Consider the following 72,089-nt stretch of genomic DNA (forward strand, 5'->3'; position numbering starts at 1 on the left):
CATAGTGATCCCTGCCGACCTTCCTTGGAAGTGGGTTAAGAGGCTGATCACCTCGGGCGAAAGGGTAAATCATGACTCATGGGTAAAGATGTACAACCTCTGCAGAGTGTAAAACTGGTATACTAGCCGTGCTCACGGTCACGAGCGGCCTTGGGGATTCTTGCATCAACGGTGATGATTCTTGTGTGTTAAATATGATCATTGTTTATTGTTTAATGCTCTACATTATTTATGTCACATTGATCATGAGATTGTGGGATCTATACAATCTAGTTGCTATACTTGTGGAGTTCGACATGGACTCACTCTTGCTATTTTCCCCAAACCTCAGGAGAAATTTAGGCTTGTGATCAACCAGTCAGTTGGATCCTGTGGAGAGGAGTTAATACCCGATGGTTGGAGTTGTCTATCCGCTGTTTGCTATCTAAGGTTATCTCTTTTATACTAAGTACGTTATATATTTATGCATTGTCATTTGATATTACCCCTTATTTGTAGCTATATGTGAGGTTTGACTTCTAAAACTCACATATGGTGCATATCTGGTTTTGTCCTTAAAATCGGGTATTACAAAGTGGTATCAGAGCAATGCTGACTGTAGGACGCAAGCCTAGTTAGAAATTGGTCGTCTTAAGGTTTCGGAATTGTCATAAAATCCTTGCTCTATAAACCTTGGTATTTTCATCCATACTATATCCCTATCCTTGCTATTTGTCTCTACCTTGTTGCTTATTTTAAAAGCACTTGTTCTCATCCCCACTCCTTGCTTGATATGCTTTTAGAACTTTTTCTTACCACCTTCTGGCATCGTTGGGATAGGTGTTTTAAGATATCTACCCTTACTATGAAGAGAACGATAGTATCGCAAATTGATTGAAGCGTGCTTAATTGGTTTGTTATTATGTTTATGCTTGATTTGGATCTTTGTAATGAGTGCAATGATCTTGTGGGTTTGCTCCACAATATCATTTAGTTTATAGGCCTAAGGCATAAGGATTAATGAAATAAGTAGTTGGGTATGGCTATCTTCTGTTTCTGTCCTTTGCTGTTTTCTGGAGCAGTCTGCAATGATTCTGGTGTATCTTCAAGATCTGATCGTGAAAAGTTTATCCAATTTTTCTGGGAACAACTAGACTTCAAGATCTTTCTCTGCCCTCAAGAATCACCCTCATAGATATTATGGTTTGGAGGTTACAAAAATCACAAGATGATACAACTGTGCTGTCAGGAATCTGGACCAGTTTTGCTTGCCTACTATTTGAGACCAATATAACTATAGAATTTGGAAAAGTGTTCTATAGCGAAGTTGTAGACAATTTTCTAAGCTTTCCAACAGTATAAGCTGGAACTTATTTGGATAAGTAGAACCTGAGATATGATATTTACAATTGGATGTTTCTGTTCTGTTTTAAAATCTGGACAGATCTGGCATTTCCTATTTTCAGCCAAGTTAAAGACATAATCTGGGGAAAAGTTGTATACAAAAGTTGTAGAGGATTTTCTAAGCCTTTCAAATATGTAAGGATCATCTCTAGATGAGTTAAGTAGCTCGAGATATAACTTCTGGAAGCTACTGCACCTTTGCTGAGACATTTTCAGGATGGATATTACGTTTGGCTGTTTTACCTAAGTTTAAAGACAGAACCTAAGGAGGTTTTCTACATGAAAGTTGCTGGGTATTTCATACGTTTTCTAACGGTATAAGCCACAAGTCTATGGGATTCACAGTATAAGAGTTATATGTGTTTTACTACGCTGGTGTTTTCATATCACGAGAAAATCTCAGGATACCTGTTTATTCTCTTGCACATAAGATCTTTGGGATGTCAGTGGTTCTCAATGTTAGTTAACTAGTCTGGAAAACATGCAAGCTACCTTTCTTGGTCCCCTAGTTGACTTATCTTAAGGGGGGTAGCCCAATTAAAGAACTACAATGGGAAGAAGTGGTTAATGACTGGAACATCGATAAGAACATCAAGTGCTGGGTTCGTTCAAAATATCATCCCATTTAGAGAATACTAATGGAGATATATGTCATTGCTGATACTCATGGATTGAGAGTTATGTTATGAGGATCAGATGACACCAAAGTTTACGAAGCTATAATTGGGATGCCAGAGTGAAACAACTTAAGTGTGATAAAGGTACCAATAGATGGAACTTAGTGTTGAAACCAACCTTGGATTAAGAGACTTGATACAAGGAATTTAAAAGACTATGATGTGTAGCGTCTAAAAAGGATAGGAGAATTAGTCCCTAATGTCCCCCAACCAACCTCGTCTTAAGGGGGGTAGTGCTTTGGTACCACTGGAAGATGCATTTTAAACTATCATGAAGTGATAACTGTCTTCTGAGATATCTTATGGTTATGTGCAAACAAAGGAGTGATCTGTGCTACCCAGTGGATTTTTTTTTAAACCGCACCATCAGGGAAAAGAATTGAGTATCAAGGTGGTCCGCTCCTACCTGAGGAGGCATATCCATGCTAAGTTATCACGTCTTTGAGTTGTATGAGTGAAAAGTTGGTAGTCAAGATGGACCTTGATCAATTACGAATAATAGATGTTTTATGGAAATTTTGTTCACAAGTTGTGATCCCGAGACACAAGTGTTTGTATTTGGAATGCCAGTTGTGAAGTTGAAATAGTTATCAGTATCTTTTTCTGTTTCTCTGTTGGAATCCGTGTCTCTTTCGAATCTCGAGGACGAGATTCATTTTAAGGGGGGTAGAATTGTAACACCCTAAAATTGACTCCTTTTTGAAATAGGTGAAAATGATTTAATTATGAATTTTTGAGCTTATGAAACATAGGAAAATAATATTTTTCATTTAATTAAAATTTATCATAGGGTGTAGCAACTTGTTGTGCATTCATATTGGAGCATTATTTTCATTGTATTGTGTGGATTTGATTAAAGGTAAGTTAAACTGATTTTAAAATGATTTTTCAAACTTGTTTTTGAAATGGCCTTGAAACAAAAGAAAATAAAAAGAAAAAAAAGGAGACAGCTCCCTGGGTCTGGCCGAGGCCCGCTTCCCTTTTCCCTCTGGCCTGCTTCCCCTCCCCCGCGGCCCGCTCCCCTCTTTGGCCCAGTACGCGCAACCGGCCCAGCTCCTGGCCTACCCCGCGCCCTCTCCTTCTCTCTTTCTCTGACCAGTGGACCCCACCCGACAGCCAGCCTTCTTCAACCCCAAGTCGGAGTCGTGCTGGACTCTCGACCGGGTGTCAAAACCCGATACGCACGGGATTCCTTGCCATCCACGGTGAACCGAGCCCTATAAAACTCCCAAATCCACCCCGCAACACCCCTTTGCATCCATGTTGCGAAACCAAGCCCTAGGTCGCCGTGTTCTCTTGAGTTGGATCTCGGCGAGGCCGACCTTGTTCTCGACCGCGGCAAGCCCTCTTCGCTCTCCCTCGGCTCCAGATTAGGCCCTAGATGAGTTCGGCACGAGATTCTCCTCCGCCCGGTGTATTCTTTTTGCGTTCTAGTGGCCGGAATCGCTCAAACCGAGAACTCCGGCGAGCCTCCAATGGCGCCGCCGCGCTGGAGCTCCACCCGGCGGCCGACCCCTGCCGTGACCTCCTTGGGACGCTGCGGACCGTCCGATCAAGCACCAGCGAACGAGATTAGAAGGTAACGGTTCGGTGTAACTCTTGCTAAAGAACCCCTGCTCTTTTTAAGAATAAACCCGCAGTCCAAAGCGGATTTCAAAAATACGCTTTCTCTTTTAGAAAACGGAAAACAACCAGATTGACTCCGAGAATACGTTTTCTTGTATTTACAAAACTGCCACTGATTTTATCTAGCTCATAAAATATTCATCTTAATTCCGTTTTTGTCCATTCAAATTGCGTTGAATTCATATTAATGAGCTCTACATGTTAGTAAAATTGTTTACTCAGTTTGAAACTTTTTAATTTCGTGGTCCTATTTAATTAATTATTTATCTATAGGAAATCTTAGAAAATTCATATCTTCTCCGTTTTAAATCTGATTTACGTGATCTTTACGTCTGTGAGATCGTAGCGATGCGTATAATCGTTTTACAAACTTTTCATACTGTTTTTATATGAATGGTGTACTGTTCTAATTGTAGTCTTGTTTGCTTCGTGTATGTTTTCTTCGATTGTTTGTGTGATCGATGATCGAGATTAGACGATAAGCAATTCGTGGTGATCAAGAGTGCTTCAGTGATCAAGATCAGAGCCTTGGACAAGTGAGACCAGCAGAACCAAAAGGATAAGCAAGAGCATTTGGATCGAGGCAAGTGTAGCATTTGGATTTTATTTCTGTGACCATGATCCTGTGACTAGATTAATGTTAAGTAATAAATGATAAAAATGACTTTTTAGCCACTTGATGATTTATCTGTAAGTGATAACCGGGACAACAGTGCAACCATGAGGGCTATAATGGCTCTGGCTTTAGCTCAGTATGAGGACCTTTTTCTAGCTTGTTAGCGGTTACCTTAAATGGCGTAAGAATGGCTAGACACGTTGGGTATAGTGTGGCCTCTGTCCGTGTGTATAGGCTGCGGGTTATGTGCCATGGAAGGGGGGCTCTATATCTGCCTGCCGAGTGAATCTAATGGCCCTAACTTGTTAGACGAAACCTTTGAAAGGCTTCATAGTGATCCCTGCCGACCTTCCTTGGAAGTGGGTTAAGAGGCTGATCACCTCGGGCGAAAGGGTAAATCATGACTCATGGGTAAAGATGTACAACCTCTGCAGAGTGTAAAACTGGTATACTAGCCGTGCTCACGGTCACGAGCGGCCTTGGGGATTCTTGCATCAACGGTGATGATTCTTGTGTGTTAAATATGATCATTGTTTATTGTTTAATGCTCTACATTATTTATGTCACATTGATCATGAGATTGTGGGATCTATACAATCTAGTTGCTATACTTGTGGAGTTCGACATGGACTCACTCTTGCTATTTTCCCCAAACCTCAGGAGAAATTTAGGCTTGTGATCAACCAGTCAGTTGGATCCTGTGGAGAGGAGTTAATACCCGATGGTTGGAGTTGTCTATCCGCTGTTTGCTATCTAAGGTTATCTCTTTTATACTAAGTACGTTATATATTTATGCATTGTCATTTGATATTACCCCTTATTTGTAGCTATATGTGAGGTTTGACTTCTAAAACTCACATATGGTGCATATCTGGTTTTGTCCTTAAAATCGGGTATTACAGTCACCAACCGGGACTAAGTCATCTCCGAAGACACCGAGTTCCACTACAACCCTAGGTTGGGATTTCATAATGCAAATAAGGACGAACACTTGTATGAGCTTGGAGTGAAGGGCAAACATTTGTACAACCTTCAACCGGCGGCCGAACACTTGGTTACTTGTATATTATTGTAAATGTAATGTGTATGTACGTATATGTATAGCTCTATAATATATATAGTTTCATACTTTATTTGTGTGCAATAATAACGTTCTCGTATAGGTGCAACGTATATGGATAATAGCAGTTAAGAATAAAGTGGAAAATAATATAATTGAAAACCAAAATAAAAAATGAATTGAAAAGAAAAAGAAAAAAATCTTGAGTCCTGGTTTGTAATACCAACCGGGACTAAAAGGGGTTGTGCCATATCAGTGTCTGGCGAGCCCTTTTGTCCCGGTTGGTATTACCAACCGGGACTAAAGGTCCCCCTTTAGTCTCGGGTGTGAGAACCGGGACTAAAAGTGGGACATTTAGTCCCGAAACCTTAGTTCCAGCTCGTTGTCCGGGACTAGATATGGATTTCGCCCGGGACTAAAGGCCGGTCTTGCAGCAGTGAAGACAGCTCAGTGACCATCTTTTTCTTTCATGACCCAGTTATAAACACAGACACTTATATACACGAGCGAATACTCACCTATATGAACATACACACGTACATCCTACCCTATGAGCACTTTTGAAGAATTGAGTTAGATCGACAAATCTCGAAATTGATGAAGGCATCATAGCTGCTTCGCTGTTGACAGACATGTCGCCTACCACTGAAAGCATAACACCATTAAATCCTGAAATAGATCTAAAAAAATACGAGTACCCAAGTCAGATATTTGAACTCAGGTGGACATGTTCAACAATGCAAGCAGCAACCCTCGATGAATATACATTTTACAAACCACTCCCTCCTCCTCCCATAGTCCACTCCAGTCCTTCGTCACAGTTGGCACTTTTATTTCGCAAAATAATTTGCGATTTCCCACCAAATGCCGCATCATCATCACCTTTGTTGCAAACACGACAATAAGTAGCAAGTACCGGACACCCAAAATCTTGCAAACGCAAACCTCGACCAAGCAAGCCCTTGATCATCTTGATGGGGTCCACCGAGGAGCAGCAGCAGCCGGTGCCGGTGGTGGCTGCCGCCGTGGAGGAGGAGGAGGCGTCGCCGGAGATCATCTTCCGGTCCAAGCTCCCGGACATCGCCATCACCAACTTCCTCCCGCTGCACCGCTACTGCTTCGAGCGGCTCCCCGAGGTGGCCGACCGCCCCTGCCTCATCGACGGCGCGACCGGCGCCGTGCGCACCTACGCCGAGGTGGACCGCCTGACCCGGCGCCTGGCCGCGGCGCTCCGGCGCGCGCCGCTGGGGCTGGGCCGCGGCGCGGTGGTGATGAACCTGATGCTGAACTCGGCCGAGTTCGTGCTCTCCTTCTTCGCCGCGTCCCGCGTGGGCGCCGCGGTCACCACCGCCAACCCGATGTCGACGCCGCACGAGATCGCCAACCAGATCGCGGCCTCCGGTGCCACCGTCGTGTTCACGGAGTCCATGGCCGTGGACAAGCTCCCCGCCGTCCAGGACGACGGCGGCGGACTCACGGTCGTCCTCATCGACGCGCACCGCGACGGGTGCCTCCACTTCTGGGACGACGTCATGGCCAGCGTCCCCGACGACGAGGACCGAGAAGCAGAGGAAGCGGCGGCGGCGGCGGGCTTCGACCCCGACGACGTGGTGGCGCTGCCCTACTCGTCCGGCACGACGGGGCTCCCCAAGGGCGTGATGCTGACGCACCGGAGCCTGAGCACCAGCGTGGCGCAGCAGGTGGACGGCGACAACCCCAACATCGGCTTCACCGCCGACGACGTGATCCTGTGCTCGCTGCCCATGTTCCACATCTACTCGCTCAACACCATCATGATGTGCGGCCTCCGCGTCGGCGCCGCCATCGTGGTCATGCGCCGCTTCGACCTCGCCAGGATGATGGAGCTCGTGGAGCGCCACCGGATCACCATCGCCCCGCTCGTGCCGCCCATCGTGGTCGCCGTCGCCAAGAGCGACGAGGCCGCGTCCCACGACCTGTCCTCCGTCAGGATGGTGCTCTCCGGCGCCGCGCCCATGGGGAAGGACATCGAGGACGCCTTCATGGCCAAGCTCCCCGGCGCCGTGCTCGGACAGGTACGTGCCACTGCCATGCCAGCCCAGACCACGCGCGCGCACCAAAACGGCACCGGCCGTTTTTCTCCGTTTCCATAGTTTGCTTGTCTCATTTGGGCTGTTTTCTTTTTCTTGTTTGCACTTTTGGCTTTTTGCGTCGTGTTTTATGTCCAGGTTCTTGATTTTCTGCGACTCACTTTTCTTTTTCTGAAATTCTGAGTGCCCATTTCTGTTGATTATGTTACCATGTGAATGTGGTACGTTTGCGTTGGGGCCTACGTATTGATAATCTGACGGTGAATGATGACGGCATTGGATGGATGGTCTTGATAAGCTTTCCATGGCCGTTGGATGTTTCTCGAGTGGCTTAGATTGCCTTTTGATATCCGCGTAGGTCAACCCTTTAATTAAGGAAGGCGTCGTTCGTTTGACCGGTTTTGAGGCCGGAAACTATTCTAGATCTATATTTAGTACAAATAAGCCTATTATTCCAGCTGGACTTGTTTAGTTCCTAAAAAATTTTGTAAAATTTTTCAGATTCTCCGTCACATCAAATCTTTAGACGTATGCATGGAGTATTAAATATAGACGAAAATAAAAACTAATTGCACAATTTGGTCGGAATTGATGAGATGAATCTTTTGAGCCTAGTTAGTTTATGATTGGACAATATTTGTCAAATACAAACGAAAGTGCTACTATTTCTATTTTGCAAAATTTTTTAGAACTAAACAAGGCCCTGAAATAATTCTAGAGAAACCATTCCACGTTAAACGAACGAGCCCTAAGTATCTCACCATTAATTGGCACGTTTGATTGAAACAATCCAACAACGCCCATGGACATGGAGAAATTCGTTCACAAGCATAAGATACCTTGACAACTCAAGTGATTAATTCGGGCATGTACACCATGATATGGTCGTGCCAACTAATAGACTTTTAGGCCTTGTTTAGTTCTAATTTTTTTTAAAGTTTTCTGTCACATCGAATCTTTGGATGCATGTATGGAGTATTAAATATAAATAAAAGAAATAAGTAATTACATAGTTTACTTGTAATTTACGAGATTAATATTTTAAGTTTAGTTAATCTATAATTAGATAATATTTAATAAATACAAACGAAAGTGCTACAGTAGCCAAAGCCAATTCTTTTCCTAACTAAACAAGACCCTATTACTAGCTGCGGCTAGCAAAGAAAGGCCTTTCTAGCTAATACAACATCTTCTTGTTAACTTTGTTACTATCATGGTTCTGTAATTGGAACTTAAATAATGCTTAGCGGTATTTTAGTATGGACTTAGGATAGCCCGTCAACAGCTTTTTGTTAGCTAGATATATAGTTTGTTATAAGTTACTAGTTGGAGTATTAGCTAAAGGCGTTGGATCCACTAAAGCTAATAAGCATAGTACCTATTTGGATCCAAACACCGCGAACCATGGACTTGATAGCCAGTTTTTTATTTAAGAAGAAAAGGAAGTATTTACCTATGAGTTTTAGCAATGAGATTTTAGGATATATCCAATTTAGACAACATTTTCTGAAAACGTCCATTTGGGAAGATCGCTTAATTACATATGGCCTTTAATATTGTTTCTACTTTGGAAACAATTAAACAATACTTCTCATATTCCTTTCTTATACATAACAAAAAACAACAATCTATTTAATTTGTCCAAGCACTAAGGCCTTGTTTAATTCACGAATTTTTTTGTGTTTGATAACGGTAGATTTTTTGTTTATATTTGATAGTTATTGTCTAACCATAAGCTAACTAAACTGAAAAGATTCGTCTCGTAAATTACAGACAAACTGTGCAATTAATTATTTTTTATCTATATTTAATATACTATGGTTGTGTCTAAAAATTTGATGTGATGGATAATCTTTAAAAATTTTGAAACTAAAGGCCTAGCTGCGGAGTTGTTGAGAAGTTGACTTCTTAAGTGCTCTGTGCTGCTCCCTCACGGCGGTACAGGTAGTTCTGACTTTCTGAGTGCTGCGGACTTCTGAATTTCTGAGTGCTGCGGACTTCTGAATTTCTGGGTGCTGCGGACTTGTGACTTGGTACACAGTAGTTCCATGGTTTGGGTGCTGATGATGTTGAAGGTTAAGTTATTTGTTCACCGACTTTTTTTGAGGGAATTTGTTCACCGACTTCGATGTTGCATTTCATTTAGGTGGGTTTTAGTTAGAGGATTAGGTTGGTTAGTTGCCTCTTGTAGCACTCCTGTTCACTTAAGTTGAGAACAAAAAATATCCATTTGTTCGCTGTGGGGGTATAAATCCCTATACCCTTATGGCTATACTTGGGCCAGGAGGCTTGGCCCATCATGAAGACGGTCCGAGGTTTGATCCAATTGCTTGGAGTTTAGCGCAAGGAAACAAGACGTGGAGATCAAGCCGGATCCTGGTCGGTTAGAATAGAGATTGATATCAAACTATCTATGGCAATTGTAACCGACTAGGATTAGTTTCCAAATCTGTAACCCTGCCCTCCGGACTATATAAGGAGGGGCAAGGGACCCCCCTAGGACATACTATTCTCTCAATCCAATACAACCAGACGCAGGACGTAGGTATTACGCCCACAGGCGGCCGAACCTGGATAAAAACCTTGTCCGTGTCTTGCGTCACCATCGAGTTCGTAGCTTGCGCACCGTCTACCGATAAACTACTACCGTGGGTATACCCCAAGGTAGACTGCCGACTAGCTTTTGTCGACAGTGGCGCGCCAGGTAGGGGGTGTGCGTACAGCTCTCCCGGCGAACAAGATGGTTATCGTTCCAGCTTCCGCGGCCGTGCCTGAAGGCCTCACGTTCACCGTCGGACAGATCACGTGGACGACTCACGGCAGCGGCCTCACGACCACGACTTCGGAAGAAACCCAGATCCGATCTGGGACGACAGCGGCATCAACTCCGATCACGCTGACACCGAGCACTCGACCACTGCTCCCTCGTTACAAGGGAAAGAAGGTCGACGGCTCAGACCTTTTCCGAGCTCTTGATCGCGCCGATCTCAGGCTCCTCGAAGCTTCCCGGCTAGTAGATGGGATCTCGCGCCAATCTGATCAAGTCGCGCCGACGGACTCTTTCGACTCCTGCCGGCCAACTCGTGTCGTCACACACGAACGGCTGGGGACGTCTCTGACAATAACTTCCACCCCCACAGGGCGGTCCGTTGAGCTCAGGGCAGACCCAGACCAGAGTCCTCCTTACGGGCTAAACAACTCAGTCGTTTACTACTCACGGCACATCCAATCCCTTTTCAACAGGACGGGTTGATTGCCAAAACGGAGCAGTCGACCAGCTCGTCACTACGTCAACATGGTGACGATCCGAGAACTACCAAATGACCAGGCTTCCAACACAAACTCCAGCATTGGATCCGTCCCCACCGAGGTTATAAACTCTGAGGACGAAGATTACGACCTGGATTTACCACCGTACCCTCCGGGTTTCTCTCGCTTCCCGGTCTTTCCGCCCCGGCGGGGAGATCTCGTCTTCAATGTCAGCAACGACGAACCGGTTGTCGATGGAGAGACAGACGAGCAGAGGCAGCTCCACGAACAGCGCAATGTCGACCGTGCTCGGCGGCACACGGACGAGGAACGGCAACTCCCGCCGCATAACCTCAGTGACGCTTTCGACATGGTCGGAGATCAGCAAGTCTACAAAACGCCAAGTGCTAACGTGGCTGTTGCTATGGCAAGCCTAGACCGACTCCCTGATACTCCCGAGTGAAAGGTCCTAATATGGCTAGAGGGGGGGTGAATAGCCTATTTAAAAATTCTACAAACTCACTAGAGCAAGGAGTTAGTAAATAACAAAGCGAAGCTTTTTGCTCTAGCTCTAAAGGGGAGTTTGCAAGCCACCTACCCAACAGTTCTAGTTGCTATGATCACTATGCACACAAGAACTAAGTCTCTACAAGTTACACTAGAGAACTAAGCTACACAAGGCAAAGTAAGCAACTAAACTAATTACACTAGTTTGCGGTAAGTAAAGGATAGGATGAGATATTTATACCGCCGTGTAGGGGATGAACCAATCACTAATATAAACAATCAAGCACCGGGAGAATGCCAATGAAACACAATTGAGACACGGATTTTTCTCCCGAGGTTCACGTGCTTGCCGGCACGCTACGTCCCCATTGTGTCGACCAACACTTGGTGGTTCGGTGGCTAAGAGGTGTAGCACGAACCTAGTCCTCACTAGGACACCACAAGAACCTACCCACAAGTGAGGTAGCTCAATGACACGAGCAATCCACTAATGTTGCCTTTGGCACTCCGCCGAGGTAGGCACAAACCTCTCACAACCACCGGGAGATGGCCACGAACAATCACCAACTCGTGCCAATCCTCCTCCGCTGCTCCAAGCCGTCTAGGTGGCGGCAACCACCAAGAGTAACAAGAAAACCGCAGCCAAATCGATCCCCAAGTGCCACTAGATGCAATCACTCAAGCAAATGCACTTGGAATCACTCCCAATCTCACAAAGATGTTTAATCTATGAAGGAGATGAGTGGGAGGTGTTTGCTTAGGCTCACAAGGATGTCAAGTATGTTAGAATGCCAAGAGGGTAAGCCCCAAGCCGGCCAAACACGTATTTATAGACCCCTCAAACAAATAGAGCCGTTGGCTCTTTTCACTGGGCAAACTGCGGGGTCACCGGACGCTCTTAAAGGGGCACCGGACGCTCAACACCAGCGTCCGGTGCTCCAACGTCAGCCGCGTGTCAGAGTCTAACGGTAACCTACAGTGCACCGGACGCTGAGCAGGTTGGCACCGGACACGTCCGGTGCACACCGGACTCATGCGCAGAGAGCTCGCAAACTTGCAGGGTCACCGGACGCAAGCCACTGGACGCACCCTGAGCGTCCGGTGCTCACCGGACTCACACCCAGAGAGGGTCGCAAAACGCCCGCACACCGGACGCGCACCACCGGACTCTCAAGCCAGCGTCCGGTGCCTATCGTCCGGTGCCTTACCCTAGCTGGGCCAGGCACTGTCTGCACCGGTCGCTCAGACTTAGCGTCTGGTGCCTCAGTGTCCAGCGTCCGGTGAGTGTTTTCTTAGCGAGAAACCCTCCCGCGACTTCTCCAAATTTCCCTCCGGCGCAATAGAAAATATGCACTTCATTTTCTCAAAAAGCGCCGAATCCCGCCGAGCAAGCTCGGCGGGAGGGAGAGAGGAACCCATCCTCTCTCTACCTTTGAAACTCCACTCCCTTCTGAAAGTGTGCCAACACCACAAAGTGTGTACCAACAAGTGCACGTGTGTTAGCATTTTCACAATCATTTTCTTCGAAGGAGTTAAGTTAGCTCACTAGGTTCTAAATGCATGCACATGAACAATGACACCTAGTGGCACTTGATTACCGCTTAGCCAAAGAATTCCCCTCTTTATAGTACGGCTATCTATCCTAAATGTGATCACACCCTCTATGGTGTCTTGATCACCAAAACCAAAACCCTAAGCAATACCTTTGCCTTGATCTCCATAAGGTTTTGTTTTTCTCTTTCTTCTTTTCCAAGTTGAGCACTTGATCATCTTGTGGTCATCACCTTCATCACCATGATCATCACTTGCTCCATCACTTGGCATGTACCAACCTCATTAAGTCTACACACACACTTAGCATAGAGGTTAGTACTAGGGTTTCATCAATTATCCAAAACCAAACTAGGGCTTTCACCGAGTGCTAGGGTGTCCGATCTAGCGTGCGCGCGCATCTGATCGCCGCGATGGGACAGACAGCCACCTTACTCAAAAGGGTCCAAGCTATCTCCTACACAGGGGCCTCCTCCGACCAGACTCATCGCAGCCGGACCTGACCACAGCCCAGCGAGCACCACCATAGCCGCTCCCCCAATAATCGTCGGAAGGATTCACGGCGTGGCAACGGTGGTCGGGACGCCGGCGGCTACCGTGAGCAGAATCGTGGGCATGGTCAGGAAGTAAACCAGGACAGGGATCTACGATACAACATCCCTCCCAAGGACGCTCGGGACCGCATCAACAGGCGCGCCACGGAAAGAGCGGTGCACGAAAACCTGCGGCGCATTGAGTACGATGCCGCGCACGCCCCCCCGGCCCGAGACAGTTTTCCTGACACCTTCGCCAAGTCGTATGGCCCCACAACTTCAAACTCGAGAAGCTCAAAAAATATGACGGCAAGGAAAACCCAGAGAACTGGATCACTCTCTATGAGATTGCAGTCCGTTCAGCAACAGGAGATGAGCACGTCATGGCCAACTACTTCCCAGTCGTCCTCGACCAGGCTGGTCATCAGTGGCTCCTGGGCCTGCCCGAGGACTCTTTCGACTCTTGGGAAGAACTGCGCCAAGCGTTTATCGACAATTTCATCGCTACCTGCGAGCAGCCCGGGAACAAATACGACCTCGAGAGAATAAGGGACAGGAAAAACGAGCCTTTGCGCGATTACATCCGATGATTCTCGAATATGCGCCTTAAAATCCCGAAAATTTCTCACGACGATGCCATATCCGCCTTCATCAAAGGGCTACGCTACCACGAAGCACTAAGGAACAAGCTACTGCGCAAAAGGCCAACCGCGATGGCCGAGCTCCTTGCCACGGCAAAAAACTACGCCGACGCCGATGACGCAGAAAAGCTCATCCGAGAAGATGCGAGAGGCCCTGACCAACCCACTCGACGGGACGACAGTCGTGGTCGTTTTGATAACAGGAACCATCGTCGCCCTGACAACCGTGACCACAGAGAAGGTTGGGATAGGCGGCGTGACAACCGCGATGACTTCAGGGGCAAGCGCCCTCGCGACCACAACCACGAGGTGAATACGGTCAAGCGTTCCAATGGGCGGCGAGACTACCAGGAAGATTACAATAAAACATTAAAGGGACCGTGCCAACTCCACCCCAAGTCCAATCACACGATGGAAGAATGCCGTGTCCTTAAAAACATCTACACGCGGCGGGCCGCTCAAGACGATTCTGCCAAGAACAACGGGAAGCAGGACGGGCGTGGTCACGAAGATAAAGACGACAACTAGGATAGGGACCCGCGACACCAGTACGTCAATCCCACCGACGTAGTCCACTCCATCTTCGGAGGTAAAGTCTCCATCGAGTCTAAGCGAGAAAGAAAGCTCCTGAAGAGAGCCTGCCTCAACGTGGACACCACAGATGGTATGATCGCTGATTCGAAATTTTCCCCCAGGTCGCACAGGGAGATCTCCTTCAGCAGGAAGGATCAATGGGCCGCCATCCCAGAGCTAGGACACTTCCCTCTAATCCTGGATCCTTGCATCAACAGCATCAGATTCGAGCGCGTACTTGTTGATGGGGGAAACTCCATCGACATCCTCTTTCGCAATAGCTTGCCTGCCCTCAAGATAACCTCGGCATAGTTAAAGCCCTACGACGCTCAGTTCTGGGGAGTCCTGCCAGGTCAAAGTTCAGTACCCCTCAGACAGATAACACTGTCTGTCCCGTTCGGAACGCCCGACCACTTTTGAACAGAGTTCGTCAACTTTGTGGTCGCCGACTTTGATGGAACTTACCATGCAATACTGGGCCGACCATCGCTGACAAAGTTCATGGCAGTTCCACACTACTCATACCTGGTCCTCAAAATGCCTACAGAGAAGGGCGTCCTAACTATCAGAGGCAACGTCTACACCGCATACACTTGCTAGGAGGAAAGCTTCAAGATCATCGAGGCAATTGACCTCTCAATCCGCATGGCAGAAACGCAGCCCAAGCCGCGCAGCTTCCACCCGACCAGCATCGACTACCCGAGCAGGAGACTCCGTGGAAAAATTCAAAGTCCAAAGAGCACAAGGAGGTACAGCTGGTCGACGACAGCCCCGAGAAGACGGCCCTCATCGGGGCCAACCTGGACCCTAAATAGGAAGACGCGCTCGTCAGGTTTCTAAGGGACAACGTGAGTGTTTTCGCATGGAAACCCGCAGACATGCTCGGCGTCCTACGAAACCTGATCGAGCACTCCTTAAACGTCTCGAAAACGGCAAGACCCATCAAGCAAAAGTTGCGACGGTTCGCTCGTGACAAAAAGGAGGCTATTAGGACAGAAATAACACGGCTTCTAGCAGCCGGATTTATTAAAGAGGTGTATCATCCTGATTGGCTTGCCAATCCTGTTCTTGTAAGAAAAAAGAACAATGAATGGAGAATGTGCGCTGATTACACTAATCTCAATAAACACTGTCCTAAAGATCCTTTTGGTCTCCCTCGCATCGACGAGGTGGTCGACTCAACGGCCGGATGCGAACTTCTCTCCTTTCTAGATTGCTACTCTGGTTATCATCAGATCTCACTAAAGGAAGGAGACCAGATCAAAACATCTTTTACCACTCCTTTCGGTGCGTATTGCTACACGACCATGTCCTTCGGACTCAAAAACGCTGGAGCCACTTATCAATGGGCTATTCAGCAATGCCTCCACGACGAGATTCGTGATGACCTCGTCGAGGCCTACGTAGATGATGTCATCGTCAAAACAAGGGATGCAAGCACTCTAATCGACAATCTAGACCGAACCTTTAAGGCACTAAATAAATACAAGTAGAAGCTTAACCCCAAAAAATATATTTTTGGGGTCCCCTCCAGTCTACTGCTCGGCAACGTCGTCAGCCGCGATGGTATACAGCCGAATCCCTCAAAAGTAAAAGCAGTGCTTGATATGCGACCACCTAGAAACGTCAAGGATATTCAAAAGCTCACTGGATGTATGACCGCTCTCAGCCGTTTTATTTCTAGACTGGGAGAAAAAGGCCTCCCCTTCTTCAAGCTCCTAAAGGCGTCAGAAAAATTCTCCTGGAGAGAGGAAGTCGACGCTGCGTTCACCCAGCTCAAAACCTTTCTCACTTCGCCACCCGTTCTCACAGCGCCTCAACCCAACGAAGACCTGCTCCTTTACATAGCAGCAACCGACAGGGTTGTCTCCACGGCAATGGTGGTCGAACGGGATGAGCCAGGCCATGTGTACAAAGTCCAGAGACCAGTTTACTTCATAAGCGAAGTCTTAAATGAGTCCAAGACCAGGTACCCTCAGATACAAAAGCTGATCCGAAATTATAATACAGCCAACTGCTGGCTGTAAGTTTTGTTTACAGCTTTTTTGCAGCCCACTCATATAATGGTTAGCTCATCACTATTAATACATGACCTACTTGTCTGTGTTACAGATTTTCTTGGTTTTTGTGTCTAAGCCGGCTGTAAGCTTATAGCCCGCTTTTATTTTCTATCCTCTTCTCTCTCCTCCACCTCAGCATTTAGCTGGCTTACAGCCTGCTATAATACTTCCTCTCGTGTCAAAGCATAAGAGCATCTCCAACAGTTATGCAATTAGAATTTGCTATTTGTTGGAGTTTGCCAAGTCGTTAGACGTTTTGCCAAAGGAAAAATAAGTTCATCTCCAAGTGTTTGGCATTTTTGACTTGGCATTTCCTAAAATAGTGGACCCAACTATTTTTGTCCGGAAATCTTTCATCTTCGCAGGAAATTCTCTCGCGCGTCGCGTAGGCGCTTTCTTTTTCGTGCACAATTCCTTCGCCCGTCGCCGCCAATTCTCTCGCCCGTCGCATGGTCGTGTTCATTCCACAAGTCCACATCGCCGCTTGGTCCAGGTCATCGAGATCCGATCGAGGCAACAGTCCTAGGTAGCACCGTGGCATCCAGGTCCCAAGGCTTCCGCAAGGAGGGCTTCGAGGTCACCAAAAGATGTCGCTGCTTGATCCAGGCCGGCGACATGTGCTCGAGGTAGCCTCGCGTCGCTGCAAGAAAAGGAGGCGGCGCGCGAAGAAAGGAGGCGGCGCGCGGGGGAAAGAAAGAGTTGCGTGTGGGGAGGAGTCGTCTCGCGGGAAACTACCGCAATGTGGGGAGTACGAGCACGACAAGGAGTCTAAGATTCTCGGGATATCGAAATTGCCAAGCCATTGTGCCTATGAAAAATGCCAAGTTTGGTCCATTAAACGCCAAGTTTGCCAAAATGCATAAGTCAAATGCAAAACTGTTGGAGAGCAATTTTTAAGGTTTTTGGTAAATTTCAAGAATGCAAAGTCCAATTGTATAACTGTTGGAGATGCTCTAAGCCAAGAGCACCACGATTTTCTGGACCCGCGTGTGCAATATCTTGAGACTGTCCTACCTCATAGAATTGAGTTTTTTGTTTTGTTTTTTTTCCCAAGCGGGGGAGGTGGATCCCAAGGATTTTACAATAAATTAAATAGCTCATCAATGGCTTTTTTCTGATAACTAGAATATTGTGGAGCCAGATTTTTCCAAAAGCCAAAAAAAAGGAAAAAAAACGGACCTGACGATTTCATTGTGCCAGTAGAGGCAAGTTGGCAATGGTTCTATTCTGTTATTCGACGACCACGTCGACAGCACACACAAAGCCAGTCAGTCCATTGGACAACAGAACTAAGAATATATACTACACCCATCGTACTAATCCGTTCGTATCACCTTTCTGAATTTTATTCTGTCCCAGACCAAACTTTGCATGCTCTGAAAATTCGGTTCAGATCTACTGTATGCGAAAGCACCCAAGTACAATCAGTCAGCTGCATTCATGTATCTCTCTCTATGTGTGTCTCATGCCACGCAATGCAACGCAACGCAACGCAGGGGTACGGCATGACGGAGGCTGGGCCGGTGCTGTCCATGTGCCTGGCGTTCGCCAAGGAGCCCTTCAAGGTGAAGTCCGGCGCGTGCGGCACGGTGGTGCGCAACGCCGAGCTCAAGATCGTCGACCCCGACACCGGCAAGTCCCTCGCCCGGAACCTCCCCGGAGAGATCTGCATCAGGGGCCAGCAGATCATGAAAGGTACTCTACTACTCTAGTCTCTGTCTCTTGCATTGCACCTCGTCGTCGTCGTCGTCGTCGTCGTTCGTTCCAACCTCCAAATGTTGACTTGAGGCAGCTCCATCTCCATGATTGCATTAGATAATGGATGGATGGACTGCCGGCTGGCTGGCCCACACATCCCTAGTTATAACCCCACTTGGAAGTTGGAACAATATATATATATATATATATAGAAATATATGCACAAGTGGTTCGCCGACTGCACATCATGCATGTTGGTAATGCTTTCACATATCGTTAATCACTCCTCAACTTCGATTGGTTGATGAATAAAGTATCACCACATGATATATAGCAATGTGAAGGAAATTATAATCTAGCTAGATAGCTCGGTCAACAAGACAGACGTGAGCTGTGCCACTCTTCCTCTACTGCACAAACCGTTCATGTCATGTGTACCTTTCTGTCCAGATTGGCAACAGAAATAAATTAACATTGAATTAAATGGGCTTAGCTGAGACCTGACGGCTTCAGTCTGGCCATGGAAGTCTTCCTCCTTTCCCTTGGTGTGATAGCTGAAATAAATCATCATGAATGGGACTGTTCTGAATACTCCTAGATCTGATCCCACCGAAGTGAAGTCGGGCCTGCAGCAATGTTTGGTTTTGGTAGTTGCTTGCATGTCAATGGCGACCGCAGCTTTCAGTTAGGCCACTGTAAATTGTCATATATTGGCGACAAGCACGTGTTCTCGAGTCAAAGATATAGAAGTATAGGAGTATGGATCTACTACCAGCAGATGACAACTGACATGGACATATAATGGAATATACTGACGGAAAGAAATCAAATGTAGTCACATCTATGATCTATTTTGCATTATTCTTTTATGATAATTGCTAATTGGTGGGAGTTCCAACAAACAATGGATGCTGTCGTCATTCACCTAACGAAGTGATGTGCAACTGAATTTCACAAGCTTTTAGTTGTGTTGCCATCCTCCAATATTATTATAGTCCATCTTTTTTTGTGGAATTTGGTTAAGTTACTTTCTGTTCTGCAATAAAGTACAGTACAGTATTATATGAGCAACGTCGTTGATGTGTTTTTGTTCATCAGGTTACCTGAACAACCCGGATGCGACGAAGAATAGCATCGACGCTGACGGTTGGCTGCACACCGGCGACGTCGGCTTTGTGGACGACGACGACGAGATCTTCATCGTCGACAGGCTTAAGGAGATCATAAAGTACAAGGGTCTCCAGGTGGCCCCTGCAGAGATAGAGGCCCTGCTCATCACCCACCCAAGCATCGCCGATGCCGCTGTCGTCGGGTATTAATCACTTGACCTCTCCTAAGCTACTAGCTAGATGGTTTCCCTTGCCCAACAATGGATGCTTGGTAATATTTCAGTCGTTGAGATGCACGGTGTCTATGATCATTATTGCAGGAAACAAGTCGAGCCGGAAATCGGAGAAATCCCGGTCGCCTTTGTGGCCAAGGCCAAAGGGAGCGAGCTTAGTGAAGATGACGTCAAACAATTTGTGGCCAAGGAGGTGATATTTATTTTCTTGTTGCCTCCGTTTGAGTTCATGCATGTTTTGATTCTAAATGCCAAGATAAAGAAACAAATACATGCGTGGCCCTTTGTTTCTTTTTTTCTTCCCTTTTGACCGCGAGGGGTCCTTCTGCTCCAGGTGATCTACTACAAGAAGGTCCGTGAAGTGATCTTCATTGACAAGATCCCCAAGGCCCCATCGGGCAAGATATTGCGCAAGGAGCTAAGGAAGCAGCTTCAGCAACAAGTGGCGTGATTTTAAAAAGAAAAAAAAAACAGTTGTGCATTATTTTATGATTTGTTCTGATGTCGACAAGAGTTTATCGGAGGCACAAAGAATTTTATCTCTTGATGTGTAATGTATCTAGCTAAATGGTGAGGCAGGGGCAGGGAGGCTTGATGGAATGTACATGGATATTTTATTTGCGAAGGTACATCATATTGAGGTGACATGTTTAGGGTTTCTGGTTTAGTTGGTGGTGGTGAGAGCGCATATCTATGTCTTTCTTGACTTTGAGGGCTACTTGTCAAGCATTCATGGCCGTGTCTTGAAAAATTCTTCTGTTTCTTTTCTTCCAAATGTTCCACATCATATAAATTACCGATCCATTGAAGTACAGTCATCGCTCCCTTGGGATTTTGGGTGCCACTTCTTCCCACCATGCTCTTATTTCTTTTGGTTGGGTCTAATAAGGCTGGATTAAGTCAATGTCAAAGTGCTCCCACAGCGCAAGGCTTCGAACCTCTCTAGCTAAATGGTATGGCATACCTCAGATGTAATTTTCATCATTGTAGATCAAACTCTAATACATTTTGTCATATTTTTAATTCTATTATTCACAATAGCATATAGTGAAAATTGAGGGTAGCTTAGCTGTTCAAATTCTTTATTTGTCTTTTTTTAAGATTTATTGTAGGATTTACTTTGTCTTTTTTTAAAGATTTATTGATTTACATAGTGTTTGGTTCGACTAGTGGTAATGCAAATGGTAACTAAATCAGGTTATACTTTAATTAAAATTGGGGTCAATCATTATGGTCTTTGTTCAGTTTTGGAATGTAACGACATCAGATACATAACTTGTGCTGAATTACACTGATCTATAACTATGCTCCGGAGAGCCTCTTAATATATATAGCCAATTATGATTGCCAATGGCACCAAACCAACACATGTGTTACCACTTTTCTTACCCTCCATAATCACAAAATGTGAAACCAAACACTACCCTAATGGTGCTTTTCGTAGGGGTGTGGACAAAATCTGCTCTTACAATAAATACGCGACAAGTGTTCCGAAATTCAATAGGCGCCCATGGCCTAATGGATAAGGCGTCTGACTTCTAATCAGGCGATTGTGGGTTCGAGTCCCACTGGGCGTGGAATATATTTTTGAAAAATTATTTTGTTTTGTCTTTTTTTAATTTTTAAAACGCACATGAACTCTGAAACTTTTTGTTGTAAAAAACGTCGCAAAACCTTTGGTAATACTACTATAAAATTACATACGGATCCAAAACTGAGTACCAACAATGTAAGGGGTCCAAACCATATATGAATTCACTGGTACATACAATCGGATCGACCGGAAACGCAACAAAGCATTCAGTTATTAGTTTCTCATGACATGACTAAAACTAATCCATCATCACACCATCACGCTTAAGTTGATAATGAACAGTCTGCATCAGAACAAGTCTTACGTCTCAGATTCGATGATAATGAACACTGTATAGCATCTGACGGTCAACTGATGGCCTGAAACTGAAGTTCTCACAAGGCTGTTGGACTCCGAAAATCTTCTCTCAGCTATCTTGAGCTCACAAAGCCTGCGGTGTACTTTGAGGAGTTGTCGAGTGCAGCTATCTTGGGCGTGGGCGTGCATGATGCTCCAAATAGTCAAATAGATATCCTCAACTCTTTTTTATATAACTAAATCAACTAAATAGACAATTTTTTCTCTTATTTTTTCATTTAATTCATTTAGTTATACTAAAGAAGAACCACGGGTAACGACATTCAAAGGAAGTATCGCAAACCACAATTTTAATCTATCCTAATTATATACTCTTATAAAGCTAAACACCACTAGATAAATTTTTTCGTCATGCAAGATATTCACATTATTCCCCACTACATGACCTACTAAGGCCTCGTTCGTTTGGGGTGGATCAAGGGTAGGAATTAATCCAGCTGAGCACTGCTACTATAAATAAAGTTGTTATTCCACTTGGAACTATTCCAGCCACCTATTCCCAAGTAAACGAACAGGGCCTAAATGTTCTATCTCTTTATGCAAGGTGTCCACATTATTCCCCACCAAGTCCATATCATCCCATATTAATTACAAAAATGACCATATCATCTATATCATGTGAAATTGTTGATGCAAAAGTGGATCTGCAAACACAAAGGGCTAATACTCAATCCGATATCCTAGACGTGCCAGTTGATTTGACTTGTTAATCGACAAGGATGATAACTCAAGGACTTTGGTCCCGACAACAGCGATGCGCTCGAAAGTCACGGCCAAGAGGTACTCACGCGGAACTCGAGGATCATCGAGATTTGCACTAGAACAATGCAACACGCCGAATCGATGAGAACTCGTAAAAAGAAATATGCAAATTGACGAAGTCGTCGAAAAGTGAGTAGATGCAAAAGTAGGAATAAACTTGGATTTGATATTGACTGATTGCTATTACATTGCCCCTCAGCCTATATTTATACTCCAACCTAAAGAGTCACAACTAAATACGACTAGGATATGTTTCTAAGACAAAACATGACTCTTACATAAGGCAATATGCTAACAAATATAGAAAATAACACCTATCTACTTTCGTGTCTGACTTAACTACGATGAAACCTTCATCTGTCCCCGCTTCATCGACAGACTTCCTGCCATCATAGGCTTTACCAGCAGCAGTCTTCATTTCTTCCTTCATCGACATCGGCAATGTATCCTATCGGCAATAGTTTTCAAACTGCCATCGGCAAATGCCACCTCCGATCTCACCGGTCAATACTTTTGAATTTAAATTAAAAGGCAATCCCTTCTCGAACAATCCTCTTTCATCGGCAACAACCCCCATCGGCTGATCTTCATCGGCACCTCTCTGTTAGTACAATGCACTAACTTCCCTACTACCGATTGGCCCATCTTGATTATCTTGACCCGTACCAAAAAATGGTGTCAACACATGCCCCCTAATTTCGGAGTATAAAATCATTAATGCTCTGAAATTTACTCCAGATAATGATTGCATTTACATAATTATCTCTCTTATGACAAATTTTGCCGTCGAATCCGGTCAAATCCAACCTTGATTTTTGTGTCTTAGTAAATATCGCATAATCTCCAACCATCCTGATCCCGATTATGGCTAGAATATAAGAACAACCACTCATCGGCAAGAATCCAACACTATACCACACTGCCGATCCTAGTATTAAAATATTCCGCATGCCGAAATATCCTTCAAATCATGATTACTTTCCATTAAATCATCCACACAATCCCTTGATTGTCGTGCGAACAGTTACCATATCTATCTGAACAACCTCGACTTCTACGTGCGCGGCAGAGAGATAAGTCCAGAATGCCCCTGCTCAGTTTAACCTATAAATATATCTCCCTCAGGTACCCATCTTCTACCTTGCCATTTCAATCCTCCAAAACCTACTCTCCCCAGCGGCGACCTTGACAAGCAACTGCACAACCTCAACCGACAAGAGTTCTCTCTAGTGAAACCCTCAAGTTCTCGGCTCCACCTCCATCCTGCTCAGAACAATGGCGATCAACTTCATCGTCCCTGCGGTCAGTTTTACACTCATCCCCTTTCACTGCAATTCCTTTTACTATTGCCAATTCATAGGCTTAGCGATTTTCTTTTTCTTTTACTTCTGCCCCTTTGATCTTTCAAACTTAGGAACTAAGCGATAAACTAGTTATTCCAACCGATCAACCACACATCCAATGCCTAGGCCCAATGGGAAACCTAGATCCAACCGATCTGATTAATGCAGAAACCAATAGAATCCCATTTAGAGCTGAGAATTTCTCCTTAGACTATGGAAAGATACCTTCTGATCTTGGCCCAAAACCACCAAGGGATGGAAAGATTGATTTCTGAGGGTCAGTGGGTCGAATGAAGTATATTGGGCAGAACAGAAACTAGATTAGTGTATCAGGCTATCCATTGCCGATATGCAGAAGAACGAGTCGATGATGATAGCAGCCGCTTACTTTTGGTCAGACACCACCAATACTTTCATGTTTGGACACGGCCTAGCTACCCCCACTCTTGCCGATGTGCATATGCTCACAGGCTTAGATATTTCAACTGCCGATGACCCCATGGTTTACAACAGAAGAGCTGAGTACAAGGTAAACACTTGCAACATCGCCGGTTGGACAGGATACATCCAGAAATATCAAAAGATTGGATCGGTTGGCAAAAGGGAATATGCCATATTCCTGAATATGTGGCTAGATAAGTTTATTTTCTATGGCCGATCGATTCGGCCAACCTGCATCTACCTTGCAGCGGTCGAGTTACTAGCTAATGGCGCTAGATTCCCCCTTGGCCGATATCTCCTGAGCTCCACCTATCACTGTCGACGAAAGCTAGTCGGTAGTCTACCTTGGGGTATACCCACAGTAGTAGATTATCGGTAGATAGGTGCGCAAGCTACGAACTTGATGGTGACGCAAGACACGGACAAGGTTTTTATCTAGGTTCGGCCACCGTGTGGGCGTAATACCTACGTCCAGCGTCTGATTGTATTGCTGTGGATTGAATTGTGTCGAGTTGAGTTGTCTAAGGGGGATCCCTTGCCTCTCTTTATATAGTACAGATGGCAGGGTTACAGATCTGAAAACTAATCCTAGCCAGTTACAATTGCCATAGATAACACGATATCAATTCCTATTCTAACCGACTAGAATCCTGCTTGATCTCCACGTCTTGTTTCCTTACGCGAAACTCCGAGCAGTTGGATCAGGCCCCGAATCTGTCTCGTGATGGGCCAAGTCTCCTGGCCCAAGTCTAGCCGTAAGGGTATAGGGGTTTATACCCCCACAGCTAGTCCCCGAGCACCATGTATTGTGATGTAACACGCCGTCTTGAGCTTCTTCGACCAGTAAGGTTTGACATCTTCAATAAGCAGGAATGTCGCCCAAACAGTTGAAACGGTATTTTAACCAACTGAAAGCCCTAGTTTGGTTTTGGATAATTGATAAAACCTATGTGTACTAACCGTTGTCATGAGTGATATATAAAGATAGGTTGGTACACACCAAGTGATGGAGCTAGATGATGGTCATGGTGATGGAGGTGACTAAAAGATGATATTCAAGTGCTCCAACTTGGAAAAGAAGAAAGAGAAAAATAAAATGGGCTCAAGGCAAAGGTATTATTAATAGGGCCATTTTGTTTTGCCACTCAAGACACCTAGTGGGTGTGAGTGGATTTAGGATAGATAACCATACTATAAAGAGGGGAAATTTTTAATTGCAATTGTTATCTAGTGCCACTAAATATGTTTCTCTTTTGCATATTCGTAGCGCTTAGTGACATGGTGAGATGCATGAGAAAGCCGTGGAAAAATATTTGTGAAAAGCTAATTTAGATGTCCAATTTATTTTGGAATATTTTGGTGAAATTAGCTACTTGAAAAGGTGCTGAAAATTCAAAGAAGATGAACTGTTGTCCAGATGAAAAGGAACTGCAAGCTGCTGAAAGTTTTTGTAAGTAGCAGTCGAAACCAGTTAAAAGCAGTGCACAGTTTTAACAGCAAGCAAGTGAAGGCTTTTGCAAGAAGCTGGAAGCAGTTGCGACCAGTTGGAACCAGTTAAAATTAGTGCACAGCTCAACAACAAGGAAGTGAAGGAAATTGCAAGAAGCTAGAAGCAGTCACAAACAGTCGCAACCAGTTAAATCCAGTGTGCAGCCCAACAGCAGGCAGGTGAAAGAGAGCTGAAAGCAGTTGCAGCTAGTTGGAACCAGTTGAAAGAATTTACAGCTGCTGCTTGCTGTCTGTCTCGTGCGTAAGAAGGAATGACAGTCAAGGACCATGCTTGCATGCGTTGCTTGTTGTGGAGCTCTTGCCATAATAAATGAGAGAGAATGAGAAAGGTGATTTGCATGACTGCATGCAAGTGTGAACACACCTTGATAAAAGGAGGCAGCCATTGACCTTTGCTCTTCATAGAGTGGTCCACTCAAGTACAAGAAGACACTTAATTAATTTGGAGGTGCTGCTTGTCCATTCAGAATAGAGATTGGAGGAGTGCATGCGCGTGGACTGCTGGGAAGTTGTAGCTCTTGCTGCTCACTCATTTATTTGATGGGACCCAGTGCTGAGAAAATACAGAGGGTCACTCAGTGCCTGCTGCTGCCCGTTGTGGCAAACGGCACTGTTGTTTTGCCCGTTGGAGAGCTGGTTGGCCAAGGAATATAGGCCGAGCGCTCCCCTTCTTTGCGATCTCTCTGTCTCGCGAATACAGAACAGAACGCTTCACTTCTTTCTTTCCAGAGAATAGAGAACTCGAGCTCCCCTCTCCCATCTCTCCCAAGTGCTAATCCTACGAGAGATTTTTGAGAGGCTTGCGTGATTGATCCAGTGAGCTCGTGAGCATCTTCTCCCTCTCCTCTCCCTCTCATAGCTTGGTGCTCATCTGAGAGAGGATTGAGGGAAACCCTAGGTGCATTTGAAACTGCATATTCTTGTGGCACTAGGTGATTGTTGTGATTGTGGATTTCTTATTACTCTTGGTGATTGCCGTCACCTAGACGGTTGCGGATTTACTGATTGGTGAGGGGATTTGGTGATTGTGTCCGCCCCCAATCAAGGTGTTATTTTGTGAGGGGTTCTTGGGCTTATTCCCGGACGAAGTGCCAAAAGCCACTCTAGTGGATTGCGTGTGTCATTGAGCTACCTCACTTGTGGTAGGTCCTTGCGGTGCTCGTGGTGAGCTTGGGTGTGGAATCCCAATTAACCGCCGGACCACAAAGTGTTGGTCGACACAACGGGGACTAGCGTGCCGGCAAGCACGTGAACCTCGGGAGAAAAATATTGGTGTCAATATTGTGATTGATATTCTCCCGGTGATTATATTGATATACATTGTGATTGGTTCATCCTCTACACATCGGTATAATTATCTCTTACCTCTTTACTTTCTTGCAAATTAGTTGTAACTAGTAGATCCTAGTTTTAGCTAGCTGTAACTAGTTATAAAGAGTAGTGACATAGCCATTGCTTGTGCCTAGAGATCATAGCAACTAGAATTATTGGATAGGTGGCTTGCAACCCTTGTAGAGCTAGAGCAAAATTGCTTAACGCCTTTTGTTATATTAACCCTTTGCTCTAGTGCCTTGTAGATTTTTTAAATAGGCTATTCACCCCCCTCTAGCCATATTAGGACCTTTCAAGTGGTATCGGAGCAGTGGTCACCGTTTAGTGAAGGCTTAACAACCTCGGTGTGCAAATTATGGCTCATATTGTGTTCAACCATGTTGGGGGCAAACCACCAATGTTTGATGGCACCACATCCTTTGATCAATGGAAGAGAAAGATGAAGATGCACCTTGGTACCATTCATACCAAAGTGTGGAATGTGACCGAGAATGACTTTGTTATCCTTGATCCCGACAATCTCACCGACAAGGATGAAATCAACCAACAATGCAATAATGCCGCTCTCAATGCCATATATCAAGGGATTGATTCAAAAGTGTTTGAACAAATCAAAGATCTTGAGAAAGCAAGTGAAGTGTGGCAAAGATTGATTGAGATATATGAGGGCAACCAAAATGTCAAGAGTGCGAAGTTGTACATGCTCAAGGACAAGCTATTTAACTTCAAGATGGAAACAGTTGAGTCCATTCCGGAGATGTTCTATAGACTCCAAGTGATTGTCAATGATCTCAAGAACATTGGAGAGAAAGTGAAGGATGAGGACTTCTCGCATAAGTTCCTCATGTGCTTGCCAAAGAGATTCTCTACTTTGAGAAGAATGATCTTTAGAGAAGGATTGAGCAAGGTAACTCCAAATGAAGTGCTTGGTGACATAATGACCGATGCTCAATACAATGATGATCTTAGTGAAGGAGAAGATGACAAGAGGGAAAAGAAAGACAAGAAAGAGAAGAGTATGACATTCAAGGCTTCATCCTCCTCCAAGGGCAAGAGCAAGAAAGAAGAGCCAAGTGAGGAAGAGATTGATAGTGATGATGAGGCTATGGCTCTTCTAGTCCACAAGATGGGCAAGTTCATGAAGAAGAAGGGCTATGGTGCAAGAAAGAGAAGAGACTTCACCAAAGGCAATGGCAATGGAAGGCTTTGCTTCAAATGCAAGAGCCCCGATCTTGTGGTGGCAAATTGTCCACATCTTGATAATGATGATGACGACAACAAGAAGAAGAAGGACAAAAATGAGAGGAAGGAGAAGAAGTCCAAGAAAATGATCTTCAAGAAGAATAAGAAGGGTGGTGGCTATATTGTCACGTGGGATAGTGATGCCGATGATGATGAAGATAGTGATGATGAGAAGGAGTTGGAGGCCATGAAGAAGGCTTTCGGTGGTGTTGCTATTACCAACAAACCATCTCTCTTTGATGATGCTACATCAACATGCCTCATGGCTAAGGCCACCAAGGTAACATATAATGATGATGCATGTGATGATGATGATTCTTGTAGTGATGATGATGAGGACCCTTCCAAGGAGGAGCTCATGGACATATGTCAGCAATTAAATGAAGGCTTCCAAAAGAAGAGAAAAGAGTGTAAGGGCTTACTCAAGAAAGTCCAAGATCTTGAGAAGTCCCTTAGGGAGCTCCAAGCATCTCATGAGTGTCTAAAGGAAGACCATGAGGAACTTGAGAATGCTCACACCAAGCTTGCAAAAGCTCACTCTATTCTTCTTGATCAAGCAAATGTGGAGGACGTGAAGGAGACTAGAAGCATTGGAGTAACTTGTGATATTATGGATGAATCTTTTTATAAATCTATTATTATATCACAAACTAACCCTTCTTGTAGCTCTTCATCCATCACAACCAACTCAAGCTCAAGTATGAGTGATGGTTTCACTTGTGATACATCACTTATGATTGAGAATGAGACCCTAAAAAGGGAGGTGGATGAGCTCACTCACGCTCTAGGCAAGGCCTATGGCGGTGAGGCCCACTTGCTCAAGTGCTTGGGTAGCCAACGCTTTTCTCTCAACAAAGAGGGATTGGGCTATACCCCCAAGAAGGGCAAGGCGGCCTTTGCAACTCCAAAGTCTAACTTTGTGAGAAGCGATGGTCGGTTTTGCAAGAAATGCAAGCAAGTTGGGCATTTAGAGCATAATTGTAATAAAATGAACAAGAACAAGAAAATTGCTAATGTACCATACATTCCTTTTGATTCTTGTTATATGCTTACCAAGGGTGAGAAGGGTGTGCATGCTAAGTTTGTTGGTACACCAATTGTGGGTCCAAAGAAGAAGGCCATTTGGGTACCAAAAAGCTTAGTCACTAACCTCCAAGGACCCAAACAAGTATGGGTACCTAAGAAACATTAATTTGTTTTGTAGGTAAATTACAAAGCCGGATGAAGGCATTGGATTCTTGATAGTGGGTGCACTCAACACATGACCGGTGAATCAAAAATGTTCCAAGAAATCAAGCAAAATGATGGTGATGTGAGGAGTATCACATTTGGTGACAATAGTAGAGGTGATGTGATTGGTCTCGACAAGATTGCAATTTCAAATGATATGTCCATTTCCAATGTGATGCTAGTAGAGAGCTTGAACTTCAACTTGCTATCAATTGCTCAATTGCTCAATTGTGTGATCTTGGCTACAAGTGTATATTTGGTATTGATGATGTTGAGGTGGTTAGTGTTGATGGATCAAATATTGCTTTCAAGGGGTTTAGATATGGCAATCTCTATCTTGTTGATTTCAACACAAATGAAGCTCAATTGTCAACATGTTTGCTCTCCAAATCAAGCATGGGTTGGCTATGGCATAGAAGGCTTGGTCATGTTGGAATGAAGCAACTCAACAAGTTAGTGAAACATGATCTAGTTAGAGGCTTGAAGGATGTCACATTTGAAAAGGATAAGCTTTGTAGTGCATGTCAAGCTGGAAAGCAAGTTGGCAACACTCATCCAAAGAAGAGCATCATGAGTACTTGTAAGCCATTTGAGTTGTTGCATATGGATTTATTTGGGCCAACAACATACACTAGCATTAGAGGCAACAAATATGGATTTGTGATTGTGGATGATTTCACTAGATACACTTGGGTGGCATTTCTTAGTGACAAGAGTGAAGTATATGACATCTTCAAGTTATTCATCAAAAGAATGCAAAATGAGTATGAAACCACCATCAAGAAAGTGAGAAGTGACAATGGAAGTGAATTCAAAAACACAAGAGTTGATGAGCTATGTGATGAGTTAGGAATCAAGCATCAATTCTCAGCAAAGTATACACCACAATCCAATGGACTAGTTGAAAGGAAAAATAGAACTTTAATTGATATGGAAAGATCAATGCTAAGTGAGTACAATGTGAGTCACTCATTTTGGGCCGAAGCAATCAACACGGCATGCTTCTATAGCAATAGACTCTATTGTCATCCATTTCTAGAGAAGACACCTTATGAGATATTGAATGGAAGAAAGCCCAATATATCATACTTTCGAGTATTTGGATGCAAATGATACATATTGAGAAAGGGAACTCGATTGAGCAAGTTTGACAAGAAAGTTGATGAAGGCTTCTTGCTTGGTTACTCCACTTCAAGCAAAGCATATAGAGTATGGAATTTGGGAAGTGGTCAACTTGAGGAAGTACATGATGTTGAATTTGATGAAACTCAAGGCTCTCAAGATGAAGAAGAGAACTTGGATGATGTGAGAGGCACACAATTGGCCGATGCAATGAAGAAAATGGAAATTGGTGATATTAGGCCAAGAGAGGTAATTGATGTTGAAGATGACAAAGATCAAGTGCTTCCTACCTCGAATGTGCAAGCTAGTGAGTCTCATGACCAAATTAAAGCTAGTTCATCATCTCAAGTGCAAGATCAACAACATAAAGCTAGTTCATCATCTCAATCAAATGACCAACCAAGTGCAAGAAATCAAGTGCAAATACTCCAACCAACAAATATTGCAAGAGATCATCCATTAGATCATATCATTGGTGATATATCAAGAGGTGTGCAAACTAGATCAAGATTGGCATCATTTTGTGAACATTTCTCATTTGTATCATCCATTGAACCAAAGGAGATAGAAGAAGCTTTGATAGATGTTGATTGGGTAAATGCTATGCATGAAGAGCTAAACAATTTTACTAGAAATCAAGTATGGGAGTTAGTAGAGAGGCCTAAGGATCATAATGTGATTGGAACCAAATGGGTCTTTCGAAACAAACAAGATCAAGATGGGATAGTGATAAGGAACAAAGCAAGATTAGTAGCACAAGGTTACACACAAATTGAAGGTCTTGACTTTGGTGAAACATATGCCCCAGTTGCTAGATTGGAAGCAATTAGGATCTTGTTAGCCTATGCTTGTGCCCACAACATCAAGTTATATCAAATGGATGTGAAGAGTGCATTCTTGAATGGGTACATAAATGAGTTGGTATATGTTGAGCAACCTCCCGGTTTTGAAAATGACAAGTACCCCAACCATGTTTACAAGTTGAAGAAAGCATTGTAAGGTTTGAAACAAGCACCTAGAGCATGGTATGAGAGGTTAAGGGATTTCTTACTCTCTAAAGGATTTATTATGGGTAAGGTTGACACCACTCTCTTCACTAAAAAGATAGGCAAGGACTTATTTGTGTTGCAAATCTATGTTGATGATATTATATTTGGTTCAACCAATCAAGAATTTTGTGAAGAGTTTGGAAATATGATGGCAAATGAGTTTGAGACGTCCATGATTGGAGAGCTTAGTTACTTCCTTGGTCTTCAAATTAAGCAAATGAAGAATGGTACATTTGTGAGTCAAGGCAATTACATCAAAGACATGCTCAAAAAGTTTGGAATGGATGATTCTAAAGCTATTAGTACACCTATGGGGACAAATGGAAACTTGGATAGTGATGCTAGTGGCAACATGGTGGATCAAAAATTATATCGGTCTATGATTGGAAGCCTACTCTATGTGACTGCATCAAGGCCGGATGTGATGTTTAGTGTATGCATGTGTGCTAGGTTTCAAGCCTCACCAAGAGAAAGTCATTTGAAGGCAACAAAAAGAATATTGAGGTACTTAAAGCATACACAAAATGTTGGATTGTGGTATCCCAAAGGAGCAAATTTTGAGTTGATTGGTTATTCTGACTCTGACTATGCGGGTTGTAAAGTTGAGAGAAAGAGCACATCGGGCACATGTCAATTATTGGGAAGGTCACTTGTATCTTGGTCATCAAAGAAGCAAAATAGTGTAGCACTTTCAACTGCCGAAGTAGAGTATATTTCAGCTGGTAGTTGTTGTGCTCAATTACTTTGGACTAGTATAGTGCCCGTGCGTTGCTACTGTTTTATTTTAGAGATATAATTAATAAAAACAACTACTTTCAACAAAACAACGATATATTTTTCATAGTTTATACAATTGCGTATGATAATTAATAAAATCCAAAATACACTCATGAATAAGAAGGAACAATAAAGCTATGTCTCATATATTTATACTACAAATAAGTTCCTAATTGCTTAAGTAGATCTCCAAGCTCTTCAGGGATAATGTTTGCACGTTCATTTTGATTACTCTGTAGAATGTCCACCAAACATTTCGTCCTCAGCGAATCTCCACCCTGTGAATGGCAGATAGTAAGTTAACTTATTAATTTGCTATGCATTCGATAAAATTTACATAGAGGATATATAGTTTATATGCTTACAGGGTGGACAAACAATCTTTTTCCGTCCCACTCTTTTAAATAACTGTATACAAGGAAGCCAGACACTTTCCTAGAGAAGAGCAAGTGTTTATTTATGGTAGCTAAATGACATGACTATTTGATGAGAAAGATGTAACATAATATAAGTTATATTTACCAGGAATAATTTTTTGGAGTCCATGTTGGAACTTCAGGATGCCACTTAGAAATATCAATGTTCCATGTAGCATTTGCCAATTTCATGGCATGGTTGAAATGATAGGCAATATCATGTAATGTAGTTAGATATGGACTACATCTATCATTGCCTGTGTACTTTAGTTTAGGAGCAAGCGGGTCCATAATGTAGACTATTTTCTTCCTCATATCTATTATGAATAAAATATAGAGCCTATCTCGATGATATGGCAATAGAACCTGTAAATGAGCACGATATAAGTGCAAAAATAAAGTATTTTAATTTTTTTAAATAATATATGTATATATATTATCTTACAGTGCTGCAGTCTTTAATATAGTAGCACGGGGTCCAACATTCAAACAATCCTGCTAGCTCTTCGTAGTTTATCTCGTCACGACACCGTGTATCTCGTCCAATCTGAGATATATCCTGCTCATTTTTTTTTGCAAAATTAGTATTATTCAATTAATTACACATAACAAGTGAACAGCTATATGAACTTACACAAAACTTGAGATCCATGAAGCACCATTTGTCTTCTACTATAATAAACCTAGCTTCGTTGGATGCTACCGTCCGAACAGCCATATTGAAGCATCCACTATCCATGGGTTTGCTTTTATCTAAAATATCTCTGATTGTCCTGAGATTTATAGAGATCGGATATGGTATGGTGCTCAGGACCCATTCTTTGCTAAGAAAACAAAGACGATGATGAAATAAAGAATTAGTTGATCACATCTTTTGATTATTATTATTATTATTATTATTATTATTATTATTATTATTATTATTATTATTATTATTATTATTATTATTATTATTATTATTATTATTATTATTATTATTATCAATCGACCAATTAAAAATAAAAAATACTTACTCTAACCACTCTTGATTATCAATCGACCATATGTATGTGCTCACCCGATGCAACAATTCCTCTCTGTTCAAGAATATTCTGGTAGATGGTTTAGGCACATCGGTCATAATATCAATAATTTCAACATCACTTGGACTATCTCCGTCACCACTTGGTTGTTTGAGTTCTCGGTGTACATTCCTAATGTTTAATGTAGAATCCCATAATATAGCAGGTAGCTTAAACCTAAAATTATTGATATCATCCTGCAAAGTAGTTATAAGGATTAAGTTTTATAATATTAAAATCCTTGACCACATGCGTAGATGATATATAAGTGTCTACTCAATATGCATCATATATGAACTACCTGAGTTACTTCATCAGAGAGGGAAGATCCCGTCCAATATTCCATGAAGTTTACCATCCACAGACCGCATGATATCCTGTATATTAATAATTAAAAAAAAATTTACTCACTAACATAAGTTTTCTTCTCGACACTAATAGTACAATTTGTAATGCAGATAACCTTACCATTTTTTTGTTGTGTGTCATGAGTTTGGGCTTCCACTTGAACTGATCCGGTGTCCGCCAAAACTCCATCGGGCTCATCTTGATCCGTGTGTGATTTCTTTTGTTTCTTATGAGGTGACTGGGATGGCTGCAACTCACATTCTTCTCCAACGCTGCCAATGTTCACTTCATGTTCTTCTATATATATGGAAACTTGATCTGTAAGCAATTTTATTTTACCGAAACATGAGTTTTCTTGTTGACACTAACAATAGTCTATAATACCGATAACAATACTTACCCTTTGGTTGTGTGACATTTGCTTTGGCTGGCACTTGAATTGGACTAGAAGTATAGTCATTGCCCACCTCAACTCCCTCCAGCTCATATTCTTTTCCAATGTTGTCAACACCCACGGTCACTTCATGTTCTTCTATATCCATTGCAACTTGATCTTTAAGGAATTTACTGAAATATTAGTTATTTTTTGTTGACACCAACAGTAGTTTTGTAACATAGAACACAAAGCTTACCCATTTGTTGTGTGACATCTGCTTTGGAAGGAAAACCTACAACAAACATTCACATTTTAAGTATTGGCCATCAATATATAAAGGAATAGTCCAATTATATCTAATAAATGGCAGAATTAGCCATCACAGACCTTCACTCCCTGTACTTTCTCCATGGCAACTTCTTCTTCTTGTAAAAATATTACTGAAGCATGAGTTTTTGCTTGACACTAACAATGGTTCGTAATATTTATAGCAGTGGTTACCATTGTCTTGTGTGACTTTAGTTTTGGCCGCCCCTTGAAGTGATTCGGTGCCCACCACAACTCCCTCGGGATCAAGTTGAGGCATGCATGACTTATTTTCTTTCTAATGTTGGGTGAGATCAGTTTTAGATGTCACCTTTCCTTCCTCCCCTTCTATTTGCATGGTGACTTCAGTTCTAAAGGCACAAACAGTTGCCATATAAAACTGCATAGAAACTCAGTAAAATGCCAAAAGTAAGTTGAGATGGCAATCAGCTATCTATATTGTCTCCACTCATGTGAATTTAAATGTCACATAAATGGATCTTCTTTTCTTTTGATTATTTCTTCTTCCACGATATGGTATTCACGCTGTTTTCTGTTCCTCTCTTCCCTCTTTATTCTCTCTTCATCTGAGAAATATATTGTGGCATGAGTTCCAAAAAAAAATGCAAACTAATCAGTATCAATCGTCATGCACATACCTGTTTCCTCTATTCCCTCTTTACGTCCGACAGTGTTTGATATGTCGGTAAATGCAGGACGGGTTTCTCGCCGATCACCCATCGCAGACCTGTAGACATGGGTTGCACTTCAAGACAACAGTAATTAACACATAACCATCTGTAGACAATTTGTAGCCAATGGTTTGAAATGGATCTCGGTAATTAACAGATAACCTGTAATATATCAAGAACACATAACCAGTATATACCATAGGTAACCAGTAATATACCATAGGAGAAATATGACAAAAATTATAGGGACTTCAAGGCCAATTTATGATTCAATTTTCATGAACTTCTTGAAGAGATCAGCATTATATTGGTATGAACACAATAGGGGCATTTGGCTTACTGGTTTGCGCCGGTGACAGAAGTTGCAGCGGCCGCGTCTCAGCGTTTGGCGGCGGTGGCCGCGTCTCAGCGTCTGGCACCGGCGGCCGCGTCCTGTGTCGGCGCGCGGAGACCGCGTCCTGGGTCGGCACTTGGAGGCCGCGTGCTAGCGGGGCTGGAGGCCGTGTCTTGGCGGAGGCGGAGGCCGCGTCCTGGCGGCCGCGGAGGCGGCCACGTCCTAGTGGCGGCGTTGGCGGAGGCCGCGTCCTGACGGTGGCTGGAGGCCGTGTCTTGGCGGAGGCGGAGGCCACGGCGGCGGCCACGTCCTAGCGGCGGCGTCGGCGGAGGCCGCGTCCTAGCGGTGGCCGCGTTCTGGCGGCGGCGGCAGCGTCAGCTGCGTCTTGGCGTCGTCGTCTCCGGCTCGGCGCGTGTTGTGGCGGCGGTGGAGGCAACGCCGACGCGTCCGGCGCTCGGGACAGGAATCGAGGCGTGGCTTTTCGGTTACCGGGAACTCTTTCTCGCTCAGAGGGGTGTGCGTTGGCCTGGCTGAGCGTGGAGGGCCTGTGTTTGATCCCAGCGTTTCTGGCCCTTCGATGTGAGTGAGTGAGTGAGAGAAGAGATTAGAGTTAATCTCCTCCCTTAATTTTGAAAGTTAGACATTTGTGTGCAATTTGTTGGGTGTATTTAGTTTGGACCATGACCGTGGGTTGTATTTTTTAGTGTGTCTCTAGGAGAATTCAAAGTGGTGAATTATGTAGTAGTGGAGATGAAGGCTACTTTGAATGATTTTGGAATCAAGTTCAAACAAGTGCCATTGCTATGTGATAATGAGAGTGCAGTGAAGCTCACTAACAGTTCAACATTCAAGAACAAAGCATATAGATGTCCGTCATCATTTCATAAGAGATCATCAACAAAAAGGGGACATTTGTATTGAGAGTGTGGGCACTGAAGATCAACTTGCCGATATATTCACCAAGCCACTTGATGAGAAGAGGTTTTGCAAGCTAAGGAATGAATTGAACATATTGGATTTCTCAAATATGTGTTGATGCACCCCCACTTATATGACATGCCTCTCCTTCGAGCAAAGTAAGGTAAAATTGATTGACATGTCATCCATCCTTTGCTAAGGATTTGCTTAGTGCATCTAGTCATTCCTCACATGTCCTAGGCTCATTCATGAAAATAAAATGAATTTGATGCTTGTATGGTACCACTATTGCTTCTATGTTTGAAATGATCTAGTGGTAGCATATGACATGTTTGTGGGCTTGCAATCCTAGTGTTTGATCTAGAAAATGAGCTATAAGTGTTTAACTCAACATTGTCAAGATAACCCTTGAAATGAGGTGTGAAAAAGCTTGTCATTGGATCAAGCTGAGTTAAATATTTTAGGCAAGTAATCTAGATTGAACCAAATTTGGAAAAATGATCCTCACATAACATGGTTTCACACAACCTATCTAAAATTTGAGCTCACCTTTTGTGGTCATCGATGACAAAGGGGGAGAAGTAATTCACAAAGACAGGTTTTGATAAAAGAAGGGGGTCAAATTATTTTGAAGCACATAAGTAGGGGGAGCAAGCTCATAAACTTGTATGTTGCATTTGGATGTGCATTACATATGCTTGCTTGCATAGCATTTTTTTTAATACATGCTTGTGTGATGTATGCTAGTTGTAAAATTGATTGATGAAATGAAAAACTAGCATGTATAGAATGGTAGTTAGATGTACCTTGCATGTTTTATGTTTTACAAGTGGTACTAGAGCCTTATTTATAATGTTGATCTCACGAGGTATCTAGTGTTTATGTTTGCAAGAGCTATCTAACTAACATGGTGCTAAGGATGGTGTTCAAATGGCAACTCCGATTGGTATCACGCTTCAAAGGTCTATTATTTACACCTTAGCATCATTTGGTAGTCATTGTCTCCTATGTTTCCTATCTAAGCATATGTGAAAGCTTTCAAATCCAAACTCTTAGCACATATGTAGAGGGAGCGAATGCTACCAATTTGGGTTTATGAAACTTGTCCATATCCTTTACACATGGTAAAATGCTTGGACAAGTAACATGAACCTAAAAATATTTTATTGAAAATCTTTGTGAAAAGGTTGTCATCAATTACCAAAAAGGGGGAGATTGAAAGCCCTAGTTTGGTTTTGGATAATTGATGAAACCTATGTGTATGAAAGGATCTAATTGGCCTAGAGGGGGGGGGGTGAATAGGCGTATCTTAAAAACCTGAAACTCAAAAGCTCAAGTTGCGGAAGTTAAATGCCTGCCGGTACTACCGACAGTTTGGGTCGGTACTACCGGTGTAAGACAGCCAGTACTACCGACGCAACTATTGGTACTACCGACGCCCTATGAGAGCTACGAAATCAGAGTACATTGAGTTTTGATTTCAGATCTGAGAGTTACCCCACTCTCCTAGATGTAGTAGAGGATGATGTTGAAGTTCCCTTGGCTCGGTTCTTCTCCAAAACGTAGATCGGCCCTTGTTCACCTATGAAAGGGAGTAGAGAGGAAGAACAAGAAGAACACAAGAACAAGGGTAGTCGATGCTACCTCCACAGCAAGACAAGATATTTTTCCTGAGGTTCGGCAATCCCCACGAAGGAGTTCCTACGTCCCTGTTGTTGAGGTGACCACGAAGGTCCGACCACTTAGGTCTCCTCCCTCAAGCAACCACACAGGTTAGCTCAAGATTTCCGCTAAGAATCAAAGGATTATACAAACACTTCGGGGTGCCCTCACAAATGAATCAACACGGGCAACCACGAAGAACGCCTAGCCGGCTAGGGTTCCAAGAACCCAAGAGTAACAAATGCAAACCAAACCGGCAAGACGAAGAAACCAAGTGCTCAAGTCACAAATCGAAGCTCCCAACTCTCTAATCTCACTTCTCTAGCTCGAATCTCTCAAGGAGTGAAGTCTAGGAGCAAAGAGGGAGAGAGAGTGGGTGAATCAAAGCTTGGAGACTATTTTCTCAGATCTAGAGTTGAAGGAATGGGAGAGCTAACGGGTAGAAATGAGGGAAGAGCTATTTATACATAGTTCCTGAACAACTGTCGGTACTACCGGGGCAACCACCGGTACCACCGGCTACCTCAGATCTAACGGTAAGAAGTCTCTAGGATTTGCGAAAAATAAGCCTACCGGTACCACCGGGCTTTTGTCGGTACTACCGACCATTACCGGTACCACCGGTGGAAGGCTGGTACCACCGGCAGTTCAAATCTCCGCAACCAAAGTCAGCGCAGATTTGGCCTGCCGGTACTACCGGCGTTTCACACCGGTACTACTGGTGCTGGCCGGTACCACCGGCCCGATCCCGGTACTACCGGTAGTTCATTTTCTCGCAAAACTCAAGAGAAGGGCTGGCACTGCTGGTACCACCGGCCCTGAGGGTCGGTACTACTGGCTCACCCTGGTAGAGAAGAAATTTCCTAGTGCTTCGTGCGTGCAAGTGTGTCTCTCAAGCGCAAGAGCTAAGTTGACCTGAGCACTCTTATCCTCATCTTACCAACTCAATTTGCATCCCTCTTGATAGTGCGGCGTTTGCTATAACTCAAGCAAAGAATAAAAACTTTGTAGCCACTTGAGTAGAAACACCGTTCATCCATTGGAAATATAGGGGTGCTATAATTCACCGAATATTTTTGTTCAATTCCATCAATGGACTAACACCTGTAGATTATGCTCGATAAACATGTTAGTCTCTAATTTGGTTGTCATTAATTATCAAACCCCACATCGGGGGCGAATGCACTTACAAACTCCCCCTTTTTGGTAATTGATGACAACCAACTTAGGCTTATAAAAATTGAAAGAATTGAAGCTTTTGAATTCCAAAAATCAAGTTGAGCTCCCCCTTAATGTATGCATTGGATTCGGAATTTCAAATCTTGATTAGAATCAAGATGGCATACATTAAGAACAAGCTCCCCCTAAATTTTGGAATCCGTGGGGTGCCTAAGTGTGTGTGAGATAATAAAGTGTGATGCATATGACAAGATATATCACAAAGAATAAAAAGAAAGAACTTGAATGGTTATGCAAGAAAGAAAAGGACTTAAAGCTTATCATAACCATTCATAAACAACATTGCATCAACACAATCCCAAAACAACTAACACAAGCAGGATATAATAATGAAATAAAAGTGTTTAGCTTACAATCAACCATCACACACACAAAGTTTAAGTTTACCACATGGTTCACCACACGAGATAATCCTGATACCAAGCCTCCTGATACCAAGCCTAATAACATATGAGATAAGCCTAACACTCCCCCTTTGGCATCAAATGCCAAAAAGGGTAGTCTTCATGAAGCTCCAAGGGGCAAAGGCAGTAGGTGAACTACTCAACATTATCATCATCAGCATCAAAGGCACCGGTTCACTGAAAACCCTGCTGCTGCTCAAACTCAGTGTCACACTACACCTCATCATCATGTGCTGCACCGTTGCCACTAGCATTTGTTGCTAGCCCTTTCCCTTTTGCTTGGACTTAGCATATATACGTCTGACATTCCAGTCCAGGTGCTTGCTGTCTTGCTAAACTGCAAAGCCAGTGACTTGCTCAATGATATACATGAGATACCGAGCATAGGGAAGGACTAGTTGGAGGTCTAGGAACCCTCCTCAATGTGAAGCCACAAGAGATCTGTCACACTAAACCTCTTCTTAAGCCCAAAGCAAACATGGATGGTTGGAGTATGATTCTGAACTGAAGTAGCATCACCAACCTTTGTGTCAATAGTAGCACGGAGCAAATTGTTGAGCACATAGAAATAGGACTTTAGACCTTCTGTCTTACCATTTGCCTTAGTCGGATCAAGGCTGCTTCAATGAAATCAGCCCTGCCCACACCATTTGGACAATGACCATATAAGCTAGGAGCATCACAGACATGGTGATCAAACCCAAAAAGGTGGGAGAACTGGTGGTAATCATACTGACAGTGAAGGCCCTCAGTCATCTAGTGAAGTATCTTGTGCTGTACATCAATGTAAACTGTGGTCCAAAACTGACAAATAACCTCTGTGTTCCAGTTATGCTTGAATGTCATAAGTTGCAGTAGGTCAAAAAAACCAGTGAGCAGAAATTCTAAAGGAGGTGAACCATATAGTATACTCAAACCAACTCAAATTTGTCCAGATTTCATGAAGCCATTACATAACTATGGACACATTTGAGCTGTGAAAAATAGATTTTGAAAGATTCACACAATTTTTCACAAGAGTTTTTGCCTATTTGAATACACACATGCACAACTAAGCATAATATCAGGCCTAGATGCACAAAGGTAAAGCAAAGATTCATTCATTGAATGATATACCTTTTGATCAATGGCCTTGTTGTCTCCATCAAGGTCAAGATGTCCGGTTGTTGGCATCAGTGTCTTTATGGGTTTGGCCTTGTCAATGTCAAACTTCTTTAGCATGTCGATGGTGTACTTGATTTGACTTATGAACATGCCATCTTTGAGTTGCTTGATTTGAAATCCAAGAAAGTATGTCAACTCCCCCATCATGGACATCTCTAACCTCTTGGTCATGATCCAACTAAATTGCTCACTGAAGTCCGCATTAGTACTACCAAATATAATGTCATCGACATATATTTGGCATATAAAAATATCATTATTGACTTTGTGAGTAAATAAAGTGGGATCAGTTTTTCCAATCTCAAACCCTTGTTTGAGTAGGAAATCCTTGAGACAATCATACCAAGCTCTAGGGGCTTGTTTAAGCCCATAGAGTGCCTTGTCAAGCTTGTAGATGTGGTCGGAATGATGTGGATCTTCAAAACCCGGCGGTTGCTCCACATACACGGTTTCGGAGAGGGGGCCATTGAGGAATGCACTTTTCACGTCCATTTGAAACAACTTTGATTTGACTGAAACCTTTGGCTACCAACCTTGCCTTGTTCCTTGTGACCATGCCATACTCATCTTCTTTGTTGCGGAAGACCCATTTGGTACCTAACACATTTTGCTTGGGTCTTTCCACCAAGGACTAGACTTTATTATTGGTGAAGTTGTTTAGCTCCTCTTGCATGGCAATCACCCCATCCAGGTCCTTCAAAGCATTCTTCACCCTGTTTGGCAACATCGAGGAGACAAAAGAGTAATATTCACAAAAACCAACTAAACGAGAGTGTGTTGTTACCCCTCATTATGTGTCTCCCAAAATGCTATCAACGGGATGATCTCGTTGGATGGAGTGATGAACTCTTGGGTGAGGCACTGCTGTTCTTGTTTGAATTGGACCATCATCTTCATCTTCATAGTCTTGGTTGATTGGAGAATCAAGATCTTGATTGTCTCGATCACCACCTTGGTTGGGTCTTGAGCTTGTGGTGAATCTTGATTAGCTTGTTCCCTTAAGTCATGACCCCTTCTTGAAGTGGAAGTATCATCATGGGAATTGTTTGACTCATGATGCAAATTTGGATCATGAGGAATTTGCATATGTGCATCATCATCTTCTTCTTCAATGGGTTTCACTTCACCGGTAGCAAGCTTTTTTTATCACTTGATGAGATGGTTCTTCTTCACCTAAAATTTCAGCACTGACTTGCTCCTTTTGAGAGCCGTCGCTTTCATCAAAAGTCACATCTACCGCTATTTCAATTTGACCGGTGGTCTCATTGAAGACAGGGTAGCCATGTTCGTTAGTACCATAACCAAGTAAGAAACCTCCATCAACCTTTGGTGAAAACTTAGAGCTTTTAGATTTCTTATTAAGTATGAAACACTTGCATCCAAAAACTCTAAAGTAATCCACCTTAGGCTTTTTACCGGTTAGAAGTTCGTAGGCGGTTTTCTTCCTCAACTTGTGGAGGTATAAGCGGTTGATAGCATGACATGCCGTGTTAACGGCTTCCGCCCAATAGTCTTTTTCGGAGATCTTGTGTTCATCCAACATTACTCTTGCGGCTTCAATGAGTGTTCGATTTTTCCTTTCCACCACACCGTTTTGTTGTGGTGTATATGCAACTGAAAACTCATGCTTGATGCCTTCTTCATCAAGGAAAGCTTCAATGTTGGTGTTTCTAAACTCTATCCCGTTGTCACTTCTCACTTTCTTGATCTTCACTTCAAACTTATTTTGAGCTCTACTTGCAACCTTCTTGAAGATCCCCTGGGTTTCACCTTTATATCTCAAAAGGAACACCCAAGTGAAGCGAGAAAAATCATCAACAATTACAAAACCATATTTGTTACCTCCAATACTTATATAAGCATTGGGTCCGAATAAGTCCATGTGAAGTAACTCAAGTGGTCTTTGATGTAGTCATGATGTTCTTAGTGGGATGCTTGTCTCCAACTTGCTTTCCCGCTGGACATGCACTGCAAATTCTATCTCTCTCAAAAGAAACATTTGTTAGTCCTAGGATGTATCCACCTCTTTGAAGATCGGCCAAGTTCCTCATCCCAACATGAGCTAGACGGCGATGCCATAACCAGCCCGTGCTAGATTTTGCCACTAAGCAAGTCTTGGACCCCACTCTACTAGATGAGAAATCAACTAGATAGAGCTTGCCCTTAAGTTGACTTGTAAAAGCAATAGAGGCATCCGACCTTCTAGAGACTTCTACACCCTTATCCGTAAAGAGACAATTGTAACCCTTCTCACAAAGTTGTGAGATGGACAACAAATTGTATCCCAACGAATTCACAAGTAATACATTTGAAATTGAATTATCATTTGAGATAGCAATTTTACCCAAACCAAGGATATCTCCTTTACTATTGTCACCAAAGACAATCCTTTCACATGCAACTTGATTTGGTTGAAAGGAGGTGAACATGTTCTTCTCTCCGGTCATATGATTGGTGCATCCATTATCAAGCACCCATTTTGGTCCACCGGAGGAGTATTCCTACAACACAAGATTAAGCTTTTGTTTTAGGTCCCGAGATGGGACCTAGGGGGTTAGAAATATAAGACTTGGGCACCCAAACACTCCTTAAGATTTGTCTCTTCTTAAGGGCACCCACATACTTCACAATAATCTTGCCATCCTTGTCCCAACAACACATGTAATCACAAATGTGATTGTGTGAAATAGGCACTTGTTGCTTGGGCACCTCCACTTGCTTCTTCTTGATGTTCTTGTTGTTTGCAAGTCGACTTGTAGGAGTAGCAACATTGTTCACCTTGTCAATAAGGTTAACAAGAGGCACACTCTTGTTGAACTTCACACAAGCCACCCCATTTATCATGTTTCTTCCATTGGCCTTACCATTATACCTATTGTAACCGAGGCCATCCTTGATTATGGGGTGCCTTGATGCCTTGAACACATTTGTCGGTTGCTTCTCCTTGCACTTGCAACCAATCTTGACAATTGTGTTTAATCTTTGGATCTCCTTGTCCTTATTTGCTAGCTTAACAAGGTTAGTAACACAAGCATTTATATCAACATTTAAGCATCTTTCATAGCTTTTACTTGTTGAAGCTTTGGAATCCTTGGAAATGGTAGAGGTGCAAGTCCAAAGCTTGTCATAGTTTAGCTCAAGCTCATGATATTTAGTTGTCAAGCTTGTAAGGCTTTCTTGAGCCAAACTATGATCATTCTTTAGGCTAGCCAAAGAGTCATTAAGTAAAGAATGTCCCTTAGACAAACACTCATTAGCATCTTTGGCTAAAGACAATTCTACACTCAACTTATCAGCCCTCTCCTTTTCCTTGGAGAGACATGCTTCAAGTCCTTAGTTCTTCTCCCTTTCCTCTAAGAGCAATTCCCCTTGCGACTCAATGCATGACTCAAGCTTATCTTTAGCATATATGAGCTTTAGGATTTTAGTGGCAACAGCTTTACCATATTTCTTAATGAGATTTGATGCATAGTTTTCATCATCTTCATCATCACTATCATATTCACTAGTGGTGTGAGTGGAAGAGTCAAATGGTACCTTATCTCCTCTTACCATAAGGCATGTAGGAGTGTCATGGTCGTCGTCGGAGAGGTTGGCGAAGAGTCTAGGTGATGAAGAAGTGCGGGTAAAGAGAGAGGTCGATGAAGCATTGTTGGTGAAGATGTTTGTTGAGGAAGATGCCTCTTGTATAGCGAGGGCAGCCATACTCTTCTTCTTATCGTCATTGTCATCATCACTGTCACTGTCGGATTGCCATTCTTGGCCTAGATGTGCTTCACCTCTCTTCTTGTCCTTATACTTCTTGTCACCTTGCTCATTGTATCTTGACTTCTTCTCTTTGTTAGGACAATCGGCCGCAAGATGGCCGGTGTCACCACACTCATAGCAAAACCTCTTCTTGTATGACTTGTTTCCTCCATATCTCCTCATATTATCTTTCTTCATTCTCAAGTAATTCTTGTAGTTTTCCACTAGCATAGCTTGCTCTTTATCAAGATCACCATTATCATTATGCTTATGCTCGCAACACCCTTTGTTGCAATGACTTGATTCACTTCCATGTGATGTTGTGAGTGCAATGCTCTTTCTTTGATTCATTGCTTCCTTAGCTTCATCATCCAAGACTTCATGGTGCATTAACTTTGCAAGCATCTCTTGATGTGTGATAGTATGGTAGTTGTCTTTCTCCATAATAATGGAAGAAAGCATGTTGTTCTTTTGTCTATACACTCTACATATCTTTCTTGCTGCAGAGTTGTTATCCCATGTTGTTGCTCCAAGTGCTCTAATTTGGTTGATCAAGGACATGAATCTATCAAACATGGCCTTTGTTGTTTCTCCCTCAATCATGCAAAAATTTTCAATCTTACTTTGTAAGAGTTCAATGTTTCCAACTCTTACACTTTTATCTCCTTCAAATGACACCTTCAAAGTGTCCCAGATTTGCTTTGCATTCACCATACCATTTACTTTGTTGTTGTCCTCCGGAGTGAGGCATTGCAAGATCAAGGCGGCTGCCATTGCATTTAGGTGAAAGTCTCTCTCATCTTCAAGTGTCCACTCATTTGGATCTTGTGGAGGATTTACTCCAATGTCCACCACTTCCCAACATCTTGCGGCTATGAGATGTAGCTTCATCCTATGAGCCCAATCGGTGTACCTTACACCATCAAATGTAGGTGGTTTTCCAAGATTGATCATCGGCAAGGTTGGATTCTTGCTTGAATCACCATAGTCAAAGCTAGCTTTGTTGTAGTTCTTTGATGTTTTGCTACTATCTTTATTTTCATCTTTGCTACCCGATTTATGATTCTTTTTGCCTAGGAGCTCTCTCATCTTGTCAAGCTCTGCTTGCATCTTCTGCATTTGCTCTTGTTGCTGCAGCTGCAAGGATGCAGTGATCTGTGCTATGATTTGATCAACAATTTGCTTTTGTGCTATTGGATCCATCTTGGCCAATGTTGCTCCTCACGCGGTGAAGCGTTTGTACGAGGAACCTTGCTCTGATACCAATTGAAAGGATCTAATTGGCCTAGAGGGGGGTGAATAGGTGTATCTTAAAAACCTGAAACTCAAAAGCTCAAGTTGTGGAAGTTAAATGCCTGCCGGTACTACCGACAGTTTGGGTCGGTACTACCGGTGTAAGACAGCCAGTACTACCGACGCAACTATTGGTACTACCGACGCCCTATGAGAGCTACGAAATCAGAGTACATTGAGTTTTGATTTCAGATCTGAGAGTTACCCCACTCTCCTAGATGTAGTAGAGGATGATGTTGAAGTTCCCTTGGCTCGGTTCTTCTCCAAAACGTAGATCGGCCCTTGTTCACCTATGAAAGGGAGTAGAGAGGAAGAACAAGAAGAACACAAGAACAAGGGTAGTCGATGCTACCTCCACAGCAAGACAAGATATTTTTTCCGAGGTTCGGCAATCCCCACGAAGGAGTTCCTATGTCCCCGTTGTTGAGGTGACCACGAAGGTCCGACCACTTAGGTCTCCTCCCTCAAGCAACCACACAGGTTAGCTCAAGATTTCCACAAAGAATCAAAGGATTATACAAACACTTCGGGGTGCCCTCACAAATGAATCAACATGGGCAACCACGAAGAACGCCTAGCCGGCTAGGGTTCCAAGAACCCAAGAGTAACAAATGCAAACCAAACCGGCAAGACAAAGAAACCAAGTGCTCAAGTCACAAATCGAAGCTCCCAACTCTCTAATCTCACTTCTCTAGCTCGAATCTCTCAAGGAGTGAAGTCTAGGAGCAAAGTGGGAGAGAGAGTGGGTGAATCAAAGCTTGGAGACTATTTTCTCAGATCTAGAGTTGAAGGAATGGGAGAGCTAACGGGTAGAAATGAGGGAAGAGCTATTTATACATAGTTCCTGAACAACTGCCGGTACTACCGGGGCAACCACCGGTACCACCGGCTACCTCAGATCTAACGGTAAGAAGTCTCTAGGATTTGCGAGAAATAAGCCTACCGGTACCACCGGGCTTTTGTCGGTACTACCGACCATTGCCGGTACCACCGGTTGAAGGCCGGTACCACCGGCAGTTCAAATCCTCCGCAACCAAAGTCAGCGCAGATTTGGCCTGCCGGTACTACCGGCGTTTCACACCAGTACTACTGGTGCTGGCCGGTACCACCGGCCTGAGCCCGGTACTACCGGTAGTTTATTTTCTCGCAAAACTCAAGAGAAGGGCTGGCACTGCCGGTACCACCGGCCCTGAGGGTCTGTACTACCGGCTCACCCTGGCAGAGAAGAAATTTCCTAGTGCTTCGTGCGTGCAAGTGTGTCTCTCAAGCGCAAGAGCTAAGTTGACCTGAGCACTCTTATCTTCATCTTACCAACTCAATTTCCATCCCTCTTGATAGTGCGGCGTTTCCTATAACTCAAGCAAAAAATAAAAACTTTGTAGCCACTTGAGTAGAAACACCGTTCATCCATTGGAAATATAGGGGTGCTATAATTCACCGAATGTTTTTGTTCAATTCCATCAATGGACTAACACCTGTAGATTATGCTCGATAAACATGTTAGTCTCTAATTTGGTTGTCATTAATTATCAAAACCCACATTGGGGGCGAATGCACTTACAGTGTACTAACCGTTGTCATGAGTGAAATATAAAGATATATTGGTACACACCAAGTGATGGAGCTAGATGATGGTCATGGTGATAGAGGTGACAAAAAGATGATATTCAAGTGCTCCAACTTGGAAAATAAGAAAGAGAAAAATAAAATGGGCTCAAGGCAAAGGTATTATTAATAGGGCCATTTTGTTTTGCCATCAAGACACCTAGTGGGTGTGAGTGGATTTAGGATAGATAACCATACTATAAAGAGGGGAAATCTTTAATTGCAATGGTTATCTAGTGCCACTAAATATGTTTCTCTTTTGCATATTCGTAGCGCTTAGTGACGTGGTGAGATGCATGAGAACGCCGTGGAAAAATATTTATGAAAAGCTAATTTAGATGTCCAATTTATTTTGGAATATTTTGGTGAAATTAGCTACTTGAAAAGGTGCTGAAAGTTCAAAGAAGATGAACTGTTGTCCAGACGAAAAAGAACTGCAAGCTGCTGAAAGTTTTTGTAAGTAGCTAAAACAAGTTGGAAGCAGTCGGAACTAGTTAAAAGCAGTGCACAGTTTTAACAGCAAGCAAGTGAAGGCTTTTGCAGGAAGCTGGAAGCAGTTGCGACCAGTTGGAACCAGTTAAAATTAGTGCACAGCTCAATAGCAAGGAAGTCAAGGAAATTGCAAGAAGCTGGAAGCAGTCACAACCAGTTAAATCCAGTGTGCAGCCCAACAGCAGGCAGGTGAAAAAGAGCTGAAAGCAGTTGCAGCTAGTTGGAACCAGTTGAAAGAATTTACAGCTGCTGCTTGCTGTCTGTCTCGTGCGTAAGAAGGAATGACAGTCAAGGACCATGCTTGCATGCGTTGCTTGTTGTGGAGCTCTTGCCATAATAAATGAGAGAGAATGAGAAAGGTGATTTACATGGCTGCATGCAAGTGTGAACACACCTTGATAAAAGGAGGCAGCCATTGACCTTTGCTCTTCATAGAGTGGTCCACTCAAGTACAAGAAGACACTTAATTAATTTGGAGGTGCTGCTTGTCCATTCAGAATAGAGATTGGAGGAGTGCATGCGCGTGGACTGCTGGGAAGTTGTAGCTCTTGCTGCTCACTCATTTATTTGATGGGACCCAGTGCTGAGAAAATACAGAGGGTCACTCAGTGCCTGCTGCTGCTCGTTGTGGCAAACGGCACTGTTGTTTTGCCCGTTGGAGAGCTGGCTGGCCAAGGAAATATAGGCCAAGCACTCCCCTTCTTTGCGATCTCTCTGTCTCACGAATACAGAACAGAACGCTTCACTTCTTTCTTTCCAGAGAACAGAGAACTCGAGCTCCCCTCTCCCATCTCTCCCAAGTGCTAATCCTATGAGAGATTTTTGAGAGGCCTACGTGATTGATCCAGTGAGCCCGTGAGCATCTTCTCCCTCTCCTCTCCCTCTCATAGCTTGGTGCTCATCTGAGAGAGGATTGAGGGAAACCCTAGGTGCATTTGAAACTGCATATTCTTGTGGCACTAGGTGATTGTTGTGATTGTGGATTTCTTATTACTCTTGGTGATTGCCGTCACCTAGACGGTCGTGGATTTACTGATTGGTGAGAGGATTTGGTGATTGTGTCCGCCCCCAATCAAGGTGTTATTTGTGAGGGGTTCTTGGGCTTATTCCCCAGTGAAGTGCCAAAAGCCACTCTAGTGGATTGCGTGTGTCATTGAGCTACCTCACTTGTGGTAGGTCCTTGCGGTGCTCGTGGTGAGCTTGGGTGTGGAATCCCAATTAACCGCCGGACCACAAAGTGTTGGTCGACACAACGGGGACTAGCGTGCTGGCAAGCACGTGAACCTCGGGAGAAAAATATTGGTGTCAATATTGTGATTGGTATTCTCCCGGTGATTATATTGATATACATTGTGATTGGTTCATCCTATACACATCGGTATAATTATCCTTACCTCTTTACTTTCTTGCAAATTAGTTGTAACTAGTAGATCCTAGTTTTAGCTAGCTGTAACTAGTTATAAAGAGTAGTGACATAGCCATTGCTTGTGCCTAGAGATCATAGCAACTAGAATTATTGGATAGGTGGCTTGCAACCCTTGTAGAGCTAGAGCAAAATTGCTTAACGCCTTTTGTTATATTAACCCTTTGCTCTAGTGCCTTGTAGATTTTTTAAATAGGCTATTCACCCCCCTCTAGCCATATTAGGACCTTTCACCAACTCAAAAGACAGTTGATCAACATCAACATCGAAGAAGCAGGTTGTTCGAAGAATGCATGGTGCTCTTAATTAAAAAAGATTTCTTTCCTAGTGAAGTGTGCCCACTTTACTTTTTCTGAAAAGTATAGACCTCAAAAAGCAAGCATATTCACCGTAAGGTGAAGTGTGCCCACTTAGTCCCCAAACCTGGTAGTAGGTGACGCAGGAACGTGGTGCCTGTTGACGATCCTTAAGTATCAAATTTAACCATCGAATAAATAAAGAAAAGGATCCAAATGCAACCAACACCCAGACTTAGGGTTTTATCTCACAGAATTCCATGAGTTTTGGTGTTTGTCTATTTCTACAGGGGGTTATCAGGAAATATGGAGGAAAGGCCCATATGTCGGGTTTACATAGAGATATTAACGTGCCACGCAATTTTCTATCATCTAGAAGACTCTAGAAGCCACGGGAACGAACGGGAAGCCGAGCGGGGTCGGGGACAGGGCGCCCCCCCTACTTATTCCACCAATCACGCTCCGTCTCGCGGATTATGCTCCACCGACCTAAAGGATCAAGGAGAACCGTTCAATCAATGTCGGTTTGATCCGACGGCCCAGATTCACTTGTGGGGACTATATAAGCAGGCCCCCTGGCCCCTGGAGGAGACACCCCTTCATCCTTATTCATTATTCATAGACAGAGCAAAAGCTAGGGTTTGGAGATGAGAGCTCTCCTCTCATCTCTAAACTAGAGTAGATCTAGATAGTAGCGAGATGGAGAGCGAGGGAGGATTGGAGGAGAGGCCGGCCTGTCGGTTCTTCTTTCGGTTGTACTTCGCCATGATCAAGCTCTAATCAAGCTTGCTCATGGGATGACTCTGGTAATCTACTTCTATTTCATTATGCAATTACTATCTATGTAAGTTCTAGTTCACAACTCTTTTGAGTACTTTAATCTATAGGACGTTATAGGTGAGAGTTGTAGTATAGGTGTAAACGTGATAGTTACGTCGGTCCCCTGTAGTCCACCTCCTGTTAGCAGGATTGGTAGCGTTTATCGGCCTATGGATAAGCATCCTTTGTGGTGTATTCTTATCACGTGGTTCGTCCCAGTCACAGACATACCCCTTTGAAGTAGAGAAACTATAGTTATCCTCTCTATTGTCCTACCATCGCCCATATACTAGATTGCTCTACTCTCTATTTCCCATATTATCACTACCTTTAATATTGTTCTTATTCAATTTTACCATCTTTCCTATTTACACCTATCTATCTATCTAGGTTAAGTTAGAGAGTAGATCAGTTCTCCCGTTTCCCTGTGGATACGATAAAACCTTTAACCAGGTAAAAGCTACAATGGTATCCGTGCGCTTGCGGATTTATCTGTGTGCGTATAAATACCATAGTACACTCTATTTCCATGCTGGGGATGACAACCTAGTATTCAAGTGGTGTTAGCAAGTGTCAACAGTGCCAGGGTCTAAAAAGAAAAGTCTTCATAGAAATTCTAAAACTGAAATGCATCACCAGATGCATCGTACTGTTGTAGTCCCCGAGCTTGCTGGAAGGCGAAGTATGAGCCTTGTAGCAAGGTCTATAAAAGGTAAAGTTACCCGATTGGACATGATGCAATTTGAATTTATTAGCCCCTGAGCATACAATGGAAAAGACTGATCAACCAGTGGCCGAGCGTATTATGCTCAGTGGCCAGAGCTGTTCCTAGACTTTCAAATGAGCAGATTAGACGACCAGTCCCCGAGCATATCATGCTCGGTGGTCGGTACAGTCCCAGGACTTTCGAATGAACAAACTTATCGACCAGTCCCCGAGCATATCATGCTCGGTGGTCGGTACAGTCCCCGGACTTTCGAATGAATGGACTTCTCGACCAGTCCCCGAGCATATCATGCTCGGTGGTCGGTACAGTCTCTGGACCTTCGAATGAACGGATTTATCGACCAGTCCCTGAGCATATCATGCTCGGTGGTCGGTACAGTCCCCGGACTCTTCAAATGAAGCCGTCAAATTAATTTCTTGATTGATTGATTTTTTTAAAGCATCGTATCGTCGTATTAACTCATGATGTGATGGGAGCATTCTGCCATCTTGTCAGTCTGTCGCATAAAAAGAGGTGCATGCTATCAAATTTACTGCGATAGCTCTTGAAAACCGAAACGCCGCAACCGCCGAAAAGACCGCCCACTTCCCCAAAATGCGAGAAGTGGTAGAGGTGGAGATGTTGTTATAAAAGAGCCCAAAGTTGTGCCCTTGTTCTGTACCCAGCAGTCGCATACTAGCATCCTGCCATCGTCTTCCTCAGCACCCTCAATCCCTTAAGTCCGAATTCAAAGCTTTCCGCAAAGAAGAAATGGCAAAGAGCGACACAAAGAAAAGGGCCGAGATGATGGCCAAGGAGTGGAAGAAATCTCGAAGCAACACGAGGTCCCTCAACGACCTCATCGAGATGGGACTTCTGCACAACCATGAGCTCGGCGGTTGGAGAGCGCCGGAAGGAGAGAGTTACCCCGACCCCCGTGCTGGTGAGATTGTAGTCTTTGCAGATTATTTCAAGAGGGGATTTGGGGTTCCAGCTCATCCTTTCCTTCAAGGTCTACTTCTTTACTATGAGATCGGGATTTGCAACCTGCACCTAAATTCGATTCTTCTTGTCTCCACTTTCATTCATTTGTGCGAGGCCTATGTTGGGATAGAGCTGCACTTTGATCTCTTCTGCAACCTGTTCTGCTTGAGGAAGAAGGGGGCGGTTGGAGGCTCCAAGATTGCAGGTGGAGTATACCTCAATCTTCATGATGGCATGAAGAACCGGTACCTCAGTTGCCCATGGAACACCTCCCTCACCGAATGGTACAAGAGGTGGTTCCACATCAGGGAAGAGCCAGGCAGCGCTATGTTCTGCAATGTCGGTTACATCCCTGAGAAGAGGACAAGTTGGACGGACCGACCAGAATTCCGTGGTCAGGTTTCAGAGCTGATGGGTCTGATCGATTGGTCCCGCCTGGATGGACTAGGGGTGGTCGGGAATTTCCTCGCCCGACGAGTGATGCCCTGTCAGAGAAGGGTGCACACCGCGTATGAGTATCAGGGCGGGCAGGATGCGACCAGACTTCGCCCAGACAACTTGTGTTGTAGATTGGAGACGTTGACCGAGCGGCGGTGTATGTGTCGCTAGCGCCTGGTGTGGAGCACCCGACCGGAGTGGATCCCCCAGTAGACGACACTGCTCGGTGTGACCGATACACCAGCATCGATGAGGGAGAGAGACGGCCGACACCAACCATAGAAAACAAGGTGGCCGGTAAGAGGCCGATGGCTGTGCAGCCGTCTTCAGCAGAAGCGGCACCCACGGAGACGGCCGCAGGCCCTTTGATGGGTCAGGGGTTGACTTCGGACACCCGGGCACCCAAGCGCTGCCGGCTGGTTAGAATCATCGACGACGATGATGAGGAGGAGGAGGGAGCCCCGACCTTGGTCCACAGACCACGTAGCCGCCCTGACGTCGCACCGAGTGACTCTGGTCGGGTCGCCGAGGATCCGCCTGCCGCGCACGTCGAGCAGGCACGAGCTGGAGCAATAGAAATAGCAGCAACGGCTGGGCGGACCAGGAGAAGGGTCTTCATCGCAGCGCACATAAGTTCCGATTTGTAAGTTTATCTATAAAGTTTCAGTTTTTCGTAGGTTCAAATTTCAGTGTGGTAACTCTAGATTCAGTTTTCCTTGTAGTACCGCCTCGAATGTTGATCCTGGCAATGTTTTGAGCTCGAGAATGACCGAGCCGGTTGCCACCGAGCAGAGCGTCGCGGGACAGACTGCTACAGAGCAGCCTGTGGAGCAGCCCGCCGTTGCTACTACGACGGAGGTGGCCGACGAGGATCCTGCCCGCGGCAGGGCCAGAGCGAGCACCCCAGCAAGGGAGGATGCCACCGCGGGGACTCCTCCCCCGAGCAACGTGGCGGAGGAGGGACACAAAGTCCCATCCCCTGCTCCGGTTGAAGAAAGCAAGGCCCCATCTCCGACTCCAGCAGTGATTCCCACGCAGGTAAGGGTCCTATGATACCTGTTGCCGTGGCTGGGGGCAGCACAGAAGGCGAGGAGGCTCAAGCGGCCTCCGATGACGAAGTGGAGGAAATCTAGGGGCATCCCCATGATGGTCGCCAACACATTTACGTATGGCGCCAGCGTGGGGACCACTGGGCCGGCCACGAGGAGATCGCCGAGACCGAAGAGGTGGTGAGGGTGGAGCGCGCTCCTAAGCGGCTTGTTAATGAAGTTAAGGTGAGTGGTCTTATACTTTGCTTGAGTATATATATATATCATGATTTGTTCACTGTGGTACGTTTGATTCCCGCAGGACACAATGAAAACGGCGAAGTACCGAAAAAGGTGCTTCGACCAAATTAAGGGTGTGGTCGCCGAGAACAAGGTCCTGACCGGGGAGGTGGACCGCCTTCGGTTAGAGGCCGAAAGGGAGGCGGCCGAGAAGGCAGCTCAGGAAGAGCACCTACTGGACCTGACTCAGCGACTAGCCGATAAGGACCGTGAAAAGAAGAGTAAGACGGATTTCCGAATAGTTGTAGTTAACTATGTTGTCGCTTTTTATAACGGACAATTATCACTTTAGATCTGGAGGAGGAGATCGAGCGCCTCCAAAAGGAGAGAGACCAGCTCAGCTAGGAGTGTGCCCGTGCGCTAGAAGGCGAGCACACGGTCAGCGAGGAGCTCAAGACCAGGAATCGGGAGGTGACCTGTAAGATCTGCTTTGGCCTTTCCGACCACGAAGTTTGTACTGCCATAGCGTGGTGTTGACTGTATTCATTCGTTTTTCATCAAAATTTTGTCATAGTGCTTAAGGCTAACACTAAGAAGCACCTTGAGGAGCTGGTCAAAGAACGAGACTCCTGGAAGTCAAACTGCATCAAGCTCTAGAAGGGCGTCGCTCCAGTGCTAGATCTGATCAGCCCCGAGCTCCCCGAGGACCAGCCCCGTGCACCGAAGCTGACCCCGGTTGAGAAGGCGCAACAAGCATGGGGCTGGCTTCAGCAGTTCATCTAGGATGCCGGGGAGTTTGCCGGAGCACACGTCCTCAACATGGTACGCGCTCACTACCCCCTGGTTGATCTGTCCTGGCTAGAGAGGGGGTACCAAAAGGAGGTTGGTCCGAAGGAGGCAGATGACCTTCGCATCGGCCTGCTCGACCTGTCGTCGATGGTGATTGGCAACATAATCCTGTACGGGACGTCAACCCCCCCGATCAGCCAGGGTCAGACAGGTCGGTCAAGGAGTTGTCGGGAGCGTCGATTGCGGGAGATGGGTGGTCGATGCCTGCGGTCTCGACCAGCCAGGCGCCGGTGGCCCCGACCCCTTCGGCGGGACAAGAAACCCGTGCGGGCAAGCAACCCGAGCAATAGGTTCATAGATTTGTCTGTAGTAATATACTAGAAGCCGCCCAGAGAGGTGTTCGCTGTAAACTTTGTATATAAAGTTTGCAATAAAGTCTGAAATTTTAGGACCATGGTTTTGAGCGCTGTAAATAAAGTTGTTTGAGTGGTGTATCACTGAATCATGTCGAGTGCCCTTGAGTAGCTTGTCAAGGAAAGTTATTGTCGCACTTGTCAAGCATTCTGCATATGAAAAAGTATATAACAAAGAAGATAAACTTTATATTATTCATCAAAAAAGAGGGACAAGTAAAATGTACTGAAACTTAGGGATAGAAACGCCGTAATTTGTCTATGTGCCAGGAGTTGGGCAGGCTTGTTCCATCTGGGTATGCTAGCCTATAAGATGTAGGGTGTGTAACTTCGGCGACCATAAAAGGTCCCTCCTAGGGTGTAGATAATTTGTGCATTCCCTCGTGGCTTGTTTTCCATTTGAGTACCAGATCACCGACCACGAAGGAGCGATCCTTGACGTTCCTGTTGTAGTATCGTCTTATGGTCTCGAGATACTTTGCTGTTCGAAGGCAAGAGGCTAAACGTCTCTCTTCTGTGCAGTTGATTTCAAGTTCTCTGGTGTGGTCTGCTGAAGACAAGTCAAAATGCTTGACTCTTGGGGATCCGAAGCCTACGTTGGAGGGGAGTACTGCCTCAGCCCCATAAACCATAAAATAGTGGGTACACCCATGTTCCGACTAGGCTGTGTTCGGAGACCCCAGACCACTACTGGTAATTCTTTCATCCATCGCCCTAGCGCCCTGTCATTTTCCGTGTACAACCTCTTTTTTAGTGCATCGATAATCATTCCATTGGCTCACTCAACTTGACCGTTGGCCCGAGGATGGGCTACCGACATGTATTTTATGACTATGCCTCTGTCATCACAGAAGTCCCAGAATGTAGTGCCGGTGAACTGAGTGCCTAGGTCGGTGATTATGCTGTTGGGAAACCCGAATCTATGTATGATTCGATTGAGGAATTCTACAGTCTTCTCAGAAGTTGCTTTGACTAGCGGCATGTACTCGATCCACTTAGAGAACTTGTCAATAGCACGAACACGAATTTGAAATTGCCGAGGGATGGTTTGAATGGCCCGATCATGTCAAGACCCCAACAGGCGAATGGCCAAGACGACGAAATCGTCTGGATCTCATGAGCAGGTATGTGAGTCCGTTTGGCGAAGAGCTGGCACCCTTCGCAATGCCGGACCAGTTTCTCAGCGTCGGCGACTGCAGTTGGCCAGTAAAAACCTGCTCGAAAAGCCTTTCCGACCAGAGTTCTAGAGGCGGCGTGGTTGCCACAGGACCCAGCGTATGTGACATCTAGCACCTTGATGTCATCGTCTTGCATTATGCATTTCAACAAGACTTCTGAGTTTACGTTTTTGCGCATAAGTCTACCGTCGACCAGTATATAATTTTTGGAGCGCCAGATAAGGCGTTCAGTCTCCGTCTTGTCTTGAAGGCCCGAACCGTCCGAAAGGTACTTAACTAAAGTAGTGCGCCAGTCGTTGCCACTGGCTGCCGTAGTGGCGTCTCCTACGAGCAGTGTCTCGTTAGGCAGCTTGTCGACCAAGTCCGTTCCGACGCTTGGTGTGTGAATGTCCTGGACAAAAACACCTTGCGGAATCTAGGCTCGGGATGATCCTATCTTTGATAGTGCATCTGCTGCTTGATTCTTATCTCGGACCACGTGTATGTATTCTATGCTGTAAAAATTTGATTCCCACATCCGGATTTCTTTGCAGTACAGGTCCATCTTCTCATGAGTCGTGTCCCATTCCTTATTTAACTAGTTGATGACCAGAGCAGAGTCGCCGTAGACGTAAAGGCGCTTGACTCTCAGCTCGAGGGCCAACCGGATGCCATGCAGGCATGCGTCGTATTCAGCGACATTGTTGGATGCTGGGAAGAGGATCCTAAGGACATAACATAGTTTGTCCTTGTTTGGTGAAATGAAAAAGATTAAGGCACCAGCTCCATTGATATTTAAGGACCCGTCGAAGAACATTGACCAGTGATCGAAGACATCTGGAGAGGGTGGTGCGTTGAGGTCCCTCCATTCCGCAATGAAGTCGACCAGGGCTTGAGACTTGATAGTTGTGCAACTCTAGAAACCCAAAGAAAATGGGCATAGTTCCATGGCCCACTTTACAATTCTACCGTTAGCATCCTTGTTGCGCAAGATGTCCCCCAACAGAAAACTCGTAGTAACTAAAATGCGATGGCCGTCGAAGTAGTGTTTCAGCTTCCTTGAGGTGATTAAGATGGCGTAGATTAATTTTTGTATCTGGGGATACCTAGTCTTGGATTTGTTTAGGACTTCGCTTATGAAGTATACTGGTCTCTGGACTTTGTAGACATGGCCTGGCTCATCCCGCTCTACTACGAGCACCGTAGAGACGACCCGATTAGTTGCTGCTATATAGAGGAACATGTCCTCGTTAGGTTGGGGCGCAGTGAGGACGGGTGGTGAGGTGAGGAAAGTTTTGAGCTGGGCGAATGCGACGTTGGCCTCTTCTGTCCAGGAGAATTTCTCAGATGCCTTTAGTAGCTTAAAGAAAGGAAGCCCTTTTTCTCCCAGCCTAGAAATAAAACGGCTGAGAGCGGCCATGCATCCCGTGAGCTTTTGAACGTCTTTGACGTTTCTGGGAGGTCGCATGTCGAGCACCGCCTTGACTTTTGAAGGGTTTGGTCGTATGGCATCGCGGCTGACGACGTTGCCGAGCAGTATACCGGAGGGGACCCCAAAGATGCATTTTTAGGTTTAAGCTTCCATTTGTACTTATTTAGTGCTTTAAATGTATGGTCTAAGTTGTCGATCAGGGTGCTGGCGTTCCTGGTTTTGACAACAAGGTTGTGGACGTAAGCTTTGACAAGGTCGTCACGTATCTCGTCGTGGAGGCACTGCTGAATGGCACGTTGATAGGTGGCTCCGGTGTTTTTTAGTCCGAAGGACATGGTGGTATAGCAATATGCACCGAAGGGAGTGATGAAGGAGGTTTTAATCTGATCGTCTTCTTTTAACAAGATCTGGCGATAACCATAGTAGCAATCGAGAAAAGAAAGTAGTTCGCATCCGGCCATGGAGTCGACCACTTCATCTATGCGGGGAAGACCGAAAGGATCTTTAGGACAGTGTTTATTAAGATCAGTGTAATCAACGCACATTCTCCATTCATTATTCTTTTTTCTTACAAGGACCGGATTGGTGAGCCAATCGGGGTGATACACATCTTTAATAAACCGGCTGCTAAAAGCGGTGTAATCTCTGTCCTAATAGCCTCCTTTTTGTCACGAGCGAGCCGTCGTATCTTCTGCTTGATAGGTCTTGCGGTCTTCGAGTCTCGTTCAAGGAGTGCTCGATCAGGCTTCATGGGACGCCGGGCATGTCCGCAGGTTTCCGTGCGAAAACGCTTACGTTGTCCCTTAGAAACCTGACGAGCGCGTCATCCTATTTGGCGTCCAAATTGGCCCCGATGAGGGCCATCTTCTCTAGGCTACCATCGACTAGTTGGACTTCCTTGTGCTCCTTGGACTTGGTGCTTTTTCTTGGAGTCTCCTGCTCGGGTAGTTTGAGCTGGTCAGGTGATGTTTGTGTTGCTTGTGCTACCGTTTCTGCCATGCAAATCGAGAGGTCGATTGCCTCGGTGATCTTGAAGCTTTCTTCTTCGCAGGTGTATGCTGTGTAGATGTTGCCTCGGACGGTCAAGACGCCCTTTTCGATTCGCATCTTGAGTACGAGGTATGAGTAGTGCGGAACTGCCATGAACTTGGTGAGCGAAGGTCGGCCCAGAAATGCGTGGTAGGTCCCGTCGAAGTCGGCGACCACGAAGTTGACGAACTCTGTGCGGAAGTGGTCTGGCATTCCAAACTGGACGGGCAGCGTTATCTGGCCAAGGGGTACTAAGCTTTGACCTGGCAGGATGCCCCAGAACTGGGCGTCGTATGGATTCAGCTGCGTCGGAGTTAGCTTGAGAGCGGGGAGGCTATTGCGAAACAGGATGTCGATGGAGCTACCCCCGTCGACGAGCACGCGCTCGAACCTGACGCTGTTGATGCACGGGTCTAGGATCAACGGGAAGCGCCCTGGTTCTGGGATGGCAGCCCACTGGTCCTGTCCGTTGAAGGAAATTTCTCGGTGCGACCAAGGAGGGATTTTAGGATCGGCGATCGAACCATAGGTGCTGTCCACATTGAGGCAAGCCCTTTTTAAGAGTTTTCTTTCCCGTTTTGACTCGATGGAGACTTTTCCTCCAAAAATGGAGTGTACCACGTCAGTGGGACTGACATATTGGTGCCATGGGTCCCTATCCTGGTCATCGTCTTCATCTTCCTCACTGCGTCTATCCTGATTCCCGTTTTTCTTGGCGGCATCTCCCTGAGCGGCCCACTGTGTGTAGATGCTTTTAAGGACATGACATTCTTCCATCGTGTGGTTGGACTTGGGTTCGAGTTGGCATGGTCCTTTCAGCGTCTTGTTGTAGTCTTCCTGGTAGTCTCGCCGTTTAACTTTGTTTACCTCGTGATCGTTGTCACGAGGTCGCTTGCCTCTGAAATTGTCACAATTATCACAAAGCTTGTCCCACCCTTCTCGGTGGTCGCGGTTGTCGCCGCGGTGGGAAATCTGGTTGTCAAAACGCCCATGGCTGTCGTCTCGTCGGGGGGGCTGCTCGGTTCCTCGTACGTCTTCTCGGATGAGTTTTTCTGCGTCGTCGGCATCGGCGTAGTTCTTGGCTGTAGCGAGGAGCTCAGCGACTGTGGTCGGCCTTTTGTGCAGTAGCTTGCTTCTTAATGCTTTGTGGAAGCATAGGCCTTTGATGAAGGCCGATATGGCCTCGTCGTGGGAAATCTTCGGAATCTTGAGGCGCATATCCGAGAAGCGTCGGATGTAGTCACGCAGGGGCTCATTCTTCCTGTCCATTATCCTCTCAAGGTCGTATTTATTTCCAGGCTGCGCAGGTAGTAATGAAGTTATCGATAAATGCCTGGCACAATTCCTCCCAGGAATCAAAAGAGTCCTCGGGTAGATCGAGGAGCCATTGGTGGCCGGCTTGGTCAAGGACGATTGGGAAATAGTTTGCCATGACATGCTCGTCTCCTGCTGCTGATCGGACTGCGATCTCATAAAGAGAGATCCAATTTTCAGGATTCTCCTTGCCGTCGTACTTTTTAAGCTTCTCAAGCTTGAAATTGCGAGGCCATATGACTTGCCGAAGGTGTGAGGAGAACTGCCTTAGGCCGGGAGGGCCATGTGCTGCATCGTACTCGATGTGTTGCATGTTTTCGTGTACTGCTCGTTTCGTAATGCGCCTGTTGATGCGCTCGTGGACATCCTTGGGAGGGATGTTGTGTCATAGGTCTCGGTCTTGGTTCACCTCCTGACCACGCCCTCGTCTCTGTTCGTGGTAATTGCCAGGATCCCAACCACGGTTGTCGCGAGGGGTGTCCTTCCTGCGATCGTTGACGGGCGAACGGCTACGACGATGGCCGCTGGGTCGCGGTGAAGTTCGGCTGCGGTGAGTCTGGTCAGAAGAAATCTCCGTATAGGAGACGACTTGAACCCTTTTGAGCAGAGTAGCGGTCTATCCCATCGCGGCGATCAGATGTGCTCGTATATTAGATCAGATGTCCTGGTATTCCGAAGTATCTGGAAGTCGATCTAAGTTTGCCATGGCGACGGCCACATTAGCGCTTGGTGTCTTGTAGACTTGCTGATTTCCAACCATGTCAAAAGCGTCAGCAAGGTTGTTTGGGATGAGTTGCCGCTCCTCATCTGCTCGTCGTTGGGCTCGGTCGGCGTTGCGCTGTTCGCGCTGCTGTCTCTGTTCGTCGGTCTCACCGTCGACAACTCGCTCGTCGTTGCTGACATTGAGAACCAGGTCTCCTCGTCGAGGTGGGAAGACTGGGAAGCGTGAAAACCCCGAGGGGTAGGGCGGCAGATCTAAATCGTAATCTTCATCCTCGGGGTGTAAAACCTCGGTAGGGACGGAGCCTATGCTGGAATTTGTGCTATCGAACTTATCTTCCGGCAAAGTGCGGATGGATACCATATTGACGAAGTGACGGGCTGTTCGCCTGTTTTGGCTTAGTGACAAGCCCAACTTCCCGAATAGAGATTGGGTATGCCGTGAAAACTGATCAGCCGCGTTGCTCAGACCATGAGGGAAGTTCTGGACTGTCGAGGCTGTCTTGAGCTTGACAGTCCGTCCCGTAGTGGTCGATGTTATCGTCAGGGACGTCCCCAGTCGTTCGTATGTGGTGACACGAGTTGGTCGATGGGAGTTGAAAAAATTGATGCTGATGCTTGATCAGGCTTGTGTGAAATCGAATCCACCAAGTTGGAGGCTTCAAGAAGTTTGTGATCAGTGCGATCGTGGGCTTGGAGAAGATCCGAGTTGTCGACTCGTTTTCCCTTGTAGCGAGGGAGCGGAGGTCGGGCCCTCGGAGTCGTCGCGACCGTGGTTGGTGTGATCGGGACCATTGCCTGTGCTGCCCCAGATTGGATCTGAGTTTCTTCCAAGGTCGTGGTCGTAAGGCCACCACCGTGAGTCGTCCAAGTGATCTGGCCGACGGTGAACATGAGACCCTCGGCCACGGTGGCGGAAGCTGGGATGATGACCATCTTGCTCGTCTGGTAAGTTGTACGCACACCCCCTACCTAGCGCGCCACTGTCGACGAAAGCTAGTCGGCAGTCTACCTTGGGGTATACCCACGGTAGTAGATTATCGGCAGACAGGTGCGCAAGCTACGAACTTGATGGTGACGCAAGACACGAACAAGGTTTTTATCGAGCTTCGGCCGCCGTGTGGGCATAATACCTACGTCCTGCGTCTGATTGTATTGTTGTGGATTGAATTGTGTTGAGTTGAGTTGTCGAAGGGGGGGTCCCTTGCCTCTCTTTACATAGTTCAGAGGGTAGGGTTACAGATCTGGAAACTAATCCTAGCCGGTTACAATTGTCATAGATAACATGATATCAATTCCTATTCTAACCGACTAGAATCCTGCTTGATCTCCACGTCTTGTTTCCTTGTGCGAAACTCCGACCAGTTGGATCAAGCCCTGAATCTGTCTCGTGATGGGCCAAGTCTCCTGGCCCAAGTCTAGCCGTAAGGGTATAGGGGTTTATACCCCCACAATCACCTCCTTCACCAAGTAACTCAGAAGCTCTTACTTGGTGAACCCATCAGCAACCTGAGAGGCCCATGCTGGTTTATCAACATGTGGCTGAATGCCCATATGCACAAATGCTTACAATGAAATTTCTTCACTCAGCAATTTCCATGGGATATTGCCAAAAACTACGAGCTTGCAGATGAAGAATTGGCAACACGCCTGCCCCTCAATTTCGACGAGGCAATCATAGTACTCTCTAGGACTGAAGCCAATGAGAACCAAATCGGCAGATTTTTCTAGACTTTCTACAATGGCCTTTCCTGTGAGCATTGGGCCTGGATGCCCTACATCGACGAGGAATCTAGATTCCCTCTCCTCTTCAACCTTGCCAATGAGGCTTTAAACAAAGACCATGATCTGATGATGGCTATTATTACTCCTCGGATGATTCTAGTGAACACATTTAGTAGTGGGAAGAATACTAGCATCACTTATGAGTTTTACAACCCATCGGCGGTAGCACGCCAATTGGCCTTTAGTCAACTGCCGATCAGGCTCTGTTATGCCGATGTGATCAAGCCAAGAGAATCAATCACCAGTGGACTTGACTAGGACAAGGTGGTTCAACTCCCTCCTAATGCCAATATCATAGACGTCGATTTGTCCACCTGGGTGCCGACCTCCTTCATCACCGAATCTTACAAGTCATGGTGGCAAGAGTGGAGAGGACAACTATTTGCAGCATCGGCTCACACATATCAGCACCTCATCGAGCCCAAGCACACTATTGAAAGGTCCTAATATGGCTAGAGGGGGGGTGAATAGCCTATTTAAAAAATCTACAAACTCACTAGAGCAAGAGGTTAGTAAAAAACAAAGCAAAGCTTTTTGCTCTAGCTCTAAAGGGGTGTTTGCAAGCCACCTATCCAACAATTCTAGTTGCTACAATCACTAGGCACACAAGAGCTATGTCACTACTTACACTAGAAAGCTATCTAAAGTTTCTATACAAGTAAGGAAGCAACTCTAGTTTGCGGGAATGTAAAAGAGAGGATGAGATAATTATACCACCGAGTAGGGGATGAACCAATCACCAATATAAACAACACTGAGAGAATGCCAATCAAACACAATTGAGACACCAATTTTTCTCCCGAGGTTCACGTGCTTGCCGGCACGCTACGTCCCCGTTGTGTCGACCAACACTTGGTGGTTCGGTGGCTAAGAGGTGTAGCACGAACCTTGTTCTCACTAGGACACCACAAGAACCTACCCACAAGTGATCTAACTCAATGACACGAGCACTTTACTAGAGTTACCTTTTGGCTCTCCGCCAGGGAAGGTACAAGACCCCTCACAATCACCGAGAGATGGCCACAAACAATCACCAACTCGTGCCAAAGCTCCTCCACTGCTCCAAGCCATCTAGGTGGCAGCAACCACCAAGAGTAACAAGAAAACCGCAGCTAGAACGATCCCCAAGTGCCACTACATGCAATCACTCAAGCAAATGCACTTGGAATCACTCCCAATCTCACAAAGATGTTTAATCTATGAAGGAGATGAGTGGGAGGTGTTTGCTTAGGCTCATAAGGATGTCTAGTAGTCAAGAATGCCAAGAGAGTGAGCCCCAACTGGCCAAACATGTATTTATAGACCCCTCAACAAATAGAGCCATTGGCTCTCTCACTAGGTCGAACTCGGTGTCACCGGACGCTCTTTAGGGGGCACCGGATGCTCAGCCCCTGCGTCCGGTGCTCCAACGTCACCCATGTGTCGCCTTTTGAAACTCTCGTGTCAAAGTCTAATGGTCACCTGCAGTGTGTTGATATTTGGTAACACCATCAGGAAATGATCCGCAAGCGCACAGATATCGGTGAGCACTTCACCCGGGAGGTTATCCAGAGTATCGTATTTATATTTTTACCACTGAGAAAAAGTGTGCATCTGACTAACCAAATCTATTGCTACTACCCTTTAGGCTACAAAGAATGTTTCTCGATGTGAGCGAAGTATACAGAAGACTGCAACCGTAGTCTCATTCTAACCTTGGTAAGGATGATCTACTGTTCTATTGGGGAAGCTTACGGAATCTAGACACCACAAAGGATGTTCGATCTGCACCTATAAACCCTATCCTTCCTGCTAACGAGATATGGGCTTCAAAGGTAACTCGGAAATGTCACGTTCTCCGCTACTACCCCAGTCCAGCTAGTCAGGGGATATCTATGAGTACCCTAGCCCAAACACCACGTTTACGCTAGCAATGATTACTCTAAACTCAACCGGAAGAGATTAAAGTAAACTCATAAACCAAAGAACAATAAAACAAGAACTTACTAGAATTTATAAGTCGAATTACTGAAGAATCCTAGGAGCAAGCCTCGGGTTAGGAGACTTGATCCCGCAGGTACAACCTCAGAGTAGACACCGACAGGCCAGGCTTCCTCCGATCTACACCTTCACTCTATCTCTCTCAATCTAGTAGAAACTAGAAGATCTAATTCTACTCACATTGGATGCTAAGCCTAAAAGAAATTTTATTTAGAGGAGAGGTTATCCTTCGAGGGCCAGGGGGTAACTCTATGATGAACTTGTTCTCCTCTAGGGGCCAGGGGGTCTGGTTATATAGTCCCTCCAAGTGAATATGGGCCGTCGGATCAAACCGACATTGATTGAACGGTTATCCTTGATACTTTAGGTCGGTGGAGCGTAATCCCCGAAGAGAGTCCTGATTGGACTCCGGGATAGGGCGGGCGCCCTAGGGGGGAGGGCGGGCGCCCTGCCCCCGGGCCCGTTTGCCTTCCCATTCGTTCCCATGGCTTCTGGAGTCTTCTAGATGATAGAAAATTGCGCGGCATGTTAATATCTCTATGTAAACCCGACGTGTGGGCCTTTCTTCCTTATTTCCTGATGACCCCCTGCAGAAATAGACAAACACCAAAACTCATGGAATTCTGTCAGATAAAACCCTAAGTCTGGGTGTTGGTTGTATTTGGATCCTTTTATTTATTTATTTATTTGATGATTATATTTGGTACTTAAGGACCGTCAACAACTCCCCCAAGCTTACCTCTTGCTCGTCCCTGAGTAAGGATTCCTCGTCCCCCAAGTGGTTTCATGCCTTAAAAATAAGATCTTATCTCTGAGTTAGAGTAAACTTGTTTAGACTTAAAACTTACTCATTTTACTTTTCTCCATGGGGCTTGTAACCGTCACTTGTGTCTTGAGTAGTTAAAAGATAGAACGGTCAAGTCAAGCGCCATGTCTCTTATTCTTGATCAGCTATAGATCTGGAGTTTTTGCAGATTTTCAAATAAAACTTAGAGATTCCTTATATGATTCTCTCAAATCTCTCTTTTGTGGTATTTCTGGATCCTTTCTAAGGCAGTAATGGTATATGCCTTCTCTCTCACCCTACTATAATAAGGTTTTGATATCTGGAGCTCATAGGTGGGAGACAGATAATACATACTTACAAGACATTTATTGCATAGTCAAACTATGGATCTAGAAGAACAAGTCAATAAGTCAAATCAAGATGTGCATGTGTGGCGAGTGAATGGTGTATGGTGATGATGGTGATAACAATGGTGAAAGTCTAATTCTACTTTTGCTCTTTTAAGGGGATACATACCTTTCTTGCACTTTGAAGCTTTTTGAGGAGAATGAGACGCTCTATATTATTTTTTTCTTTTCTCTCAGGTGGGTATCTTGTACCCCTAATTCTACTATCGGACACTTGTCCATTTTTACCTCTCGTCTCACTTTTTCTTTTCTTTCGAGGTTCCGGGCACTTGATCCTTTTTATTTCCTCGTATTTTTTTTTCTTTTTCTCTTTTTTTAGAGAGCACTCATCTCCTGAAATAATATGCAAGTGGTAGTAACCAAGATAACTCGAGCATTTATTTCATAGGGAAAAACAAAAATGTTTTTGGCTATTCTCTCCCAGATTAGGAGTAGAATACTTTTAGGTGAATCTGGAGATGGAATTGAGTGGATGTATGTGGATGCGTACTTCCAGAGTAGAAGCAGCATGTATGAGTGAACGTGCAAGTGAATCTTGATTTTAACCGCATGACAAGCTCCTAAGGGTCTACACAGCTTGACCACACTCAATGCTCATAAGCAGTAAAAAGTAAATGTGTGGCTCAAAGTCTAGCAAGCCTGTATATATGGCTGTGGTAGGAATTTAAACTCTCATCATATAGGAACTCATCATGTGTTATTTTAAAGATTTTCAAAGATAAAATTCTCCAGAATTCTAGCATCTCTAGGAACAGATAAATAGCAGCTCAACCTTCCCATATCATATCCGTTAACGACTTAGACTTTTGATCAGGTACTCTTCCCACAAGTTTAGGTTTAGAGCAAGCTTTAAATTATAACAGTTATGCCTAAACTTGAGAGAGAGCTCAAACTTGAAAACTAGGTACATGGCAAAGCAACTATTTATCATTTCTATGTGAGAGCTTATCATGAGGGTTGATAGCAAACTTTATTTATTTATTTATTTAGCAAACTAAGCAAACAACACAAAATATTTATTTGGTTTTTTATGATTATGCATCTTTTTATTATTTGAGTAAAGTATAAACGCGAGTAGAAACACTTAGCTGGATAAATGGAGGTGCTCTCCTCCGAACTGGATTTTGACGTAATTTCTTCTGATGTAGCTAGCAGGTGACGGAGGTGTATTTGAATGTCGGCAGCACCCTAACAGCGATTAAGATGTCCTCCGTCTGCTAGTCTTCTTTGATCCATGAATTCTGTGGAGCTCAAATAGACAACAAAGCTTTGTGGAACTGGTTAAGTGTTAGCATAAATATCTAGCCTTTATCATGTTGAGCTTCCTCAATAAATGTTACACTCTTTGGTAGCATCATAAATTTATTTTTATATTTTCATTTTTATAGGACAGCAATATATTTATTTTATTTTTATGCCACCACAGTGAATGTTCTTATGGGTTTTATGCCATGTGCATACTCACATGGGGCTTACTATTTTTAACATTTTTTATTTTTTTTTTGAGATGATATGAACCTGATTAACTAAGCAAACTATTTTAAATGGTTGAAAGGAAAAAGGATACCTACCAAGTTTACCTCTTGGCAAGGCGTTCAGTGTTTTTAAGTCCTCCGAATGGGACTCTCTGTTTTGTCAGTCGTCCTAGGATTTGCTGGATGGCATAGTCGGTGGTTCCGGCAGCGCCTCCTCTTCGTGTAATCTATCTTCTTTTCCTGACTCGGTGCTACAGTCTCCTCAGGACAGTTCTATTCAAGCTGTATGTCTTCAGACCTTACCACTTCTCCTTCGTAGTCTGCCCATCCGTCCTTGATGATTTTCCTCCTCTGGTTGTGGTTGTGTCGTCTTCTTCTCATGTCAATGACCTGAAAATCATCTAGAGATGTATGTTGGTTGTAGGGGCATGGTTCCATGCAGGAGCTGATAAGTGACTGAGGTCATTATGTTGACGTCAGATTCGGTGTCGTAGAGTGTCTTTCGAAAAGAGTATCATTTGATTGTGCACTTGGTGCTTCGTCCGTGTTCATCCGTTAGGTGCATCATTTTATTAGGTGTGGACCTTGACATCTGCATCTCTTGATACGGTGTCACCCATGTTCTTTGTTTGCCCAGTAGTTCGAAGTGCAGTGTTGGCAATATCCTGCTCAGTTGTGTTTGTGCTCATAGATCCAGGTCATTCACTTGGTGGAGTCTGGGAGTTGTAAAACTCCTCCATGTTTTATTTGAAGTGTACCTGTTCATAGAGACAAGGCAGAGATCAAGTGCATGGGCCCTGTTGGTGGAAAACACCAACAGAACCAAAAGTGTATTTGTTCTTCTCTAACCCTAAGCATAGTGAGCAAGGCAAAGTTGGTGGATCATGAGTGTAGCATTTAAAACATTTGTCAGATCAGATGGCTCAACCTAATGGAAAGATAATCTATCTATATTTGTGTTTTGTTTATATCTTCCAAAGATTGAATGTGCAACATATTAGCTTATATGATTAGGAGTGTGGGATCATGAAGGTAGTACTAAGAACAAAGATTAAAGGACTAAACATGTTGAATTAATTGGGTTGGTTAATTTGGAGCTACAAATCATACATGTTTGTCTTTTTTATTCATGTGTATGCTAGAACTGAGGAGAAGCTTATAAAAGTGATAGTCAAGTACCTTAAGGTGTTACCTTACTTGAAGAGTGATGGTATATTATCACCTTGTGGAAGCTTTCCATTCTTAGCGGTTGTGCATCGTGTTTGTGGCACCTTCCATGGATCATCTCTTTATGATGAATGAGCTATGTCCTTCTTGTGTAAATTGTTAAACTTCATGTGTCTCCTTTATCTCCAACGTGAGTTTGTATCTTAGGACTTCCCAGGTTGATATTGAAAGTTTTCCTGCAGGGGTTAGTCCAACAAAATATCCCATATCTACTATAGCATACTATCGGCTCAAAAATCAACCTAGACACTATGTCTAATTTGATTTAGAAGGGCATTTTAACCTAAGCACCATGCTTAATTTAAAATCCCTTGGAAGTAAGATCATCATTCCTAAACTAAGCACCATGCTTAATTAAGAGATAAATGAAACTACTCCAAACCTAGACATATACTAAAGCCAATAAAGGTAGTATGAGAGCATTTATAGAGATCTACTCAAATGGAGATGAAGTAGTGTGATTAGTATTTAACAAATTGATCATGTCTCAAAGGTAGGGACAACCCACATAGCAACACGGCAAAGGATGTTTTTATGTAAAGTACTCCCCCAAGCTTGAATTTTGCAAAATTCAAGTTTGGATCAATTTAATTCAATGTTGTATGATGTTTGGTTGGACATACCTTGTGCTTGTCATTCATCCGATCTTCTTGCTCCAATCCTGGAAAGGTTAGTGACAAGAATACCTGAAGGAATATTTTTACAATTATCCTTATATGCTCAATACACAAGGTAATGTTGCAAATAATTAGAAGTTCATGTTACGATCTGATAGGTGCTTGTTTTAGGACACTAAGCTTGTCCTTGGGAAACCATCAAATGTTGGTGAAGTGGTTTCCCCTCCAACACCAACCTAAATCAAGATCAACTCAACGAGATCTGCAATATTTATTATAGACATATGCATCGACGACCACCCTTTTAAAGTTTTTATAAATAGAAAGGAAGAGGGGGTTGGAGATCTCAAATGTGGTGATGTTGGAGAGACCAATTGATTGGAGAGATGTTTTATATGAGCAAGGACTTGGTGAGGTATTTATGAAATAACTTCCATGCTCACTGTTGTTTCTCTCATTCTCAAACTCCAAGGATGATTCTTCATGAATGCTTAAAATTCCTCTCAGATTGTCTCTCAAGTTTATTTTATCCATCCATTCAATGGTGATAGCACATGGATTTTTAATGCCCTCTAGCCATTGATGTTGCTCTTCTCGATCCTCCTTGTGGTTTTGGTGACTCTTATGCATGGGATGTCTAGAGAGATGCATAGGATCATCGGGAGGTTCAAGAGAAAGAGCATAATAGAAATTATTAGGCTCAAGGATGGGTTGGATAGCCGAATTATGGGATTGAAATGTTTGGAAATCGGCTATTGAAACTTCCTTTCCTCGTCAGGGAGATGATTCCTTCTCTATCTCTAGGATTTTTTTATGAAGACTAGTGCAAGAAGGATGTCCACGGATGAAGACATACCTTGCTTTACTAACAGATAAAGAAAGAAAAACTCTACCAAAGGTTATATGATTAAGACCAATGTGAAAATATCGAGGAAAAACATGGTCTTGTAGGGCTAGGTCTAAACTAGAATTTATAGAAAGATTAAAATATTCCCTAAGTGTAGCTAAAAGTTCATTATCTTCTTGATTAAAAGACAGGATCTCGGCGAGGGTTGGTTTTGACCTATTGCAATCAACTCCGGACACAGATCATAATTAGGGGCAAAGAAAGGACTTGTTGACTCCCATGGTCTATGGCTGGTCTCTGTTGACACTTGCTAACACCACTTGAATACTAGGTTGTCATCCCCAGCATGGCACTAGAGTGTACTATGGTATTTATACGCACACAGATAATCCGCAAGCGCACGGATACCGTTATAGCTTATCCACAGGGAAACGGGGGAACCAACTACGCTCTAACTTAACCAAGATAGATAGATAAGTGTAATTAGGAAAGATAGTAGAATCGAATAAGAACAATATTAAAGGTAAGATAACAGTGAGTGATAATATGGGAATAGAGAGTAGAGCAATCTAATATATGGGCGATGGTAGCAGAATAGAGAGGATAACTATGGTTTCTCTACTTCAAAGGGATATGTCTATGTCTGGAACAAACCACGTGATAATATTAGACCACAAAGGATGCTTATCCATAGGCCGATAAACCCTACCCGTCCTGCTAACGAGAGGTGGAATACAGAGGACCAACGTAACTGTCACCTACGTGGCCTACCACACGATCCAGCTAGACAGGGGATATCCACAAGTAATCTAGGTCTAAGCACCACGCTTACACCTATACAACAACTCCAACCTATAGGGTCCTATAGATTAGAAGTACTCAAAAGAGTTATGAACCAGAACATACATGATTAGTAATTGCATAATGAATTAGAAGTAGATTACCAGAGTCATCCCATGAGCAAGCTTGATTAGAGCCTAATCATGGCGAAGTACAACCGGAGGAAGAACCGACAGGCCGGCCTCTCCTCTAATCCTCCTTCGCTCTCCATCTTGCTACTATCTAGATCTACTCTAGTTTAGAGATGAGAGGAGAGCTCTCATCTCCAAACCCTAGCTTTTGCTCTGTCTATGAATAATGAATAATGATCAAGGGGTGCCTCCTCTAGGGGCCAGGGGGTCTGGTTATATAGTCCCCTCAAGTGAACCTGGGCCGTCGGATCAAACCGACATTGATTGAACGGTTATCCTTGATCCTTTAGGTCGGTGGAGAGTAATCCCCGAAGAGAGTCCTATTTGGACTCCAAGTCAGGGCGGGCGCCCAAGGAAGGAGGGCGGGCACCCTTCCTCTGGGCCCTTTTGGCCTCTGCTTCCTTCCCGTGGCTTCTGGAGTCTTCTAGATGATAGAAAATTGCGCGGCATGTTAATATCTCTATGTAAACCTGATATGTGGGCCTTTCCTTCATATTTCCCGATAACCCCCTGCAGAAATAGACAAACACCAAAACTCGTGGAATTCTGTGAGATAAAACCCTATGTCTGGGTGTTGGTTGTATTTGGATCCTTTTCTTTGTTTATTTGTTGATTATATTTGGTACTTAAGGACCGTCAACAACTCTCCCAAGCTTACCTCTTGCTCGTCCTTGAGCAAGGATGGACTCAAGAGTTTCTGCAGTGATTTTATGCTTTAAAGGTACACATGCGTTCAAACAAGATCTCGTCTCTAGGTTAAGGTAAATTGTTAAGACTTAAACTTACTCATATTACCTTCCACCAT

General features: G+C 44.4%; 1 protein-coding gene, 1 long non-coding RNA gene and 1 other non-coding gene across 3 annotated transcripts; 2 read left to right on the forward strand and 1 right to left on the reverse strand.

Moving 5' to 3' along the window:
* LOC8082428 (probable 4-coumarate--CoA ligase 1) lies at positions 5,789 to 20,399 on the forward strand. The gene is made up of 5 exons (XM_002444062.2): positions 5,789 to 7,416; positions 18,042 to 18,240; positions 19,342 to 19,555; positions 19,673 to 19,778; positions 19,920 to 20,399. Exons 1-5 carry the CDS (start codon positions 6,337 to 6,339, stop codon positions 20,034 to 20,036), a joined length of 1,716 nt encoding a protein of 571 aa, XP_002444107.1. The 5' UTR covers positions 5,789 to 6,336; the 3' UTR covers positions 20,037 to 20,399.
* Positions 21,090 to 21,162, forward strand: TRNAR-UCU. Its single transcript has one exon. It is a non-coding gene; the product is annotated as a tRNA-Arg (tRNA).
* On the reverse strand, positions 34,387 to 34,827 carry LOC110436856. The gene is made up of 3 exons (XR_002454725.1): positions 34,801 to 34,827; positions 34,569 to 34,721; positions 34,387 to 34,465 (listed from the first exon to the last, which is right to left on the reverse strand). It is a non-coding gene; the product is annotated as an uncharacterized LOC110436856 (long non-coding RNA).

The sequence above is a fragment of the Sorghum bicolor genome, chromosome 7 (assembly GCF_000003195.3).
Source record: "Sorghum bicolor cultivar BTx623 chromosome 7, Sorghum_bicolor_NCBIv3, whole genome shotgun sequence".
Classification (NCBI taxonomy): domain Eukaryota; kingdom Viridiplantae; phylum Streptophyta; class Magnoliopsida; order Poales; family Poaceae; genus Sorghum; species Sorghum bicolor.

Coding starts and splice junctions, on each gene's coding strand:
- LOC8082428 (XM_002444062.2), top strand. CDS start 6,337: ATGGGGTCCACCGAGGAGCAGCAGCAGCCGGTGCCGGTGGTGGCTGCC. Junction 18,241..19,341: donor GGGCCAGCAGATCATGAAAG/GTACTCTACTAC, acceptor TTTGTTCATCAG/GTTACCTGAACAACCCGGAT. Junction 19,779..19,919: donor AACAATTTGTGGCCAAGGAG/GTGATATTTATT, acceptor CTTCTGCTCCAG/GTGATCTACTACAAGAAGGT.